The sequence below is a fragment of the Lotus japonicus genome, chromosome 6 (assembly GCF_012489685.1).
Source record: "Lotus japonicus ecotype B-129 chromosome 6, LjGifu_v1.2".
Taxonomy (NCBI): Eukaryota; Viridiplantae; Streptophyta; class Magnoliopsida; order Fabales; family Fabaceae; genus Lotus; species Lotus japonicus.
Genome location: NC_080046.1, coordinates 55426116 through 55496816, shown reverse-complemented (window position 1 = coordinate 55496816; position 70701 = coordinate 55426116). Strand labels below are relative to the sequence as shown.

The 70701-nt window shown below is 38.2% G+C and overlaps 5 protein-coding genes and 3 long non-coding RNA genes across 10 annotated transcripts in view; 5 read left to right on the top strand and 3 right to left on the bottom strand.

The window, feature by feature from the left end:
* LOC130725877 (protein RGF1 INDUCIBLE TRANSCRIPTION FACTOR 1) overlaps nucleotides 1–12982 on the top strand; it is a 19929-nt gene extending 6947 nt beyond the window's left edge. The window contains exon 4 of the mRNA XM_057577064.1: nucleotides 12368–12982. Within this exon, the coding sequence (XP_057433047.1) occupies nucleotides 12368–12661 (294 nt within the window). The 3' untranslated portion in view covers nucleotides 12662–12982. The remainder of the gene's footprint in view (nucleotides 1–12367) is intronic.
* Nucleotides 12983–16737: 3755 nt separating this feature from the next.
* LOC130725944 (uncharacterized) lies at nucleotides 16738–19235 on the top strand. The gene is made up of 4 exons (XR_009014652.1): nucleotides 16738–17561; nucleotides 17687–18167; nucleotides 18425–18560; nucleotides 18736–19235. It is a non-coding gene; the product is annotated as an uncharacterized LOC130725944 (long non-coding RNA).
* A 3461-nt stretch (nucleotides 19236–22696) lies between these two features.
* LOC130723354 (eukaryotic initiation factor 4A-3) lies at nucleotides 22697–26548 on the bottom strand. Its single transcript, XM_057574359.1, has 8 exons — nucleotides 26123–26548; nucleotides 25446–25686; nucleotides 25255–25335; nucleotides 24409–24516; nucleotides 24204–24323; nucleotides 23871–24038; nucleotides 23265–23351; nucleotides 22697–23097 (listed from the first exon to the last, which is right to left on the bottom strand). The coding sequence occupies exons 1-8, from the start codon at nucleotides 26422–26424 to the stop codon at nucleotides 22984–22986; spliced, it is 1221 nt and encodes a 406-aa protein (XP_057430342.1). The 5' UTR covers nucleotides 26425–26548; the 3' UTR covers nucleotides 22697–22983.
* A 2481-nt stretch (nucleotides 26549–29029) lies between these two features.
* LOC130722435 (ATP-dependent zinc metalloprotease FTSH 2, chloroplastic) lies at nucleotides 29030–32881 on the top strand. Its single transcript, XM_057573157.1, has 5 exons — nucleotides 29030–29189; nucleotides 30030–31208; nucleotides 31279–31592; nucleotides 31786–32026; nucleotides 32409–32881. Exons 2-5 carry the CDS (start codon nucleotides 30030–30032, stop codon nucleotides 32748–32750), a joined length of 2076 nt encoding a protein of 691 aa, XP_057429140.1. The 5' UTR covers nucleotides 29030–29189; the 3' UTR covers nucleotides 32751–32881.
* A 47-nt stretch (nucleotides 32882–32928) lies between these two features.
* Nucleotides 32929–40660, top strand: LOC130722434 (potassium transporter 11-like). 3 transcript variants are annotated; one of them, XM_057573155.1, is made up of 11 exons: nucleotides 32929–33068; nucleotides 34046–34144; nucleotides 34221–34400; nucleotides 35282–35473; nucleotides 35901–36126; nucleotides 36577–36822; nucleotides 37464–37514; nucleotides 37646–37906; nucleotides 38015–38182; nucleotides 38697–38951; nucleotides 39302–40660. In XM_057573155.1, the coding sequence occupies exons 4-11, from the start codon at nucleotides 35348–35350 to the stop codon at nucleotides 40342–40344; spliced, it is 2376 nt and encodes a 791-aa protein (XP_057429138.1). In that variant the 5' UTR covers nucleotides 32929–33068; nucleotides 34046–34144; nucleotides 34221–34400; nucleotides 35282–35347; the 3' UTR covers nucleotides 40345–40660. The 3 variants fall into 3 exon arrangements, with proteins under 3 accessions (XP_057429138.1, XP_057429137.1, XP_057429139.1); XM_057573154.1 differs by lacking the exons at nucleotides 32929–33068; nucleotides 34046–34144 and having other exon boundaries at nucleotides 34187–34400; XM_057573156.1 differs by lacking the exons at nucleotides 32929–33068; nucleotides 34046–34144 and having other exon boundaries at nucleotides 34187–34400; nucleotides 35277–35473.
* Nucleotides 40661–41727: 1067 nt separating this feature from the next.
* On the bottom strand, nucleotides 41728–46849 carry LOC130722433 (cellulose synthase-like protein D1). Its single transcript, XM_057573153.1, has 5 exons — nucleotides 46024–46849; nucleotides 45059–45872; nucleotides 44088–44463; nucleotides 43290–43692; nucleotides 41728–43123 (listed from the first exon to the last, which is right to left on the bottom strand). The coding sequence occupies exons 1-5, from the start codon at nucleotides 46611–46613 to the stop codon at nucleotides 42166–42168; spliced, it is 3141 nt and encodes a 1046-aa protein (XP_057429136.1). The 5' UTR covers nucleotides 46614–46849; the 3' UTR covers nucleotides 41728–42165.
* Nucleotides 46850–54287: 7438 nt separating this feature from the next.
* LOC130724150 (uncharacterized) lies at nucleotides 54288–55069 on the bottom strand. The gene is made up of 2 exons (XR_009014442.1): nucleotides 54675–55069; nucleotides 54288–54582 (listed from the first exon to the last, which is right to left on the bottom strand). It is a non-coding gene; the product is annotated as an uncharacterized LOC130724150 (long non-coding RNA).
* Nucleotides 55070–55321: 252 nt separating this feature from the next.
* LOC130721880 (uncharacterized) lies at nucleotides 55322–58623 on the top strand. Its single transcript, XR_009013683.1, has 3 exons — nucleotides 55322–55766; nucleotides 57791–57853; nucleotides 58249–58623. It is a non-coding gene; the product is annotated as an uncharacterized LOC130721880 (long non-coding RNA).
* The last annotated feature ends 12078 nt before the right edge of the window (nucleotides 58624–70701 follow it).

Here is a 70701-nt window from a genome sequence, read left to right as displayed (position 1 = left end):
TGGGTCAACTCAGCGCACAAGGGAAAAAAAATTAGAAAAAGCTACCAGGTGGAATCGAACACACGAACACACGACATGGAGGATATAAAAATATTACCTTCCCACTATGCCACATGCTGTTAATTGACAATAAATGCACATTATTAATTATAAATATAATTACATCACTGAAAAATATGAAAAATGGGAAGTTGTATGAGCTGTATTATTAATATTTAAATTTTTAAATATACACCGAGTTAAGCAGTCCGCCCATTGACCTACTGATCTGACCAGTGACTCATTGACTCAGTACCTCGACCGAGTCCATGACCGAGCCGAGTTTTAAAACACTGAGTTTACCACTCAAGGTGTATTTCTATCTCTCCTCATTTATTGTTTTCATAAGGGTATTATATGGTAAAATATCAATTAATGCAACCTTAGAATTCTAAATGGTATCATGAAACATATTTTTTTTACTCTAAGTGAACACTTATATTGAAATGGAGGCAATAATAATTATTTATAATAAACTCTTTTTTATTGCTCAATGATGTGCTGCCAGTTTGAGATATGGTTGCATGTAATTTCCAATAAATGCATTTCATGATTTTTTTTGTAGGTAAATGTTAGTTGTTACTCCTTCCGTTCCAAAATATAAGTTGTTTTAGGTTGTGCACATTGTTTAAGCGTTTATTAATTGATAAATATTTTGATTGAAATACACCTATTTAAAGTTGTTTATATTAAGGAAAGAGAAATGTTATTATTGGTTAAGTGGATAGTGAGAGACAGGGGTGCACATGGGTTGCGTTGGATGGGTTTTGGTCAAAATAAAGTCTGAACCGATCAAAATTGTCTGGGTTGGGTTGGGTTGGGTTGGATTTCACGAATTTATTCTTCAGACCCGATCCGAACCAACCCGATGAAGTTCGGATTGGGTTGGATAGATTGATTGGGTCACTATATTAAAATAATAATATATCTGAAATATTAAAAAAATCTTACAAATATTATTATAAATTCAGAAAAAGTTATAAAAAATACTAAATATGTTATAATACTAAATAACATGAAAATGACACAAAAAGTTATACCAAATAGCATGAAATAATACAACATAAATGACATATAGTCAAATATCATAAAAACATAAAATTTCATTACCAAATGACATGAAACAATCTAACATAAATAGTACATAAAAAGTGAAAAACAACACTAAATGTCATGCCATGACACCTAGAACTTAGATGTCTCCAACATGCTAAATAATATATATAGACATGTAACAAATAACTACGAACAAATACTCTAAGTTCAAATATGACAAATAACTATAAATACTTAAGTTTCAAAAAGTCATCACTCCGACACTAGCACTCCAAGTATGAGTAAAATTATAAAAAAAAATTGTTATTATATGTATGGATTCTGGGTTGGGTTGGATGGATTTGAACTGAATCCGAAATCCGATCCGAATTTGGTTGGATTGTAGTAAAATGCATCCGATTAACCCGATTACCCGATCCAACCCGCATTTTTTTTATTGAATCGGATTGGGTTGGACGGGTATATTGGATATACCCGACCCATGTTCACCCCTAGTGAGAGTTTTGATAGGTGAAAGTTGAAGGTGATAATTAACAGATATAATATTAAGTGAAGGTATATAAAGAAGAAAGAGAAAAAAATGCATTGGAGTTTTGCAAAACAACTTATATTTTAGAATTTATACTAACTTATATTTTAAATTATAGTAAAAATTATAATACTACTTACATTTTGAAACAGATGGAGTAATTGTTAGTAAATTAGTTCATTCGCTAGTATTTAAACCCCGGTCTTCATCCTATAAATCCCTTCATTTTCCTTAGCTCACTGGACTGGGCGAGCCCCTAGAGGGGCAACGCCCAGCGTGTATCCCGCCCTGAGGCGGGGCCCTGGCCTTCAGATGGGCCCTGATCTTTGAGGCCCAATTGGCCCAATAGGTAGTACCCAAGCTCTATAAATAGGAGGTAGTTATCAATTGTAAGGGACTTTTGGCTCATTTGAGGAAATAACACTTGAAATTCAGCATTCTCTCTCATTCTCACTCTCTCTTGGCACAATCCCTCTATCTCTAGGTACTATGCCTCTCTTCAATGTTCATTCCTAGAACATTTGGCGCCGTCTGTGGGGACTGTAAACTTTCTACTCCCATTCACGTGGATTGATTGTGCATGAAGTTACCTCTGATTGTGATTAGGCAATTCTCTGGTTTTCCGATTTTGATTCTGTGACTAGTGTTGGTTCTCCGATCGAGTTTGCATCGTTTCTGGTTTGGATGGAGACTCGACGCAGGAGGCAGCATCATTCACCAATGCGACAGCGGATTTCGCCGCCTCGGCGGCCTCATCGTGTGGACCTGGATTCTCCGGTACGAACGACAGGAGTACAGTCGCCTTCTCCTCTTCCATCACCACCACCTCCTCCATCGCCTTCACAGGTAGGATCTCTGGAGCGCTCACCAGAGAATTCACCTGCTCCGGAACAACAGCCGGTGGTGACACAGGAGCAATGGCGCCATTTGATGCGCAGTATTGGCAACATCCAGCAGCGGAATGAGCATCTACAGGCTCAGTTAGATTTCTACCGTCGCGAGCAGCGAGATGATGGAAGCAGAGAAGCAGATTCCGTGGCTGAGTTCCGTCCGTTCTCGGAAGATGTTGAGAATGTGGCGATTCCGGATAACATGAAAACGTTAGTTCTGGATTCTTACAGCGGAGATTCCGATCCGAAAGATCATCTTCTGTATTTTAATACGAAGATGGTGATAATTGCGGCATCAGATGCGGTGAAGTGCAGGATGTTTCCATCGACGTTCAAATCGACGGCGATGGCGTGGTTCACAACTTTGCCGCGTGGATCGATTTCAAATTTCAGAGACTTCTCATCCAAGTTTCTAGTGCAATTCTCGGCAAATAAGAATCAGCCGGTGACGATCAATGACCTATACAATATTCGCCAGCAGGAAGGGGAGTCACTGAAAGAGTACATGGCAAGGTATAGCGCGGCGTCGGTAAAGGTAGAGGACGAGGAGCCTCGAGCTTGTGCTTTAGCATTTAAAAACGGTTTGCTGCCGGGAGGGTTGAACAGCAAATTGACACGTAAGCCGGCGCGCTCGATGGGAGAGATGCGTGCTCGTGCCAGCACTTATATTCTGGACGAGGAGGACGACGCTTTCAAAAGAAAGCGCGCGAAGTTGGAAAAGGGCGACACGTCGCCCAAGCGCGTGAAAAAAGATAGGAGCGGCGAGGATAAGGGGGACGGCAAACAGCAGAGGCCAGGTAAGGGGAAGTCGGTATTCAAACCGACCAAGGAACAGTTGTATCCACGGCGCGATGATTATGAACAACGTCGGCCTTGACAATCTAAGTCTCATCGCCAGCGGGAGGAAACTGATATGGTGATGAACACAGATGTATCGGATATGCTCCGAGGGGCAAGCGACGCCAATCTAGTGGATGAGCCGGAGGCCCCAAAGTATCAGCCACGGGACGCCAATCCCAAGAAGTGGTGCGAGTTCCACCGGTCCGCTGGGCATGATACGGATGACTGTTGGACTTTGCAGCGGGAGATTGATAAGTTGATTCGGGCGGGATATCAAGGAAATCGTCAAGGCCAGTGGCGCAATGGTGGCGATCAAAACAAAGCGCACAAGCGGGAGGAGGAGCGAGCGGACACTAAGGGCAAGAAAAAGCAAGAATCAGCGGCTATCGCCACAAAAGGGGCTGATGACACGTTCGCTCAACACTCAGGACCTCCCGTCGGAACCATCAACACCATCGCCGGGGGATTTGGCGGCGGTGGCGACACTCACGCGGCGCGTAAGCGCCATGTTCGTGCCGTTAATTCCGTTCATGAGGTCGCTTTTGGATTCGTACACCCTGACATAACAATCTCGATGGCGGACTTTGAGGGGATAAAGCCTCATAAGGACGACCCGATTGTGGTGCAGTTAAGGATGAACAGTTTCAACGTTAGAAGGGTACTCCTGGATCAGGGTAGTTCGGCTGATATTATCTATGGTGATGCATTTGACAAGTTGGGACTAACTGACAATGATCTAACTCCATACGCGGGAACCTTGGTAGGTTTCGTGGGGGAGCAAGTAATGGTGCGGGGATACATTGATCTAGACACAATATTTGGGGAAGACGAGTGTGCTAGGGTTTTGAAGGTAAGGTATCTGGTTCTCCAGGTGGTAGCATCCTACAATGTCATCATTGGGCGAAATACATTGAATCGCCTTTGTGCTGTAATTTCGACAGCCCACTTGGCGGTCAAGTATCCGCTAAGCAGTGGAAAGGTGGGAAAGCTGAAGGTGGACCAGAAGATGGCGAGGGAGTGTTACAATAATTGCCTTAACTTGTACGGCAAGAAGAGTGCGTTGGTTGGTCATAGATGTTATGAAATCGAAGCTTCGGATGAAAATCTTGATCCCCGGGGCGAGGGGCGAGTAAATAGGCCCACGCCAATTGAGGAAACGAAGGCGCTAAAGTTTGGCGATCGCACTTTGAAGATTGGGACCAGACTGACGGAAGAGCAGGAGACGCGCCTGACAAAACTGCTTGGGGAGAACTTAGACTTGTTTGCTTGGAGTTGCAAAGACATGCCTGGAATTGATCCAAACTTCATATGCCATCGGTTAGCATTGAATCCAAGTGTCAAGCCAGTTTCACAACTTAGGAGGCGCTTGGGTGGCGACAAAGGGAAGGCGGTGCAACAGGAGGTCGACAAGTTGTTGGCGGCAGAGTTCATCAGGGAAGTGAAGTATCCGACGTGGTTGGCGAACGTCGTAATGGTAAAGAAGGCGAACGGGAAATGGCGAATGTGTGTAGATTACACAGACTTAAACAGGGCATGTCCAAAAGATTCGTATCCCCTTCCCAGCATCGATAGCCTTGTTGATGGTGCCTCGGGCAACGAACTGCTTAGCTTGATGGATGCTTATTCTGGCTATCATCAAATCCGCATGCACCCGGCAGACGAGGACAAAACGGCTTTTATGACTGCCAGAGTCAATTATTGCTATCGCACCATGCCGTTTGGACTAAAGAACGCTGGGGCTACCTACCAAAGATTGATGGATAGGGTTTTTGCTGGGCAGGTGGGAAGAAACATGGAGGTTTACGTTGATGACATGATTGTTAAATCAGTACGAGGTTTAGACCATCATCAAGATCTGGAGGAAGCATTTGGCGAAATAAGGAAGCACAGTATGCGCCTCAATCCGGAGAAATGCTCTTTTGGTGTTCAGGGGGGTAAGTTTTTGGGATTCATGATCACATCCAGAGGAATCGAGATAAACCCAGAAAAATGCAAGGCGATTCAGCAGATGAAAAGCCCTTCCAATGTGAAAGAGGTCCAACGTTTGACGGGGCGAATAGCAGCTTTATCTCGGTTTCTTCCCAAGTCTGGTGACAGATCTTTTCCTTTTTTCAAGTGTCTTCGCAAGAATGTCGCATTCGAGTGGACGGCGGAGTGTGAGGAAGCTTTCGTTCGCCTCAAGGAACTCCTATCGTCACCGCCGATCTTGTCGAAACCAATACAGGGACACCCGCTGCATTTGTATTTTGCTGTGAGCGATAGTGCTCTGAGTTCTGTGATGTTGCAGGAGATAGATGGCGAGCATCGAATTGTTTATTTTGTTAGTCACACACTCCAGGGCGCGGAGGTCAGATATCAGAAAATTGAGAAGGCGGCGCTGGCGGTCCTCATCACCGCCCGGCGGTTGAGACCTTATTTTCAGAGTTTTCCCGTGAAGGTGCGGACGGATTTGCCCTTGAGGCAAGTATTACAAAAACCGGATTTATCAGGTAGATTGGTCGCCTGGTCGGTTGAATTGTCAGAGTATGGTTTGCAATACGATAAGCGGGGCACGGTTGGTGCGCAGTCACTAGCTGACTTTGTGGTTGAGTTGACTCCAGATCGGTTTGAAAGAGTGGACACTCAGTGGACTCTCTTCGTGGATGGATCCTCCAATAGTAGTGGCAGCGGCGCGGGAGTAACGTTAGAAGGGCCGGGGGAACTAGTGTTGGAGCAATCCCTGAAATTCGAGTTCAAAGCAACGAACAACCAAGCAGAATATGAAGCTCTCATCGCCGGATTGAAGTTGGCGCGGGAAGTGAAGATCAGGAGTTTGTTGATAAGAACGGACTCACAATTGGTGGAGAATCAAGTGAAGGGAACTTTCCAGGTCAAAGATCCTAATCTGATCAAGTACCTTGAGCGGGTACGGTATTTGATGACACTCTTTCAAAAGGTCGTGGTGGAGTACGTTCCTCGGGCAGAAAATCAGCGGGCGGACGCGCTAGCCAAACTGGCGAGCACGCGGAAGCCCGACAATAACAAAAGTGTGATTCAGGAAACGCTGGCGTACCCAAGCATCGAAGGCGAGCTCATGTCCTGCGTAAACAGAGGGAGAACATGGATGGATCCCATAATATCTATCTTGGCGGGGGACCCGGCAGAAGTGGAGCAATGCACGAAGGAGCAGCAGCGGGAGGCGAGTCACTATACTCTCATTGACGGACACTTGTATCGCCGTGGTTTCTCGACGCCATTGTTGAAATGTGTATCGCCAGAGAAGTACGAAGCGATAATGTCTGAAGTACATGAAGGAGTGTGCGCGAGCCACATCGGGGGAAGGTCTTTGGCTTGCAAAGTGTTGAGGGCGGGTTTTTACTGGCCCACCCTCAGGAAAGATTGTATGGACTTCGTGAAGCAGTGCAAGGAGTGTCAAGTGTTCGCGGATTTGTCTAAGGCACCGCCAAAAGAGTTGGTAACGATGAGCGCCCCGTGGCCTTTCGCCATGTGGGGTGTGGACTTAGTTGGACCTTTCCCGACCGCCAGGGCACAAATGAAGTTTATATTGGTGGCGGTGGACTACTTCACTAAGTGGATTGAGGCTGAACCCTTGGCCAAGATTACTTCTGCAAAGATAGTCAATTTCTACTGGAAGCGTATTGTTTGCAGGTTCGGGATCCCAAGGGCGATCGTATCTGACAATGGGACCCAGTTTTCAAGCAGTCAAACAAGGGAGTTCTGCAAGGAAATGGGAATACAGATGAGGTTCGCCTCTGTTGAGCATCCGCAGACGAACGGGCAGGTGGAATCTGCAAACAGGGTAATCCTACGAGGACTAAGACGACGGCTCGCGGAGGCTAAGGGAGCTTGGTTGGATGAACTTCCGGCGGTGCTGTGGTCGTACAACACCACCGAGCAATCTACTACAAGGGAAACCCCCTTTAGAATGACCTACGGGGTAGATGCCATGTTGCCGGTGGAGATTGACAACTTTACATGGCGGACTCGACCAGGTTTTGAAGAGGAAAATCAGGCCAACATGGCGGTGGAGCTGGACCTTTTGTCGGAAACGCGCGACGAGGCGCACATTCGGGAAACAGCGATGAAGCAGCGCGTGGCGGCAAAGTTCAACAGCAGGGTTCGCGTCCGAGATATGCAGGTTGGCGACCTGGTCCTCAAGTGGCGATCGGGAGCCCCGGGGAACAAGCTTACTCCCAACTGGGAAGGGCCCTACCGCATTATTAAAGTTCTTGGTAATGGGGCCTATCACTTAGAAGAGCTTGATGGGAGGCGGTTACCTCGATCGTTCAATGGTTTGAGCTTGCGCTACTTTTATAGTTGATTGTAGGCGAGAAAGTGAACAAGTCGGAATCGCCGGAGCCAGATATCTTTAAGATTTTCCGAAGTGTTCTCAAATTGTCCAATGTACTGCAACGACAAATCAATAAAATAAGACGAAAATTCACGAAATTCGTGTCCAAAAAATTCCAGGGATTCCCTGACGATCGGAATTGCCGATCGACATAAAGAATTACGGCGATCACTAAGTGGGACAAGCTTGATCCCCAAAGGGGCTTGCTGGAACCCTGAAGGTTGTGGCGATTCCACAAATGGCCTTTGACGCCTGGGAATCACCCTCCGGAAAGTCTGACGTGATCGCCGGTCCCGTAAACGATGTGCTGGGTAAGTCTCGCCAGAATACGACGAGCGCCGTTAACTAGGCAAAAGTCTTGGGACCCCCAAATGGCCATTGGGATCCAAGCATTGTAAGCCCCGAGCGGGCAAAGCCCCGGGCGAAGTCCTCGAGAATGGAGGCCGTTTCTTCCTATTAGGGAAAAAACGTCTAAAGTCTTGGTGGTGGAATACCAAGCAACAAGTCCTAGTTAAAATTAACGCACGAAATCGTTAGGCGTAATTCAATCATATGACGCGTGAAAAATAGCGCAAGATATAAGGTCGGCGAATGAATAGGGGGGAAGGCGAGTAGTGTACGGCGAAAGCATTCCAATATGACTTACAAAATATCCAACTGCGATATAAAAAGCTATGGCGAAGGGTTGCTTAAACATAGACGAATGGCGGAAAAATGCACTACAAGGTGACAGTAAAAGATAAAAGTAATGTTAAAAATTACATTATTCATTATTTTCTTTCTCCTGTTCTTCTTCTTCCTCTTCTTCTTCAGTCGCTGTCCAGAGGTTTTGGTCAATCAGGGGAGGATCGTCGGGACCAACCAGTCCTGCGGCGGTTATCTCTTTCATTACTCCCATGGCGCTAAAGTCAAAGTTCGGGTACAAATGTTGGGCCTGATCTTTGGCGAGGTAGAAACCGCGCTCGCGGTTGTCAAGGGCGATGTCAGCGGCTTGTTCCCTCGCCTCAATGGCTTTGGCCTTCTCCGTCGCCAACTCGTCCTCTAGACTTTTGATCTTTGCTAGTTGGGAAGCAATCTCGGCATCTTTCGTGGCGAGGGCCTCGGCATGAGTTTCGGTCGCTTTCTTGATCTCCTCGGACGTAGCCTGCATCACCGCCTCCATGTCAGATTTCGCCAAGGCCAAGGACTCCGCAGACTTTTTCTCTTGCTCCGCCAACGCCTTTTTCACTAACTCCAGCTCAGCGCACAGTATGGCAAGCTCTGACTCCTTAGCAATCAGCGCCTCGCCTCGGGCGATCAAGTCCTTCTCAGCTTGCTCTTTTTCCTTCTTGCAAGCTTGAAGGCTTGCATCAAGCTCATCTGCTTCTTCCTTCATCAGCGCCAGCTGATCCTCCAGCTCGCCGATTTTAATCCCCGCCGTGCCAATCATCTTGTCGGCATAGACTTTGTCTTTTCCTGCCTGCGTCGCCAGTTTGTCGAAACGCTTTTCCCAAGCAGCGGCGGCTTCTTGATGCTTAGCACTTTCGGCCTTCAACCGCTCAGCTTCAACGTTGGCGGCATTGAACTTCTCAAACGTGTGAGCAAAGATGCACCCAGCGCGTAGGAGGCAAGCAAGAGTCTCCTCCTTGGTGACATTCAGGCCCTGACTCAAAACTTCTTTTTCTATAACGTCACGGTTGAGACCAGCAAGTAAGAATTCTGAGGGTTCAATGGCGTTGGGGAGCATATTATAATAGCTTGAAGAACCGACCTCAGGAGCAGGGGCTTGTTCAATTTGAGCTGCTTCAGAGGTAGTGGCAGCGCCAGGACAGGATTTTTCCCCTTGATGAGGCGGGGAAGGCATGGGGCCCGCATCATGTGTTGAGGGCGGGCTAGGAGGCGCATCTTGGCGAGGGGGAGACTTTGGAGTTTCATTTTCTTTTTCCTTATCTCCAATAGGAGTGTCGGAAGACGCAGCAGCTTTTGTGGCGTTAACGCCGGCGGAGGCGGCTGTGGCGCCAATAGAGGACTCAGCGGCAACAGCAGCGGTCGCACCGGCGGAAGCGGGAGAAGAAGCTGGTACGGCGGTTGGCTCGGCAGCTGCGGCGACAGAGGCTTCAGCGACATTTTTGCTTTTAGGCGCAGCAACAGCAGTGGTGGGCTGAGCGCCAGGGTTGGATGTGCCGGCGTCGGAGGAGGCTTTGGTCAATCTTCTCCTCTTGGGAGCTTTGGTGCTCTCGGCTTGGTTTTCAGCACCGCCCCGTTTTTTCGCGTCGCCCTCAGTGTTGAATTTTGGGGAAAAGCGAGCCATTCTCCTCTCGCGGGCCTTCAGGAGCTCGGCGTTCGTGAAATTCATATCTTCTGTAACAATAAAAAAAACGATCAGTGATAACATAGGAGTCGAGAAAGGAAATGTCAATAATAAAAGTGAGCTATGGGCAACCTAAGTATTTGGGAGTTCTTGAGAGGTCAGCGCCCTCAAGGACTGTTGTGCAGTCAAGGATGGGAAGTGGGGCAAGGAGATTAAGAAAGGCTTTATCGTTGGCGGACAAGGAATCCTCTGAAGGATCGGTGATCCCGTTGGGCTTCTCTGTCCAGTAAAGAGGAAAGAGGGCGGTCCCGTCTCTGAGGGTGAATGCCTCTGGGTAGGCAGGATGAACCGCCACACGGAAGTACTTTCGTGCGAAGGAGGACTTCGCGTTACTTTTGTGGGGATGCAAACACTTCCGGCCGGCTCGGGCCTTCAAGGAAATCCATCCTTTGTTTTTGATGGACTTGGGGTCGACATCGTAAAGGTAGAAGAAACTGGTGGGGGACGGGGCGATGCCGACAGCGACGCTTAGGATTTCAAAACATCGAATGAAGGCCCAGGCGTTAGGGTGGAGTTGACAGGGAGCCGCGTTGATGTCGCGGAGGACGGTTTGGACAAAGGGCGAGAAAGGAAGCCTGATTCCAAGCTCGCTAAACATGTATTCGTACGCAAAGAAAAAATGGGATCTCTTTACGTCGCCGTCTGGCTTGTGAAGCCAGGGGCGATCCCCGGGACTGCAAACCCAGATCCTGAGTTTGGCGTTAAACTCATCATCATTGGACAAGCCACCCAGGGAGTTCACGAATTGCACAATGGGATCGCTATCTTGGAAGATGGAAGGTTGATCTATAGCCTCGTGTTTGGGGGCTACTTGGACTGGTAGGGGCAGGGTGGCGTAGGTTTTTAGTCGGTGGGCTGGGATCTCCGGAACCTCTAAACGGAGGCCGCCGGCAGCGGTGGAGTCAGGGTCGCTTTCGGAGGAGGAAGAAGAGTGATTAGGGGAGGTAGGGTTTGAAGCCATTTTTAGAAAACAGTGAGGTGAAAGAAAAGAAAAGATCAGTATGTGTGTGATGTAAAGATAAAGACAGTGGGACTCACCGGAGTAGGATGTGAAGAGTGGGTAGCGGAAAGGGTGATAAGCGACGGCTCCGGAGCGGAAGTGGGCAGAAGGAGTTTGGTAAGCGATTAGGGAAGTGAAGAGGGGTCTCGGAAAGGGATGACAGTGGGGAAGAAGGGTTTTTATAGGAGAAGGGGAGAAGCTGGAAGGGTGACGCGTGTTGGACGCGTGTGGGAGGTTGGAAGTCATGATGGTTTTGGGGAGGTGGGTCGCGTGCAAAGGGGAGTTACTGCGTACGATGGGACGGTTATGAAAGGTGAAGTGACGGTTCCGGAGAAAGAGGGAAATTGACGTAACCAACACATCACGTGGGGCAGCCACGTGAGGCAGATAGAAATTTGAAAGGGTTTTAAAATAAGGGAAAGCGCGAAAGCCTCGCCACTATAAGGATCAAACGCCATCGCCTGACGATTGACACCAACAACGAAGTTCAGTCGCTCGCCGGGGTCACCGCCAGTCAATGACTAAATGATCGGCACATGACCCATGCCTGCCACCTTTCCCGCCGGCGAGCGATCATACACCTGCTCCAACTTATCACCAATACAAAGTAGTCGTCCTCGCCGCTTGCGGACTTGTGGACTTGCCAGCTTGGTTTACTCGTCAAGTCAGTGGACTGGGTAACTGAAAATGCTAGTTTCCTTTTGCTCACGCCATGTTGGCGATATAGTTAACTTCTCTTTTTTCAAGCCATGTTGGCAGTGTAGATTCCGGTGTACAATAAGACATGTGACAGCATTTAAAAGACACCCTTAGCTCTCGTACCTCGAGCTCGGTGTCTTGTGGACTAGTGGACTGGGCGAGCCCCTAGAGGGGCAACGCCCAGCGTGTATCCCGCCCTGAGGCGGGGCCCTGGCCTTCAGATGGGCCCTGATCTTGGAGGCCCAATTGGCCCAATAGGTAGTACCCAAGCTCTATAAATAGGAGGTAGTTATCAATTGTAAGGGACTTTTGGCTCATTTGAGGAAATAACACTTGAAATTCAGCATTCTCTCTCATTCTCACTCTCTCTTGGCACAATCCCTCTATCTCTAGGTACTATGCCTCTCTTCAATGTTCATTCCTAGAACACTCACCAATTCCCTTAATTCACCGACTCTTCCCCCATTTCATGATATTTTAACTTGTACTTTTATTTATGTTTGTGAGTGTCTTTAGCTTACTAACACTAATATTTTGGTCATAAACTTTTCAATTGACATAAAAAAAAAAATTCAAGTACACAGTGAATAATTTTAATGAGGGATAAATGCAGGTGGATTACATGGTGTCCGTGGGACAAAGCTTGGCCAGCATTTTACATCGATTTGATGAATCTGACTTTACAATTTCGCAGTTCGAGGGTCTTCGAGTCGATGGCTCAGAGGTAATTGATGAAGATACCCACTTTGCCCCTAGTTGCTCTTATTCCAACAACGAAGCCACAAGCAATTCGGTAATTTCACGAGAACCCCACAAGAAGGCCAAGGCCAATAGGTTCCTCCCTGGGATCGTCCTCTCTCTTGGCAGCAGAAGAAAAGGTGCACCTCATAGGGCCCCTCTCTCCTAAAATGAGAATCAACATTATCATAATCATAATTAAAATAATAAAAAATGGTAAATTTTAATTAATAATATATTATCATCAATTAGTATAAATTAAGTTGTTATGGCCAAATAAGATTGAGTTTTATTTAATCTTTATATGTTTTTAAGGATTTTAATTAAGAGCTGTTATATTATGGTATGTGCATGCACAGCTATGATCTTCCATTGGTGAAACCACCAATTTTGTATGAGATGCTATATATGGGAATTTGGCGTATGTAATTGTGTATTAGATATGTTGTTGTATGAATAGAAAGTACAATTTGTACCTTCTTTTTAATTATATGATTTTCATTTTGTTTTTTTAGTGGTAGAATATCTACTATATAAGTCTATCATCCAGCATGGATTATTTTCATTCTTAAAATTTTTGTAGGAAGTTGTTTGCTCTCCTAGATCCTATGTATGTAAGCGTACTATACTGTTTTGCTGACATACGTAGAGTATATGTGTGTGGTGTTTGCACTGCACTGCACTGCATACAAAACATATGACAAGATAGTCATAGAAAACTACTTTCAAAAAAAAAAAGTCATAGAAAACTTACGCCGGCACAACACAAGGCTTCAAATCGAGGTGCATAGAGAAGAAAAGAATAAAGATGGAGCTAGAGGAGGTTATTGAAGTGGTAAGGGAAGAGTAAGGTAGATTAGAATTATGTGAGAAGACAAAACATGGATAATGTAATGACTGATCACTCAAAAATAAAGTGACAAGGGTAGGCACTAGTAGGCTGAGAGGATCAAAACCTAGGTTCTAATGACATGTTGCCAAAATCGAGAAACATAAAAAATTGGGGTTTCTAAGTCACCTTCAAGTGTTATATATATACCTATCTAATAGTTTTTTTTTAACGTACTATTTAATAGTTAATACAATAAAAAGTACTACTACCTTAGATATATTATTTTTCTAATTTCACACTTTTTAATGTAAATAACAAACTTATGTTTTGGAAAAAAAGTAGTTCTCTGAAATTTAATTCACGGTCTTCTAAAACCGGTCCAATTAAAAAACTGATCCATAAAAACTAAAAATCAATTAAATTGAAATAATAAAAAACTAATAAACTAGACAAAAGAAATTATAATTAGATAGAATTCTAAATTTAATCTTAAAAACATATCATTCCAATTTAAAAATATATCATGTTAATTTACATATTTTCATATAATAACAATTATCATCAAAAAATTTATAATTGTTAGCTATGTTATAATATTTTAATGATGTATGATGTTATAAATTAGTTTGCATATTTATTATGTATTACATATAGGATGAGTGAAGGAGGTCTAAGGATCAATTACTAGATGGTGCAATTTATCTTTCCGATGTACAAAAAAGAATCTAAAAGAGCAAAAAAAAAAGTTAAACTAAAATCAGAAAAGTAATGCGTAAGGCCCATGGAAAACAAAACTTGGCTTTAGGGACGTGGTGTTCGAAACTGACTGTCTTCTCCTAAACAGCCCCTCCTACCTTTCATCCATTGTTCAAGACTGTTTACACTTGTCAAGGGGTTTTTCACATGTGGCTTAATTATATTCATGTAAAGAGGCATTGCAATGTTGTAGATTTCTTAGCTAGGAAGTCCTTATTTTCCGAATTTAAGGTTTGGGTAGAGGACAATCCGAGGGACTTGTTTCCACTTTTGTGTTTGCACTACTAGAAAACACTCAAATTATGACGGAATTTTGCGACGGAAAACAATTCCGTCCCAAAATAATTAGTTTGTGACGGTTTTGGCGACACTTTCTTGTCGCTAAAGTTTTTTAAAACCTTAATTTAACATTTTGGGACGGAATACAAATTTTGTCACAATTTAGAGACGAAATTAGGAAATTTGTCGCAAATTTGCGACGAATTAAAAAAATTCCGTCCCAATGGAAACATTTATTTTGGAGGGAAGCTTGGCGCCAACTTTGGGGACGCAATAATCTAATTATTCCGTCCCAAGTTGTGACGGAGTAAGCAATAATGCTCCGTCCCAAATGTTTTTTAAAATTATAATTTTTTTTTTGGGACGAAGTTTGTATTCAGTCACAATTTAGTGACACGTTTATATAAACCGTCGCAATGTGGGGACGATATTTATATTCCGTCCCAATTTTAATATTTAGTTTTGGAGGGAAATCAAGGCGCCAACATTGGGACAAAATAATTAGATTATTCCGTCCCAAGTTGTGACGGAGTAAGCAATAATGTTCTGTCTCAAACGTTTTTCAAAATTATAATTTTTTTTTTGGGACAGAGTTTGTATTCGTCACAATTTAGTGACGCATTTATATAAACCGTCGCAATGTGGGGACGATATGTATATTCCGTCCCAATTTAAATATTTAGTTTTGGGGGGAAATCAAGGCGCCAACATTGGGACGCAATAATCTAATTATTCCGTCTCAATTTGTGACGGAGTTAGCAATAACTTTCCGTCACAGGTATTTTTTAAAATTATAATATTTTTTTGGGACAGAGTTCTTATTCTGTCACAATTTAGTGACGCAATTATATAAATCGTCACAATGTGGGGACGATATTTATATTCCGTCCCAATTTAAATATTTAGTTTTGGGGGGAAATCAAGGCGCCAACATTGGGACGCAATAATTTAATTATTTTGTCCCAATTTGTGACGAAGTTAGCAGTAATTATTCGTCACAATTATTTTTTTAAAAAATAATCTTTTTTTTGGGACGAAATTTGTATTTTGTCACAATTTGGTGACGCATTTATATAATATGTCCCAATGTGGGGACGACATTTATTTTCCGTCCCAATTTGAAGATTTAATTTTGGGGGAAAATCAAGGCGTCAACTTTATAATACGTTGTCCATTTTGATACGACCTTGTGTGAGTTATTCCGCTTAACTTGTGGGCTGCAGATTTGCTGACCAATATTTTTTATATATTAAAAAATTTAATTAGAAGTACAAAGAGAACATTTTTTTGTTTAAAGTTTTACAATTTTGAATAACTAATAAATATTTATTATTATTTTTACTTTATTTATCATTTTTCCAGTCGCGTACAAGCCTTCTAAACTTTAGACTTAAGCGTTGTAGACTCTAACCAATGAAAAGTTAGGCCCACTTATATTGTGATATTATAGTTAGGTTTCATGTTTATCTTAAAGGTCTATTAAACTCAATAAGGTTTTATAATGTGTATAAGGCGCACCAGACCCAATCAGAATCAACGATTAACTTATAGGCCCATCAAGTCCAATGAGGCTTCGCATTACGCACAAGGCTCATTAAGTCCAATAGAAGTTGATTATTGATGTTATAGGTCCATCAAGTCAAATTAAGCTTCATTTCGAACTGGTCATCAAGTACAATGAAACATCTAGTTGATCTCTAATATTCACTAGGCCCGCATGGGTTTCATGTTGACCTCAAATGTCTATCTGACCTAATTATGTTCCATGTTGATCTTAGAAGCTCATATAACCTTATTGGGTTTCATGGTGCTCTATAAGGTCCGTCATAAGATAATGAGGTTCCATGTTGATTTTAAAGGCCCGTTAGACCCAATGAAGCTTCGTGTTGCGTACAAAGTCCATCGAGTCCAATAAAACCCATTATTTGATCTTATAGGTCCATCAAACTTAATTCATATTCATTTTGAACTTAGGACTCATCAAGTACGATGAGACCTCTAATTGATCTTCAATACCCATCAAACTTGACTAGACTTTATGTCGACCTCAATTTTTTATTTTCTACTTTTTTGCCAAATATATAAACATGCATGCTTATATAAGATCTTTTAAAATATATGTTATTATTTTTATTTAAAATCTAAAACAAATATTTTAAAATTCATCATGTATATTATTTCTTTTAACTATATTATACTTCATATCTTTATTTAAATTTAGAGTATTATTTTTTTATCACAAACTTGAAACACTTAAACATTAAGGGTTGAATTATTATATTGATATATTTATTTATTTCAAATTTCTATCTCTTATATCCTTTTTATTTATATTCATCTATATCTTTATTTTAAATTTAAAACTTGTTACTATTATTCTTTACCTCTCACGGTTCAATGCTTGCGCACCGTGGTTCCTTGCCGACTTGCCGTCAGTGGGGGTGCCTGATCGACGACGCTCTCTTGGAGTTCAAGGACATCTGTTTCTTCTCAGTACTCGATTTCATGCTCAGGTTCACGTTTTCTCTACCGCTCGCTCTCGCTCTCGCTCTCGCTCTCAGACTCGTGCTCCAGAAGTCTTCCTTCGAAATCTTCAACGGTAATTTTTCAATTTATCCAATATCCTGCAAATAATCTTTCTAGTGCTTGTATATTTTTCTGGAATGATGGAAAAGGAAATGGCTCTCGTGAGATTTCTTCTTGCTTTGCTTTCACACTTTTGAGTTTATTCTCATTACTGTCTTATATTAGAGCCAAATCACTAGTTAAGCATAGGTCAATGTCTAGTATCCTAGGCTTTCCTCTGTTCTGTTTTGTGGCTTGCTGAAGATGGGTGGTTGTCCCTTATAGTTTTGTAAGGGGTTGTGGACTTTATAATTGTGTTGTTTTGAAATAGTGGTTTGTTGTTTTTTGCTGTGCTGAGGGACAAAGAAATTTCTATTCTTGAAGGTTTTGTTTCTGGAAGAGAGTCTTGTGGGTTTCTAGTTGGCTAAGGCCTTTGTTTTGTGTTTTTCCTTTTCTTCCTTTTGTGCTGTGCTTTGTGAATTTTCAAGTTGCAGGCTAGCCACTAAGGGCATATTGGTGTGAGGTTGGGTGCCAAATATGCGGGGTCTGTCCAAGTTGGTTCTTATCACATTTTATCTGCGTGCTCTACTACGGCTGGATCTCGCCACAGTGCCTACTTGCATATCTTATTTGCCATGTGAGTCTTTTGCTGGAATTGGCTTTGCTACTGCTGTTGTACGACTAAAACTACAAATTAGTGGCTGGGAAAGTAGTCTTAGTTATTAGTTGAATCACTTCTTTTCCTCATTATTTATGTTTCAGCTTGTGCACTGAGGATTCCTTCCAACCTTTTCAATACATTCATGCTACAATGTCCGTGGATCCATTATGATCACTGTGCTGTCAAGTAAAGGTTTCTCTTATGTTTGATTTTGCATGATATAATTAGGCAAGCATGAGCCTGGCCTTTTCTTATTCTGAATAAGGCTAATCTTTGGTAAGAATTTGTTGTTACTTTCTACTAGTAACATGAAAGCATCCCAAGAATGTTATGTAAATCATTGAGAAAAACACTCAGTTTAGTATCTTGCCTGTTGAGTTTGGAATTTATCATTTTATTGTCTTCATTTGTACTTACTTAATGAATTCTTCAAATCTATTCTCTTTTTCTTTTCATTCTAGTGAAAGACCCTCTCTTATTGCATCTTCAGTTGTAAAACAAAATTTACTGACAAGTTTGCATCTTGCAGGAAGAGTTAAAATCCTCTGAAGGCCTTCAATCAGCTTCAAGATGCTGCAAAGAGTATGTCTTTTGTGGAATTACTTATATGATTTAGATTGTGGAACCACATAGATCCCCTAAAGTATTTTTATAGTGGAAGTTTTATTATTATTTTTATTTTGTAATTGAACTACATAGCTTTAAATAAGGCATATATGTTTCTAAAAACTAATATTAAATTTCTGTTTTCTGAAAATTTCTAGCCCGGTACATTTTGGTTAAATCCTCCCCTTTCATTATTGTCTATAGTGAATATTTTGTGCTTCTCTTCTATGTAGCAAGCATCATGTATAGGTTGTTACAAGGATATGTTAATAAAGCTGACAAAACTAGTGTAGTAGCTTGGGAAGGAACTCGACAAAGGACAAGTAGAGGGAAGGACTTTGAAGGAAGTATTGAGACCAATTGATGACGGTTAGTTCCTATGCCATCATGCATAATGTGAACATAATCTCTTAGGCTTATATCCATCTATCTATTTGGTTACCTACAACAAATATAACATTTTATTATTTTATAGTCTTCTTATCTTTTTTCCATTTAATTTAGTGCCTTGTTTTATACGTTATTGACACTATGAATCTGATAGGGTCTAATTAATCTGAAACTCCCAACAAAGAAGTTCTAGCAACTCCCAACAAAGCACCAGCGGCAACCCCACTAGCTATGAAGAATTCAGAATTGCTAACCCAGATAAATCTTGCTCTAAAAGATCTATAAAAGACAAAAGAACAATTGAGAAGCTAAAAGAAGCACAAAGAGTAACTAAGGAAGCAAATGAGAAACTTATGGAGGCATTGGTGGCTCAAAAACGGGTTGAGGAAGATTCTTAAATTGAGAAGCTCCGCAGTTTTGAATCCGAACATGCTGGAATTGAAGCTATTCAAAAGATGGAAGAGGATGGTAAAAAGAGCTTTGAAGGTGTAAGGAACCAGCATGCTTACTATGTGGCTTGAAAATAAGTAACTTTTTTAGGGAAACTCTAAGTAATTTTGGTATTTTTTGTATAGTTGTGATCTTTATGAATTACATGAAGCTTGTTGTTAATGAAGAGTTGATTCTTGATTATGTTATTTTCATATTTTGTTAGTTATTATTGCAGATTAATTTGAGATTTCTTACTAATTTAATTAAAATCAAAATGTGAAGAAAATAAAAAACGCTAAAAATTTGGTTGTGCTGCTATTTATCCTAATCTTCAACTTAGTGACGGAAATATTTTGTCACAAGATTTGGGATAGACTATGTTGTTCTCAGTTCTGTCACAACATATTACAATATCCGTCACTAACTCCGTCACTAACTCCGTCACAAAGATTATTATTTAAAAAAATTAAAACTTATTAAATTCCGTCCCAAAATGCGACGGAATGAAAGATTCTGTCGCAACTAATTTATTATTTTCTGTCACAAATTTCGTCACGAAATTATTATTTTAAAAATGTAATTTATTATATTCTGTCTCAATTTCCGTCCCAAATTTGCGACAGAATAATAAATTCTGTCCCAAAACTTTTGCGACGAGCGATATAGCGACACAATTTTTTGCGTCACAATTCCGTCCCAAAATAATTTTGGGACGGAAATTTTAACTAGTGTGCGACGGATTTTTTCGTCCCAAATTAGTGTTTTTGTAGTAGTGTTGGATGTATCATGTTTTGATTCGATTCAATGAAATTAATAGTTCACTGTAAAAAAATGGAAAAAAAATCAAATCCAAACTATTTTAGATTCAATTGATCAGATTAAATTTGAATTTAGAGACAAAAAAAAATTCATTGAATGATAAAATAATAAAATGATTAGGTTTGAGACTTCTAACACACCCCCTCACGTCCAGGACTGAACAATCTGGAACGTGGGATCAACAACAACGGGTGACCCAATTATGAGAGATCTCCACAACAAACAACAAATTAATTTAGGATAGACTTTGATATCATATTAGAAATTGGGAGGCCTATACTCAACCACAAAAGCTAGCTCAAGAGTTGAGGTTTGCACTACCCTTATAAAAGCTATCTATACTCTATCTCTAGCCAATTTTAAAGCCAAAAAATAATTAGATTGAATCATATAATTTTTCGCTTCAAAACCGATCCAATAAACATCGTATTCAAATCCTACATTACGAGTAAAAATCTAATTTAGTTCCTAATAAATGCACCACTGGTCATTTTATTATTTTTAAAATAATTTTATCAATTAATTTTCAAAATTTGGGAAAAACCAATTTTTTCACTTGATGTTTTTTTTTGGTTACATGAGGGAAATAATTTTTCACTTGATCTATTTATAACTAATGGTGTTAAATGAATTTTCAAAATCAATTGATGAAATTCAAATTTAAAAGACTGATTTTCAAAACTGTAATAAGTTTTAATCATATATTAACCATATCTAAAAACATTAATATTTTTTAAAGGCTTAATTGCAACTTTGGTCCCTGACGTTTACCAATTCCATAAATTTTAGTCCCCCACCTAATTTAATTATACGGATGGTCCCTGACTTTGCTGCCCGTCTGCAATGTTGGTCCTGCAGTTTATTTGTTAACGGAGGAGGCTTACGTCGATGTCCAATTGGAGAGAGAAAGAAGGACTGAAGAGAGAGGAAAGCATGTGAGTTGCACGTGAGACCTGCAACAGTCATATTCTACCCTCTTCCTCCTTAAAAAATAGAGCACTGTGAGGAAGATGTTTCGAAGCTTGAGATTGAGCGAAAAGGGAAGAGATAAAGAACGAACGAGTCCCTAGAGGCGAGGAAGAATGTTGAATCAGTTGCTGGTCTCTTTCTCTCTCCAATTCAACTTCCACATCAGCTAAGTGACCATCCACGTAAACCTCCTCCATTAACAAACAAACGGTAGGACCAATGTTGCAGACTGCCAGCAAAGTCAGGGACCACCCGTGTAATTAAATTAGGTGGGGGACTAAAATCATAGAATTGGTAAACGTCAGGGACCAAAGATGCAATTAAGCTTTTTTTAAAAAAGTTGTACATAAAATCTTAGGCCCAAATAGGCCCTAGTTACTGTATCAATACTCCTAGAGGCCCCCCTCATAGGTTGACCTAAGATTGAAAAAATTACGGCTTAGGACGGTCTCCCCATTTTGACCTATGTATAAAGTATTAGACTGGAAAGTATTAGTGTTTGGATCTTCGATTGGTCAGATGATATCAATGCTCCTTTGTCGTGAATTATTGATCAAAGTATCAAACATTGCTTTCATGCTACCCTAACCTGCTAAAGAAATTATTAGACATAAGAGCTTGCCCATTGGACTCAACGAGGTAGTATACACTACTTGGTACTAATATTAGACCAAGCACCCTAAAGTTTTGTAAATGTTGTTGGCTGATAGCTATCTAAGGAAAATAAGTGATATTTAATTAAAATAAAATATGGATTGCATGAGTGATATTTAATAACATGACACAATTATATTTGTGGAACAGAAAATAAAACACCAAATAGAGAGATGATTTGGATTTACATACTTAACCCGTCGATCTAACACGCTCGGCATACAATTCAGAATTAAGGTGGTGTTTGGATACCAGTGATGATGGACACTAACATTAACTTTAAGATAAAAATTGAATGGATTTTTCTTATAAGTTGATATGAAAGTCTTTTCATGTGGTACTCAATTTATATTCAAACACACAAACACACCGGTAAATTAATTTTTAGAATAACATATGTTGGTATCCGTTGAGCAAGAGGTAGGAATTGGTTTTCAATTGCAATGTGGTGGTTAAAAAAAAAGCATTTTACCATCAAAACGTCGTAAGGATTCATCTTACTGTTTTACACCATTTGAAATCACCATAATGGAGGACAGCCACGAATATTTTTGTAAGTATAGGTATTGGAGCTGAGTATAGAACTAAAGATACAAACACGTTAGATCCTTAAGGTTTTGTAGCCTGTGAATGAACCATTATTGCACATGCAATACTAGTGTACTCATGCAATGCAGTCCCCCACCCCTCAAATCATTATTGCAACTGTTAAATAACGAACAAGGTGCTGTGTTGAGAGTCAGAGGAGACATTATCAGGTTAGCTGGGAGATTTGTCGCTAGCCCAAAAATGAAAAACGGGGCCTGGGAATCTAGCTTGCACAAGGCTCCCTCCATCTCAGACAAAAATACTGGTTTGAACAAAAACAAGACACACTGCATTCAGCCAAAAACCTGACACTTGAAAAACCAATAACAGCAAACTAGAGATGCTGACTCACCCTCCACTGTAAGTGAGATTTGCTACCACCAAAATAGCCCGTGACTAGTTCTAAAATAGCTTAGTCAACAAAGCGCAACAGCTATATTGATTCGTTCTCGCCTCATCAATGATTACTTTCCATTGCAGTATCCATGCAAGTGAATCCGACAAGAAAATCCAGCAATCAGGGGCATTGGAATTAAATCCCAAGGCGCAGCTTTTCCTTCCAAGCATACAAGCTTGTGGGTAAGGTTTTCTTAAATCCCAGCTCTTGCCAGATAGAATAAGATAAATACAAAAAACTGCCCACAAATTAGCTATATCATCAAACATTAAAACATGACATATCATTTGAAGCATTAAGTTTTACAGATTCAACAACAAAAGTAAGACATTAGAGGAAGAAACTCAACACAATTTACACATTGATCTCAATCGTATCAGCAAAGGAAGACATCACATCACCTCTGGTACAGTCGAGCACTGTAATCAAAATTCTAATTAACCAAATGTCAAGGTTACAAGAAAACCAGAGAAAAAACCACATCCAAGCACAAATCCCCATAAGTTATGACAAATTCACTCCACCCAGCATATGAAATGGATTCTATATAAGATCAGCAACATTCATGGGCATTTCATCAATCTGAGTACTGTAATATTGTTCAATATCTCTCAAGATCTTGATATCATCGCTCTTGACAAAATTTATTGCAACACCCTGCAAAACAATTTGAGAACATGGGAAGAGTGGAAGATAAGGAATCAACGGATAACCTCTCAAAATCCTCCTATAGTGCAGAACAATTTCTGATATGAAAATAAGACTAGGTAACTACTCAGGACAGTAAATAATAGAAATACAACTAATTTTAACATTTCCAATACCTTTCGTCCAAAACGTCCAGAGCGACCAATCCGATGAATGTACAGCTCACGGTTATTGGGAAGGTCATAATTAATAACTAAAGAAACCTGATAACAGAAGCAAATACATGATCAGTGAAAAAGGAGATTGATTCCTCCATGTACAATTCAAAAGAAATCAGGGGAAGAATTTCTCAATAAATTAATTGACAGTCAAATAATTCCATCGGTTTGTATTTATGCAGAGCGAAACATAAATTGCTATTATATTAGCCCATCCTTCATTGTACCCAAAACAAAAAATACAACCAGCAAAGGAAGAACCAGAGAATTTTGTTAAATCCCTGAAATTTGGAATACCAGGCCCCTTGATAACCTAAATTAGTTATTAGTCCAAACAGTCATGATTTTTTTTGCTGTAAGTCTGCAACAATAATATTCTTTAGGTTCTCTTCAAGTTAGCAATTATTATCTATGTTTCCAACAAGCAGCAGAAACAATTCTTAGGGAGGCCTCTCATAATTATGCAGCATCTGTATCACACATTAAGCAGGATATTTCCAAGGTGAACTCATGATATCTCATCACAGGAAAAATAAAAACACACAGAATGGTGTAATATCTTGCCTGCTGCACATCAAGACCACGAGCCCAAACATCTGTTGTAATTAGTACACGGGTTGATCCAGCACGAAATTCTGCCATAATTGCATCTCTTTCTCTCTGAGGCATGTCGCCGTGCATTGATGAGACAGTGAAATTATTATTACGCATCTTTTCAGTTAACCAGTCCACCTATTCAAAGTGGATATATTAATACCACAGAAATGATAAACAAATCACAATGAGCAAGAATAGAAAGATAGTGCAAAATCTAATAATCTACTCTGTTAGTCTGTTAAAAGTGAGATGAAATGAACAGCCAGCCAATCAAATGAAATGATGATAATTTTCATTTACCTTTCTCTTAGTGTTGCAGAATATGACAGCTTGGGTGATAGTGAGAGTATCATAAAGATCACATAGAGTATCAAATTTCCACTCTTCCCTCTCAACTGCAACGAAAAATTGCTTGATTCCCTGTCATTGGGAGGGGGAGGAGGCAATTGCATCAATATCCAGTTAAAAATCAAAAGGCACTAAGAGAATGAAAGCAACTGCTTACCTCCAATGTCAATTCATCACGTTTTACAAGGATCCTCACAGGATCTGTCATGAACTTATTTGTTATCTCCAATATTTCATGGGGAAGTGTAGCAGAAATCAAGCAAACCTACATAGTAAAAACCCAACAGTTCAGAGAACACGACATACTTGATACTACATCAGTAATAAGGTCTAAGGATCTTGAAGTCGTAATCAGTTAAGTTATAAAGCAAAAGTGAGTTATTGGACCAGCATAAGTTTAAATCAAAATACAAATCCAATTAAAGATATCAGGACCTACAAAAAATCCGTAAAAGAACATCCTCGCCTAGCCACTTCATTTGAGAACAGGACAACAGTCAAATGATAGTGCAAGCTGCTTATTATGGAGAAAATCAGCAGCTCTTAATGTCGCTGATTTTAGATGCTTAGTTTTCAATGAATTCAAAAATTAAACTACTAAAAATAGTCATATGCAGGAAAATAGTTCACGAATCAAACTTCTCATCCTCCCCCATCCTTCCTTCAATATATGGCTTGATTCATTGCTACAGTTTCTTTCCCCATATTGTCAAACCTTCAAGTCATGCCAAGCCACTAAATCCAATTTTCAAACACCCTCCTAAGAGACTCCCCCCCCAATACTAATTTATTAGTGAAATTCTTCTGAATTGGAGTTCCGGTATATTTCAAATTCAAGATCATTTTTATTTCATGTCCTTGCCCCACCTAAGTATTGCCAAAAGAAAATATACTACCAATATGCACCTTAGTTTATGTTAAAATATAATAAGATTTCAAATAGGAGAAAATTCATTCAGAATACAATAACAACAATAAGGACATTCAGAGAAAGAGAACCCACCTGAAGGTCAGGGGGCAGATATCTATACACATCATAAATTTGATCTTTAAACCCTCTGCTCAACATCTCATCAGATTCATCCTGTTAATAGAAAGAAAAAATACATATAAGATACTCATTGACATATGGTGACAACAAAACAAATAATAAATGCAATGAAGAATTGACAATTATAGTAGCCATGAACTCACAAGAACTAGCATCTTGATAGTCCTTGTGCGCAAGGTTCTCCTCTTGATCATGTCACAAACTCTGCCAGGAGTTCCAGACACCACGTGAACTCCATGCTCAAGTTTCCTTATATCTTCCCCAACACTTTTACCTCCAACGCAAGCATGCGCTTGTATGTTAATAAAATCCCCAACAGCCAATATAACCTTCTCAGTCTGTGACGCCAGTTCCCTCGTAGGCGACAAGATTAACACCTGCACCCTGTTCAGAAAATCATTATACCATATATCTTGACAATAACACATACCGAAAAGAAAACAATATCCTCAGTTCAAAGCAAATCACACATCTCCAATATTATGCTCAACAGAGCCATTTAGGTGACTAAGTGTCTATCATTCTTTAAAAATTTCCTATAATTTATACAAATTGAAAACAAAAAATCACCCTCCAAAAACCCTCCATCTGAAAATCAGCTACCCCATGTGAAAATTTCTTGCTAGTCATAAATTTCTGAAATCAACATTATCCATCCAAACACAAACACCAATCAAAACCCCTAAAATTGAGTCTTACCCAAAAACCCTAATTGAGAAATTCAACCGCAAATTACTTTGTTTTCTCAGGGAATGCTTAGGCAAACGAAGTAAAAACACAGATACAGAGAAATTTGAGAAAGCAGAACGGGTATACTCACTCTCTGACGGAGGTATCAACAACTTGACACACGGTGAGAGCGATCATGGAGGTTTTCCCGGTGCCAGATTGAGCCTGAGCGATGACATCGCGACCCTGGATGATGGGCGTGACGGCACGCTGTTGAATCGCCGAGGGTTTCTCGAAACCGTACTGGTAGATTCCGCGGAGCAGGTCGTCCTTAATCCCCATCTCTTCGAAGCTTCCAATCGCCTTAACACCCTCCGTGGTCTCGAAGTCCATGTCATCCGTGACGGTGGGACCTCGTCGCCGGTTCGCCGGTACCACAGACGCCGTCGCCATCGTAGCCGAAACGCCGACGAGTTGAGTTGCTACAGAGAGAGAGAGAGAGATAGCCTGAGTTTCAATCTGTGAGAGGTTTTCGCGTTTCTGTGCCCTAGAAAAAGAGTTCACTATTTCTGTGTTTGGCTGATAAAATAAATATCTCTATATATAATAATTCGACCAATAAAAATTTATATAATAAGGAATGTTATTTTTTTACATTTAAAAAAAATCCATTTAGTCGGATTTAATTTTTTTTTAATCACTAAACATAACTTGAATTATTATTTTTATTTGGAAGGCCAAAGGCTCCATGACTTTAAATTTGATTTGGTCCATAATATAATGTATACTTTTAGCAGTATATGGGATGAATGGGATGAATATATATTATTTAGACATGATTATTTTTTTTGTGAGATTGGTGCTATCTTTTTTTTCCGCCAACAAAAGAATTTTATTAAGAGAAATAAGTACATGAGAATAACTCGTGAGAGAGGGAACCCCCTCACATCACATGGTGTAAGAATAAAAAAAAAATTGTTAGAGCATCTCCAATTGTAGTATCTAATGTTAAATACATACTCATATAAGTATCTATTACCATTGAAGTACATATTCAATTCCAACATGACAAAAATGAGTATGTGGGAATAGATACTCCTCACTAGACTTGAAAGTTGAGCTTGTATTTATTACAAACACTTACAATTAATTAAAATGGAGATAAATAATAAAATATATAAATGTGATGTTTATGGTGGGATCCACTCTATAAACTTTTAAGAGTTGTTGGGTTGGAGTAAAAAGTTTGTAAAATGGGGTAGATGATGTGGCTTTATGGAAAATTGAAAAAATGATGTGTAGATATTCTAGTGAGTATGATGGATGTAGATGCTCTTAAGACACGTTTGAGGAATAAGTCTCGTTAAAATTTTCTTAGAAAAAACCTAATGAAAAAAATCTTAGGAAGAAAAAATGTACCCCTTTTAAGAGAGTCTTAGATACAAAACACCAATAAGGAAAAAATACCATGACACCCACCAAAGAACAAAGTACATAGTCCCACCGTAAAGCCCATTACAAAATTTTGGGAAAAAAGAGAGCAAAGTTTTGGGTCCCATAATTTTTAATTTGTGAGGTCATTATGTCGTTAATTTGTCTAATTGATAATGTAGTTTTTATGTGTCTCTCATTAAACGAGGAGGATGCTTATGTCAGTTATGTGTGCTCCATATAAATACAATGTTCTTATAAGGTTTTGTCTCCTCTAAATTTATAGAGACACTTTAAATAAGTTATTACATCATTAATTGTAATTACATATTTTGAAAAGTCAATAAAACAATTCAGCTTGAAAAAGCTTATTTGAGCTTATCTGACAGCATAAACTTCTATGCCAGTGTTTGAGAGAGCTTATGCAAAAAGCTTATGGCCTCAGCTTATTCTCATAAGCTACTCAGGATAGCTTATGAAAAATAGTTTATGCTTATATACAACGTATTTTTAATTTATTTCAATAAATTTTTAAAAATAGCTTATGAATTAGCGCTTATGTCATAAGCGTCTATGATCATAAGCGCTTAATTAAGCTGTTTTTCCAAACGAGACCTCAATCAATAATTGTGATAACTTACCTTGCAAAGTGACTTTTTTAGTAGTTTATAGGAGTCGTACCCAATAATCAATAAAATAAAATTAATACTAAAGATTAAAAATCTTACATAAAAAAAATACATAAATCTCTAAACACTTAAATCAGTAAACTACCCCACCTTCCAGCCATCGTGAGGGTTTGCAATTTTATCCTTGAGTTGTATTGAGAGAGTTTGAAATTTTATTCTTTTGAAAAGTTGCAGTTGGATAATAAAATATTTTATTTATATTGTGGATTAGGCAAATGTGTTATCACTCATGCTAAATTTGTGAGATGTTTATTTATTTACATATCACTTATTTTTTTTGCTTTTTATGAGTGTGCTTCCGCAAGTGTGAAAATTTTCTCTCTTGATTCCCAACAAGTGGCATCATAGCTGGAGTTCTGGAAAGGGAGGAAGGGAAATTAGGTTATAGTTAAGAAAAATAAGTTGAGATTCCAATTACAGAAAAAAGACAGATGTTGTAGTGGGTTGCACAAATCATTTGGGGAGAGGTCAAAACTCATGTAGGGTTTGAGAAGCCTAAAGGAGAAAACACAAAAGTTGAAGAGCATTTGTTTCACAAACGTAGCCAGCCATGAATGTGTTTTTTTGCTTTGTGAGGATAAAGTTGATGATGAAGTGAAGTAATGTGAGACTTTGAACGACATAAGAATATATTGTATTAAAGTGGGCATTCATTCAAGTCTCATATCAAGTATGAAGAAGAAAGGTGCATAAAAAGTGATTTTGCTTATGGCGCTTAAGTTAATGGGACCACGGACTGCTTGACGGGTGCTCAATAGTCAATAGTGATTTTACTTATTTCGATGTTCCCCAGATATTATTGTTCCATTATTGTCCGGGATGTTCTAGGTTTTTAGTATGTGGGTTTATTTTTCTCATTAAAAAGAAAAGAAATTGCAACGTTATATAATTCGGTGCCAAAATCCCCCTGTAAAAATAAATAATTTCTCCTTAGTCCACGTTCACAAAATAAAAAAAAAAAAAACTGAGGCACATCCTGTTATCGCACACCATTTGGTGGTCGCTTCTTCTACTTTCTCACTTCTCTTCTTCTTCTTCAAATCCTCTCTCGCTCTCGCTCTCGCTCTCGCTCTCTCTCTCTGTTATTTGTCGTTTGAGGTATGCGGGTTCTTCTTCTTCTCTCCACTTTTCATGGGTCCTTTCCATTCTTCAGAATACTGGGCTCTTCATATCGTTACCGTTAATTTTCAGTTTTATCACCTCAAGTTTTGTAAATTTTTTAATCTTTTGATTGTGTTTGAGTTGTAAATGGTGGTGGAGTTTAATTTTTTGTATTTGAAGTCATACCTTTAGACCAATTGAACTGAGATTGCTTGCAAAATTAGTAAATTCTCAGACAAAAATTAGTGGTGCATGATCTGTGATCTGTCTATGTGATTATTTTGCTTAGTTTTTGTTTTACATATTTGTTCCCAAAGCCACAATCTAGATTTTATATATCTGTGTGTGTGTGTCAGTTTGTGTTTACAGTGAATTACTATGTTGGTTTATGTTTGTTTTTGTAACAAGAAGTTAGTTGACAATCTCAAATAGTATTTAATCAATATTTATTTTCTTTCTGATCACAGAAATGATAAGTTTCCATTCAATATCTCTTTTCCTGATTATCACAGAAATGATCTGATATGTAACCACCCATTAGTTACTTTAGTCAGTTAGGGAAATCATGTAGTTACTAGTTAGTTAGTGAGTTTGTTAGAGATTACCAAGAGTGCGGAGAGGCTATAAATAAGAGGGAGTTGAGAATAGTTAAGAAATCAAATTTGTAATTGGGAAATTAGGGAGAGTGCTGGTCTTTTGAATACCAGGGAATTGGTCTAGTTTTCATATCATACTTTCAATCAAATTTAGTATTTCTTCTCTATCACTGCTGGTATCTATCATGAATTCATGATCAGTGTTTAATAACTAAAATTTAGAATGATTTTCTTGATACAGATGGCGGCGGCATCATTGTCATGTCTTGTTGGGAGTAGTTTATCTACGCCGAGTAATAAATTAACTCTTGCCAAGGGTGTAAATGGGAGACAACTCTTCTTATTTCAGAGACTTTCATCATTGAGTATGGAGTCAAAAACAGTGCTTGTAAAGGCATCCTTGGATCAAAGGAAACATGAAGGGAGAAGAAAGTTTCTGAAACTGTTGAATGTGGGAGTTGGCTTACCTGCATTATTAGGAAATGGGAAAGCTTATGCGGATGAGCAGGGGATTTCTCCCTCCAAAATGTCTTATTCTCAGTTTCTTGAGTATTTGGATAAGGATAGAGTTAAAAAAGTGGATCTGTTTGAGAATGGAACTATAGCTATTGTAGAGGCTCTTTCTCTTGATAATAGGGCGCTGCGAATGCGAGTTCAACTTCCTGGACTTAGCCAAGAGCTCCTTCAGAAACTCAGGGAAAAGAACATTGACTTTGCAGCTCATAATGCCCAAGAAGAGTCGGATTCTCTGTTATTTAACCTGATTGGGAATCTGGCTTTCCCTCTAATCTTGATTGGAGGATTGTTCCTTTTGTCAAGACGATCATCAGGAGGGATGGGAGGTCCTGGTGGGCCTGGCTTTCCTCTTGCTTTTGGTCAGTCTAAAGCCAAATTTCAAATGGAACCAAATACTGGTGTGACATTTGATGATGTTGCCGGGGTAGATGAAGCCAAGCAGGATTTTATGGAGGTGGTGGAGTTTCTGAAGAAGCCTGAGAGGTTCACTGCTGTTGGAGCTCGCATACCAAAAGGAGTTCTTCTTATTGGTCCTCCAGGGACTGGGAAGACGCTATTAGCCAAGGCTATTGCTGGTGAAGCAGGTGTCCCATTTTTCTCAATCTCAGGTTCTGAGTTTGTTGAGATGTTTGTTGGTATTGGTGCTTCTCGAGTTCGTGATTTATTCAAGAAGGCCAAAGAGAATGCTCCCTGCATTGTTTTTGTTGATGAAATTGATGCTGTTGGAAGGCAAAGAGGTGCTGGAATTGGCGGAGGAAATGATGAAAGAGAACAGACCCTGAACCAACTTCTGACAGAAATGGACGGGTTTGAGGGTAATACTGGTATCATAGTCGTTGCAGCAACTAACAGGCCAGACATTCTGGACTCTGCTTTATTGCGACCAGGACGGTTTGATAGACAAGTAAGTTTATACTAGGAAATAAATATTGCATAGATTTTTGTGTTCATCACTGAACATAATGTGTTTGCAGGTCTCAGTTGATGTCCCAGATATACGGGGAAGGACTGAAATCCTAAAGGTTCACGCGAGCAATAAAAAGTTTGATGCTGATGTTTCTCTTGAGGTAATTGCAATGAGAACACCTGGTTTTAGTGGAGCTGATCTTGCAAACCTCTTGAATGAAGCTGCTATATTAGCTGGTCGGCGTGGAAAAACGGCAATTGCATCCAAAGAGATCGATGATTCTATTGATAGGATTGTTGCTGGAATGGAAGGGACAGTGATGACAGATGGAAAGAGCAAAAGTCTAGTTGCATATCATGAAGTTGGGCATGCCATTTGTGGGTAAGCCAGAACCTAGGCTGTAGTTTTGTCTTTCAAGCAATAGTTGTATAAGAATGCTGTGGAAGCTAGATGTATTTGCCTTCACGAGTTCATTTTAAGCCCTTGTATATGAGTCGAATCCACAAAAAAATAATGGCCCACATTTAGAAGCTGTTTTAACTAGTAGTTCTGAAATATCTTTATGTACTTGCAGAACTTTGACTCCCGGTCACGATGCTGTACAAAAGGTAACCCTAGTTCCTCGTGGGCAAGCTCGGGGTCTTACTTGGTTTATTCCTTCAGATGACCCAACTCTGATCTCCAAACAACAACTCTTTGCAAGAATTGTTGGTGGACTAGGTGGCAGAGCAGCAGAGGAAATTATTTTTGGCGAGCCTGAGGTTACAACTGGAGCAGCTGGCGATTTGCAGCAAATAACCGGCTTGGCCAAACAGGTCCTTGTTCATTTTCTGTTGTATTGTATTACAACGCCCTTATTTTTTATTTTTTTTTGGGTGGGGATAAATGCTATTAGTAATTTAGACACTACGGAATTGCTAATCTAATCTCAATTTGGTTATACTTTTTTAGGACATTGGGTGTTTTTTGTAGCTCCAATTAATAGGTGAGACATGAAATGAGATCAGATCATGCCAAAAGATTTCTTTAATGTTTGAAAGTTGAAACTAGTAGTATTTTGCTTTAACTGAAAAATGATATTTTTCATTTTGAAGGAAGGGGTTTTAGTTTCCATTATTGATAGATATTTGTTTTTCCTCCTTGACCTTCTGATTACAACTGTGTGGGCTTCAATAAATGTGAATGATACTCTTGCAGATGGTAACCACGTTTGGAATGTCTGATATTGGTCCTTGGTCACTTATGGACACATCAGCTCAGAGTGGTGATGTCATCATGAGAATGATGGCAAGAAACTCGATGTCAGAAAGGCTTGCCGAAGACATTGATGCTGCTGTCAAGAGGATCTCAGATGAAGCGTATGAAATCGCACTGAAGCATATAAGGAACAACCGTGAAGCCATGGATAAGATTGTGGAGGTCTTACTGGAGAAGGAGACAATGACTGGAGATGAATTCCGAGCTCTCCTGTCCGAGTTTGTTGAAATTCCAGCTGAAAATCGGGTCCCTCCTTCAACTCCCTCACCAGTTGCTGTTTGAATAGCCTCTATGTCACACTGTAATGTAGTATATAGCTCTCTCCATATTCAATTTTCTGAAGTTGTAAAATATTTGTAACATAACCTTCACTCCAAAGTTTTTAATGAGAAAAGATCTAGCTTGTTATTTTATTATTGGCTATGCAATGCAATTATGCTAGGAGCATGGTGGCATGATAGTTGGATTGTGAGAGTAACTAAACACATTGTTTTTTTTTCCTTCTTTTTCTTGGCCAAGGTATTTGACGGCAGCCGCCATGACTCACTCGTGAGACTAATCACTCGCCCCACATTGAGCGCATTGGTTAGTTCTAAAGAGGTAGGGGAAAGATTTTTTATTTTTTTCACAGTTAAATACAAAATCAATTAATATAAACAGAGGACAGGTGAATTTTCCACAACAATTCAGTACTCAGTATATTAATTAATAGAATGATTTGGTTGGTATATATTATTATCGAACTCAAATAATTCAAGTGTGGTACAATCCGTAAATCATTATTGATTCAATTGATGTTTCATGAGTGGACCGAGCAATATTAAGTGATGTGGAAAGTTGATGGCTGCTCACATGGACGATGCATAATTCAGACATTCAATAATCATCTAGATATATTTAATTGACTCTATTAAACATGTTAAATTATTTTTAAAAATGAGCATTAAATAGTTTCTACATTTTAATATAATGAATACATTTTTAATTTAATTAATGTTTTCTGTTCATTTTCTTAATTACTCATATCTCAAAATTACTTGTTGTTAGAATTAGAAAAAAATCTGATTGCGACTTCTCCTCATATGCCTATGGTATATGATTATTTCAAACATGATCAGATACCACATTATTATAGTTATATTATTTATTAACATCATCATTATTATTATTATTATTATTATTATAATGCCCATAGACTTTGCTGAAGCTATTGCTAACCGACTCCTCTTGTTACATGTTATATTCTGCTAATTACATCATGACATGGTAGACATATCACAACAGCATCTAGCAGCACTCACTGACTTGTAATTTTAAAGCATCAGTGCATCACCAATAATAAAATATAATGAAGACAAAATGTCGCCAAATCGAACTTATCCTATTCATGCAGGTCCTTTTCATTTCAGTGAATACAAATATTTTATAATTAAAAAATCTCACAATAATGCAGTTTAATAAGAAAATATTGATTCAATATGTACATGAAATAATTCATGTTTCAAATTCAGTGTAAGTAACTAATTTTTATTTTTTCCTGTGTATTAAATTATTCTCGCAATTTCAACCCAGTGTAGTGATAGAGAAGACCAAAATGTCTCACAGAAAGACAATTCCTAATGATAGAACTATCGACAAAGATTTAAGCAACAATTTTTAACCGCGCCAAGATGCTGGTAAGTAATCAAAATTTTTTAATAGAGAATAATGGTGCAGTGGGTCAGGTGCAATCTCTCTCTCTCTCTTGGACAGGGAGGATTTGTCTCTATATTTGAGTGTTGGAGTTACCATCTTTGTTTTCTCTTCCACAAGTACCGAACTTGAACAGGGTGGTGTTGTTCATGATTGAATACCTGATAAACACACGCTGGGTTTTTTATTCTGTGGATGACATCAAGCTACTTCTTCTGCTAAATAGGTGACAAGTACCAGGTATTAGTTTTCAGCTAAAGCAATTTTCTTTTTTAATTTGCATTTCTGGGTGTATGCTTAAAATTTGAAATTGTTATATAAGTACTTGCAAGTTGAACTTGTTCTAATGCTGGTTCATATTTTGATTTATCTGATTTTGCAATCAAAAAATTCATTCAGCTAACTAGAAGCTTTCTGTTGACCATTTTGATTCTTTTTAGCTTTCTGTTTTTTTCCCTTCTATTCATCTTATCTCTGTAGTCAATCTTGCTAAAATAAGCTCTGCTGTAGTTTGTTATTGTTAAAGGCTGAACTAATCTATGGCATAGCTGTGAATTATATCTTGATGTTCTAGAGATTGAGTTTGTCAACTTCATCCCCAAAGATGACATGGTTGTTGATGGAACCGCTTGGTGAAATCTTCAACTTTGTTTGCCTTTCCAAATTTTTTGTGTGTTTGGATTAAGGTTGTCAGAATTGTTTTTAGTAAAATAGATTAAGGTAAATGTGAAGTGATTAATTTTTGGATATATTTATGAGAAAAAGTGATTTCTATAGGGTAATTTGAAATCTAGTTTGAATATCCTGCAATTGATTATGTCCACAGTGGAAGTTAAGTTTTGTAGCTTCGTCTTGGAATCGATTTTTTAGCTAGAATCATTTTTAAGGGGAAACATCCAAACACGCATAAACTAATATCGACAGTTGAGAATTAACTTTAATGTTCACATACAGGTATCCAAACACCCTCTTTCTAGGTTACTTTGAATTGAATCTTGGTTTGAGTAGGCATGGCATGAGTTCACTCTGTATGTATGCGTGCGTGTGTGTTTTGGTAAGTGACAACTTTACGAGTTCTCATTTAGTTACCTATGTCTTCCATGTACTTTTGATGAGGCTAGAGAAATTGAGGAGAAGGGGTATTCAACAGCACCTTAGTACTTGAAAGTTGTTGAGCTGAGCTCTAAATGGCTTCAAGAGTAGAGATTGATGAAGAGAATGATAGCAAAGGTGGCATGTGGGTTTTGGATCAGAAGCTTGACCAGCCAATGGATGAAGAAGGAGGAAGGCTAAGAAATATGTATAGAGAAAAAGTATGACTCAGCTCCTTTTAACATTCTTTCTCTTTCTCATGCTTAATTTAGCTTTTCTTTTTTATTTATAAACTGCAACTTATAATGCCTAATTGGCTTTCTCTATTAGTTGACTGAATTGAATACTAAGTAATGGTGTTTTTTCAACATCTGATCTAATTTTTAAAAAATTATTTAATGTAGTTCTCCTCAGTCTCTTCTTCCAGCCTACTAATTGAATGAAGATATAGCATATATGCATTCAATGATATTCTATTTATATTTGGTTATAATCCATACTTATATTATACATGACTTTATAGTGGTTTTAAGGTAGGTAGGTATTTCTTCATTTCATAATCTCTTGTACATATCTGATTGTAAGAAATTATGTCAGCTACTTGAATTTGATGTTAATTCCTTTTTTATTTTACTTTGATTTGTTCAGAAATTTTCTTCACTGTTGCTTCTGCGGCTTGCATATCAGAGTCTTGGTGTAGTTTATGGAGACTTGGGAACTTCCCCCTTATACGTTTTCTACAACACTTTTCCTCACGGAGTTAAAGATCAGGAGGATGTGATGGGAGCTCTTTCTTTTATTATTTACTCTCTTACTCTTGTGCCGCTACTCAAATATGTTTTTGTTGTGTTAAGAGCAAATGACAATGGTCAAGGTATATCTTGTGTTGCTTGTTCTTGTCAATCAAGATATTTATGATTGGATGAAGAAAGTTGGTAATAATTTATTATAACCTTACGCTATGATAATCAGCTCCAGTTCTCAATCTTAATGATATTATATGATAGTGTCTGGAAGATCCAAATCTGAAAATGCATGGATATTTATACCAGAAATTCCCTCTTCTTGTATGCTTTCCTGGAATCAGCAGAATCATGTTCTTCATCCTTAGCATATCTCATTAGTGTATCAGCTACTTAGTTTAGTCTAGAATGAAGCATACCTGAGCTTTGATGAGCCAGCTGAGTTTTTAATTGAAGATCTAAGTGAATTTCTGTAAAAACTAAGTAAACCCCGTAGTCCATATACAGCATATTGGAAAGATGTGTCTGTTGACACTGCTGAGCTGCTACTAAATCTTACCAAACTTACATTTATGGAGCAGGTGGGACATTTGCTCTTTATTCCTTGCTCTGCCGACATGCAAATATAAAAATCATTCCCAACCAGCATCGTACCGATGTAGAGCTAACAACATATAGTCGGTCTACCTTCCATGAAATGTCATTTGCTGCAAAAACCAAAAGATGGTTAGAGGAACGAGCGTTTGTTAAAAGTACTATTCTTATGCTTGTTCTTGTTGGTACCTGCATGGTGATTGGAGATGGAATTCTGACACCAGCTATCTCTGGTATGCCTTTTATCTGAAGCTGATCTTTTCTTTTTCCTATTTATTTGCAATCTTTTGATGATTATGAATTTTTTTCTATTTACCCAAGTAAGTTATCTATCTTTCAATTTAGATGCTTTAGTACTAGTGTTTTATGTGACTTTTGTTTTAACTTCCAAACTGTGAAGGAAAAACATAAAATTATTTTATAAGATGACAAAAAGTACAGTGATGTGAAATTGTGAATATAACCTAAAATTGTTAAGATTTGAATGATCTTACTGATTCTTACCATAAATTTATAAAACATGTCTTCTTTCTTCCCTTTTTTAATATTCTTTTTTTTGGCGGGGGGGGAGTGTTGGAGGTGAGGTTCTTTGATAATATAAATAATTAAATATCCATAAAAAATACTTTAAATCCCTTTGACCTGTTTGGTTTGAGAAATCCAAGTTTTTAAAACCAAATAGGCCCTTGGTATAGATGATTTAGAGATTGATTTATTTAAGTTTTTTACTTTTCATTTAGTATCATGTATATTGCATTGCTCAAGGTTCAATACAAAATGATTTTTGTACAATTGGCTCTTTTTTATTCTTGAGTATCATCTTCAATACTCTCCAGTTAATTCGAGATATTCATAATGAGATCATCTGTTGTAGTTTTATCGGCTGCTGGTGGCATCAAGGTAAATCGCCCTGAGATGGATAATGGTATGGTTTTTCTCCTATGACATTGCAGTTTTTTTTTCTCTTCCTATAATAATGTGTATAAGTATTATAGTTTTAAGTTTAAATGATTTTAAGTTCTTAGCCCTGAATTTTTTTTTTCTGTGGCATTACAGGAGTAGTTGTGCTGGTTGCAGTTGTAATATTAATTGGATTATTCAGCATGCAACATTATGGTACAGATAGAGTTGGATGGCTTTTTGCTCCAATTGTCCTGCTTTGGCTTCTCCTAATTGGGGGTATAGGTATATTCAACATCTCGAAATATGGCAGCACCGTCCTAAAAGCTTTTTCACCTGTGTATATGTATCGGTATCTAAGAAGAGGAGGTAAAGATAGTTGGACTTCCCTTGGTGGCATCTTGCTCAGCATAACAGGTACGTTCGGTTGTCATAACCATCGATTTCCTCCTTTTGTTTCAGACGATTTAATGAATGAAATGAAGAATTAATTTGAACTGGACCACATGTGATGATTGATTTCAGGGACAGAGGCTCTTTTTGCTGACCTTGCCCATTTTCCAGTCTCATCTGTACAGATAGCATTTACACTAGTTGTGTTTCCTTGCCTTCTTTTAGCCTATTCTGGACAGGCTGCTTACCTGATGAATAACTTGGGTCATACACAAGATGCTTTTTATCGTTCTATTCCAGGTTAGTTATATCTTTCATACACTAAATTGAAACATCTTTCTGTATTGCACCAGTGGTGTTTATAATATGATCAGTATTACCACATCCTTATTACAAACTACATTATTGTGGTAGTAGTACTATACTTCACTTTTCTTTCTCTTGGATATTTTATGTTGACTAATGTGAGAGATGTCATAAAAATGTAAAACCCCCATCACTGAACTGTTCAAGCTTAAGTTGAGCCACTTTAATTTGTGGTACCATTTCCAAACTAACCAATATGTATGCAAGGAGTAAAATTAAGTAACTTTATAGTATCTTGATCCTGATGCAAAAACTTGTGCCTAGCCTGTGTGAATGCTCTCATTCAATCATTAGGAGTTGTATGCCTTACTGCTCAGTTTTACGTGTTATCTTTGGAGATAAACCTATTACAGGAATCATCTATTTATTTCTCAGAATGGTTCTCTTTTATTTCTTTATATAGTAATATCTATTATCTGTTAGATGTTCATTATCCTTAGTTTTGCAGACAAGATATACTGGCCAGTATTTGCTGTCGCAACAGCAGCAGCTGTAGTTGCAAGTCAGGCCACGATATCCGCAACCTTTTCAATCATTAAGCAAGCCCTTGCTCATGGTTGTTTTCCAAGAGTCAAAGTTGTTCATACATCAAAGAAGTTCCTCGGCCAGATATATATTCCAGATATCAATTGGATCCTTATGATTCTTTGCATTGCTGTTACTGCTGGGTTTAAAAATCAAAATCAGATTGGGAATGCATATGGTAAGTTTTCCTTTGTTGAATGTTGCATATCTTTCATGCTTTCCTTTTATTAGAAAGGAGAGAGAAAGTACAACTTGCAGTTGCAGGGGGGTGTGAAATCCTCCAAAGGAGAGCAAAATATATTAAGTGAAAAAAAAAAAAATTGCGGCAAAGGAACTGATCAGTGCTACATGAAAGGATCTTTCCCTGATTTTCTTTTCCTCACTAAAGGATCTAAGAAGTACCACTTGCAGTTTAAGAACTATATCATGCTCATTAACATGTTTACTGCTGTTCCTCTGGTTTACGATCTCGTTGCAGCTTTTCTTTTAAGTATTCATACAATTGTGTAATTGTCATTGTAATGACAGGTACTGCTGTTGTGATAGTCATGCTGGTTACAACATTGCTCATGATTTTAATCATGTTACTAGTGTGGCGCTGCCATTGGATTCTCGTCGTCGCGTTCACTGGCTTATCATTGATTATGGAATGTACATACTTCTCTGCTGTACTCTTCAAAATTGATCAAGGTGGGTGGGCTCCCCTTGCAATTGCTGGAGCATTTCTCATTATCATGTATGTCTGGCATTATGGTACAGTGAAACGTTACGAGTTTGAAATGCATAGTAAGGTCTCAATGGCATGGATTCTCGGGCTTGGTCCAAGTTTAGGACTTGTTCGTGTCCCTGGAGTTGGGCTAGTCTACACAGAGCTTGCAAGTGGAGTACCCCACATCTTTTCCCATTTCATCACCAACCTACCAGCCATCCATTCTGTCCTTGTTTTTGTATGTGTGAAGTATCTTCCTGTGTACACCGTCCCAGAAGAAGAGCGGTTCCTTGTCAAGCGGATAGGCCCCAAGAATTTCCACATGTTTCGATGTGTGGCGCGGTATGGATATAAAGACCTGCACAAGAAAGATGATGACTTTGAGAAAAAACTCTTTCAGAACCTTTTCATGTTTGTTCGGCTCGAGTCTATGATGGAGGGTTGCTCGGACTCGGACGAATATAGTTTATATGGACAGCAAACTGTGCAGTCAAGAGATGGCATATTGAACAACAATGGAAACACAGCTTCGTCGAATGTGGATTTATCAATTTCATCAGTAGATTCAATATTACCAGCTAGATCTCCATCAAATGTGCATGTTACTTTTCAGTCCTCTGGTCATGGAAGCAACAATACTGAGGTTGATGAACTTGAGTTTATAAACAGTTGCAGGGATGCTGGGGTGGTTCACATTCTAGGAAACACAGTTGTGAGGGCAAGGAGGGATTCAAGATTCTACAAGAAAATAGCTGTTGATTATATATATGCATTCCTTAGGAAGGTTTGCAGAGAACATAGCGTGATCTTCAATATTCCTCATGAGAGTCTCTTAAATGTTGGTCAGGTTTTCTATGTATAGTCCTCCTTCACTTTCCCTTCTTTATGGCCAATGATCAATCAGTTTGATCATTTGTGACTGTCAATTTGTGCAGTTAATTCCTTAAATATTGTTAAGAATTTTCATGTATAGCCTCCCTTCTCTTCTCTGTAGCTCAAGTTAAGTGAGATTTATCGTTTATGATTGTCAGTCTGTCACAGCTATTTTGTGCTTAGTTGATCAGTGTTAGTATATGAATAACACCTTATGGTATTATTGTAATTATTTTACCATTAAACGACTTTGGAAAAGGATTTGGCTTCTCTAAAGTGAGGCACTTCCTCCATTGGTTTGAGTAGTGCTCTTGCTATACTTAACTTTCCTGATGAGTGTGATTCCCATCTCCCATTTGTGTCATCCTCTTCTTCTTCTGCTGCTGCTGCTGCTACTACTACAATAGGAAGTTCTTCTGCTGAACAACAGAGGGAAGTTGCTGAGTTTTAGTATTTGGACGACAACGTGTTGGGAGATCTTCTTGAATCAACAGAAGAGAAGAAAGGGAAGCAAGACTAAGAGGTGAACTATTTGCTTTCGCACTTCTCCTATATGATTTTGCCTCCCTTACATTTATTATTTGAACTTGAATCTTTACTTATATCAGTATTTTCAGAGTTCAGATTGATCTTTGAAATTTTCATTTACCCTTTTTTCTTAGCAAGCTCATTCAATTGGACAGCTTATATCAAATAATCTTCTAAAATTGATTTGATGTATAAAATTATCATATTTTGATTAGCATATGTTATTAATATTAATTTATGCTATATATTTTTTCCTACAATTGATTTCCATAAATGATTATTGATAATTACAGAATAAGGGTTAGTTAGAAGAAATTTACATAAATCTTGAATTTCTATAAGAGTTTAATTTAATAACAAAAGTTTTGAAATTACCATGTCATTCAATTTTCCATTCGATGACTAAAATGTAATGAGAAATTCTTCCAAGTTTTCACCAACCAAACTTGGGTCCTATTGGCTCTCACAGATTTAGTTCTTAGTTAGATGCTCTATTGCGTGATTGCATGTTATAGTCTCATGGCTTTACTTCCTCCCATCACGTATGATTCTAGAAAGATCACACAGAGAACATATGAAGCATACTTTGAGAAAGATTTCTATTGAATGTGTAAAATGAATGATTACAAAAAGCTGGTTACAACATAATTAAAAACCGGAGGCATAGTCAATATGCCAGCCACTTGATCCTCTGTTTTACTTTACTCAAGTGTCAATCTACCTTTTAACATTTAGGTACATTTTTCATACTTCTAGCTAGAAGCAATATATATATATATATATATATATATATATATATATATATATAATTTGTGAGATTTTGCGGGTTGTGTGATATTTCATATATTGTGTTTTGGCGTAAAAGTCTCACCCAATAGTACTTTTAGCATGTTGAATTTGTATAAACTAAAGTATTTGATCAATGTCTCAAACACAAGAGCAAAGTTCACCGCAATTCACGAGTAAAAGCACTAATATACAAAAAATGGTTATACTAACCATGAGCAATATAAAAAAGGTTTTTCTATTGTACATTTTTCTGCCTTCATAGGCGTCATTTATGATTTCTTTTACAATTCTATCTATATAAATTGAAGGAATGTAACCATGCATTGATTATCCTTTTTTCATCTTTGAAATATTCTTGTACATGCACTCTTATTTGCTATCATGTCATATTTCAAGTAGCACTAACTGCGTAAATCAACTGACACGAAAATTTTCTAGCTTAAGTAGATGTCCTCGTCTCAGTAAATGATATTTTTGGTTTACACTAAAAATCTCATATGTCAAGAGTTCCACTCATTCCTGAGGAACTTTCAGTTGGAGGGTCGATTGAAATCCAAAGAAGTGCAATCGTAATGGAAAGGATACCTGACCATACATAAACAATAGCCGGCACCCTTCCTCTCCTACCCATCAATCCCTTAGCAAAAGGGTACATATGAGACAACACCCAGAAGCTAAAGAACACACTTCCCAGGAGTTTATTCCACTGTGGTATCACACTGTACACGGTCCTTAAGCACCCCATGACAAGGGCAATGAGATTAACAATGATAATCGTTAGTGGCATGATGAAGAGACTAGTCCATTTCACAAGGTAAAGATCAGCATATTCATCATCTTCATCATCACCTGCTGACTTAGAGGTTAGTGTGAATGAGATCTCTATGCCTGCTATGACCTTTAGCAAACCTTGTATGACAGCAACAAGGTGAGCACTAGAGCCACCAATCACCCAAAACTGCTCATTTCGCCACCATTCCTCTAGTGCAATGCCTGACCACTTCACTTCAAGGAGTGAGAGAAGAGTGAGGCATATAGTGATGAGAAGAAGATAGGTAAGGAAAGCTACATTCAAGCCTTGGACTATGAATTGTCCAGAGAATAGGGAAAGTGCAGGAAGGAAGCAATACATGACCAAAAACACTGAGGTGAAAGGGTAGATGCCAACATTGAGGTATGCAACTCGCTGCAAGAACTTGAGGCGCCTGCTTGCAAAGAAGGCATTATTTCTTGAGAAATAAATCTCCACAGAACCTGTTGCCCACCTTAGCACTTGGTGGAGGCGATCAGTGAGATTTATAGGGGCTGTGCCACGAAAAGCATCTCTCTTTGTAATGCAATAGATAGATCTCCACCCACGGTTGTGCATTCTATAACCAGTCACCACATCCTCTGTCACTGACCCATAAATCCAACCTACCCTATCCCCCCATTCTGTCTTATCCTCATACCTGCATTTATACATCAAAACCATTCCTGCTTCAACATATATAATGCCTTACCAAGAAATATTAGTAGTTAAATTGGTACCAAACTTGCGTGCCAAGGTACTTAGCTCTAAGTATCTTTGAGTGAGCAAGTCTGGTACCAAAATGAGAAGATAAACAAGCAAACTACCAGCAAGAGATGACAGCAATTGCTTCCGCGACAGTCGGAGCATCCAACGGAGGACGTGGAACGAGAAGTGCTCCGGGAGGCCTGCCATTTTTCACGGATGAGTGATCAGCAAGTGGCCTTGCTTGGAACTCAGCCACGGCTATGGAATCTGTGAACATAGTTGAGTTACCAAACTTCTGTGGGTAACCAGCTTCTACATCAGATGTGAGGGGCTCTGTGTCATCATCGATATGTGATCTTGCTTGCAGTGCATTACGATTCACCTTTGTTTTCACCCTGCCAAACACGCCTGTGTGCTCAATGAATCTTGGCGGCTCAAACCCGTACAATGCATACCTACGAAACATGCAACCTGTCCCCACATACATTGGACCTTGGAGACCATCTAGTGCTCTCATATTTCCTAATGAAGTACACATTGTTAAATACAGGTAGATATATACTTACATAAAATTGGAAATGTTACCAAAATACCATTTAGTCTAATTTTGACATCCTATGAATGACTAATGGTGAGTGAATACTCAATTTCATCATTGAAAGTGTAAGTATCGAACAAGTTAGGCTCTAAAAGAAGATAATATTGTCTGCAGTCCCTCATTCTGTCAAATTTCGGTCAAGTTAGACAAATGTTTTATCCGAGCATAAAGACTAACTTGACCGAAATTCGACACAATCAAGAACCGCATGTATTTTCTTCTTATAGGGACTAACTTGTCTGAAAGCTTTCACTTTCGAGGACAAAATTTAGCATTCACTCAACTAATGACTAGTTATGAGTGAAATCTCGAACCTTACCATCAAAGAAGACAGTGTTGTGATTTGCATATCGATCAGAGGGATCAATCCCTTCAAATCTTTGTGGAAACTGAATGTAACATACACGATCACCACCACGGTCCATCATGAAGCACATACCCTCCCTTATAGCAAGGGAGTTATAGAAGTAGTGGTCACAATCTAGATTGAGTATAAAGGGGCCATTGGACAATATAGCCGAGGCTCGAACCATGGCGTTCATGGCTCCTGCTTTCTTGTTGTGGTCAAACCCTGGTCGCTTCTCTCTTGAAACATATGCAAACATTGGAATCCTGATGTCTATGCCTGTGAAATCTAGACCATTCTCATCTGTATCACCTATTATTGGGTCATGCTCTGGAACCTTGCTCAATATCTGTAAGTTATTAATATTGAAAGTCAATATTCTCCATGACACAAAAATCACAATACTAGTGTGTATTCAATATGTATGTACTCTAACAAAATAACAGCAGTTTCCTTATATTATTCTCTCACAAAAGAAATAAGAATAATGACATACAATTTTTTAGAAGCACAATAGCTCACACATAAATTTCCAGATAATAATTCCATGTGTTATGTATGATTTCAGTGGGAGAGGTTGAAATTTTTTTGGACCAACTTCTATGTACCAAGTAACATTATGTTTGATTTCAGATTAAATCTTTCGAGAATTGCTTCTCCTTTACAAAAGTTGGTAGCTTCTTTCAAAAGCATTTCTCCTTTGAACTTTAAAACTTAATGAGTTCCAAAATATACACTTAATCCAATTACAAAGTTGATGGAGGGAATTAAAAGAGACAGTTCTATTGGACTATGTCAATAAATTATTCCCCTTTGAACCATATTTTAACAACTGACACTCACTACAATATGATCTCTATGTATTAAAATCAATTTGCAGAGAAGCTCTGATGTTTTTCTTAGTCCACAGTAGACAAAGCCTTAAAAGAGAACAAAGATAGTACCTGCAAGATTCCAGCATGGTCACCTTTAGAGTGATCAGCTGTGGGGTTGTGCCAAGTCCCTGGCCAGTGAGTGCCATCAGCCATCCATGTAGCTTCAGTGACATTGATGGGCTCATCTGGTGGTAGAACTCCACCATTTTTCTCCTTAATCATCTGCTTTTCCTTCTTCACCTCCCTAGAGTTGTACATTTTATTTCTTTTTCGTATTACTTCAGGAAGTCCATTGATTCTGACCTTAAATTCATCATACTCTCTCTTCATCCATCTACGGTCCTTCACAAAATCTGGTCGTTTCTTGTTCTTTGTAGGGTCCTTCTTTATGTTGAAGTAAGCATCAGGATTCCTTGGCTCAATATTGTGTTTTCGACAAAAAGGTACCCAAACCTCAGCAAATTTGACAGCTTCAGCCATGGCTTCAAATGTGAGAATGGCACCACCATCATCTGAAATGTAGCATGAGATCTTTTCAATAGGGTATTCTACACCAAGAATGGAAAGAATGGTGTTGGCAGTGACAAGAGGTGGCTCCTTGTCAGGGTCAGCAGTGGAAACAAAAATATCAACGCCAGGTAAATCTGATCGACCAGTTGGGTTGGAAGGAGAAGGTGTATCAAACTTGTCATGCAAAGCAGCAAGGTCTGTGCTTCTGTTTATGGGGTTGAGTTTTGGGAGAATGTCAAGAAGCCAAGAGAAAGCAAACCAAATTTCACACACAACTGATATTCCCCATAACCACATTGCATCATAGTTTGGATTCTGAATTCGCCAAGATAAGAAAAGGGCTAGTATTACTATGCGAATAAACACCAACATCCTGTTCAAAATTAAAACTTGATTAAACAAATTCTTAAGATATGTTCTATAGACCTTATATGATGCACAAACTATGCACATTCTTATCAGCATTACGTTGACGTACCACTTGTACTCGTAATTCAATACATTTTGCCTTATAAAAAAAATACCTGTAAGGGCTAAGTATAGCGCCAGAAACTTTAACTTTCCGAGTGAGTGGTTTCCATGGTTTGTCCATGAAATCTGACTTTCTCATTCCAATATTGTCTTCCCCATAAGAATTTTCATCCTCCTGCCAAAATGCATTCCCAATCCCATAAGTCGCTTTTGTCTCAAAAAGCCATTTGTTATGATCAAAATCTTGTGTTTGTGTCCTTAATAACATGGACCTGTTAGTCTGTGAGTTCAACACAGACATCCTTCTTTCCATTTTGGATCCACCACCACCGCCTCCTCCTCCTCCTCTATCACCCTTCATTCCATGTTGCTGAGATTCTAAGGCGAACCTCGTGGTCCCACTTGTACCATCTTGCTTATTAGAATCAGAGGTTTCAGGTTGGTTGTCTGGTGTTGGTGGCATCATGACAGTGTAATTAATGTAGTCATTTTGGCCTGCAAATTCACCAGACAAATCTGCGTCATCATCTCTTGACAAATTCACAATCCTGCCGCTCGAAGTGCGCCGCGAAAACTTCACAGATTGTGGTGGCCGACCACCGGAAGAGGATGATTTTGGTGGTGAATTTGATGAACCTGTCATCTTTGTCAATCTCCGTTACCTTTTTAGACACATTTGCATGTTCTTCTACTCGTTTGAAATCTTGTATGAAGAGTTTTGATGTAATAATCTTTGTCCTTTTGTTATTAACTGTTGGAGAAAATTAAAGGGAACATGAATCTCCTCCATGCAACCATTAAGGTTGTTGGATTGGTTTTTAACAAGAGAGGAAATTTTTGGTTTGAAAATGACTTCTATGAGATCTTCGCAGTTTAGAATTCTAGAACGAATATCATATCACCTCCTCAATTCATGCTCAGCCTCTCTCACATTTTTCTTTATTTTTCTTACCATTTTTATATGAAGAAAAAAAAAATTCCCCTACGAGCTACATTGTTGGGTTGTGAACAAGTCAATAGCTTTACAGAAATCTTGTATTATGGCTTTGATTTCACGTTCACAAAAAATTAAAACAATTTTTTTTTTGGGTAAATTCACTTATTAGATAAAATTATGTAATTTTTTTAGTGTAGTAATTAATATAATAAAACAACCTTTCACCAAAGTTTTTTTTAAAGGTCAAAGTACATTAATGAGAGTATATAAAGGGAATTTTAACCCATCAGGACAAAGGTACGTGGTCCCAAGGCAAGAACAGGAAATTTCAAGCCACTGCTACATACCTCCATTCGATCTTAGTTACTTAAAAATCATAAGAAATATATTGAAAAGAATTTTCATGTTGATCCCACTATTGGTTTTATGTGTGACACAAAACTATATGAGAATTGGTTTAATATCACTCTTTTATATATTTATACAATTCATTTTCGCACACTAAGACTCTGTTTGGTAGAGAAGAGAGAGACATGAAAGAGAGAATAGAGAAGTTGAGTAGAGAGAAATATGTGAGAAATATAGTGGATTTATAGATTGTTTGGTATGATAGAGATAGAAGGGCAGAGAGAAGAGAAAAAGTTACTTTTTATATTAAAAAATGATTTTATTCAACATTAAATGCTTTTTGGCGGTTCAAGCTACTTTTATGGCACCTTGAAACCGCCAGTAAAGTGCGAGAGCTGGCAAAAAATAAAATAAAAGCACGTTAGCTCCCCATCTCTTCTCAATTTGGGGAGATTGAAAAAAGGTGTGTGGCCCACCTCTGCAACTCCCCCTATCTCTCTCTCTTCCCTTCCACCAAACAAGGGTGGTTTTCTAATCTCTTCTCTATCTCTCTCTCCCCTAACTCTCTTCTACCAAACAAGGCCTAAAGGCTATGACTCAACTATTGGTGGGGGGAAACATTTAGAACCCTCGACACCGAACATGCATAAAGGTCCACAACAATAACCTAAGGTCATGCATTTCAAAAAAGTCTCATACATATAGGTAAACGCAGGTGATGATCAACTGATGTATATCAACCGAGGTGATAAAGAAGCTTGGAAACACTTCGCCTTTCAAGGCTTACACTATGTTTGGTTGTGGAGAGTTAGAGTAGAGAGAGATGAGAGGAAGAGATATAGAAGGAGGGTGAGGGAAGTTAGAGCATCTCCAATGGGAGTGTCTCACACTAAGAGACTCTCCCACAAGTGTCGCACACCATTGGAAAGAAATGGTTCTTCCACCATGTCTAATTTGGGTGTGGTAGTGTAGACATTTCTCTCTCATGTGTCTCTCATAAATATGTACATATAAAATATTATTATATTTACTTATTATTTAATTCCCCAAAGTATGTAGTTGATTGTGGGGTCTACAAGAGAAACTTTTAAGAGTTTTTGGGTTGGAGTAAAAAATTTGTAAATGGTTTAGATGATGTGGCACTATGGAAAATTGTAAAAAATGAAGTATAAACACTCTAGTGAATGTGATGGATAAATATGTTCTTACCTTGTTTGGTGAGGGAGAGAAGGGAGAGGGATATGGCAGGTGGGTCCCATCCCTTTTTTGGGTCTCTCCAATTTGGAGAGAAAAGGAATAGTAATGGGGCTGCCTCTTTCTTTTTTTTTTTCGTTTCTGTCAATTAGTGGACCACTAATCGCATCTCACACCCACCTTTCACTTTTTGCATTTAAATATGATTTTTTTTTAATTAAAACTTAATTTTCTCTCTCTCTTTCACCTCATTGTTTCTCATCTCTCTTTTTTATCTCTATCATACCAAACAACTCAATAGTTCTACTCAATCTATCACATATTTCTCCCTACTCAACTTCTCTCTTCTCTACTCTCTTCTCTATCTTTTTCTTCACAACCAAACCGAGTGTTAGTGTTATGGGGGCTTGTCGAATGGTCTTGCTTTTTTTAATATAAATTATATTAAAATGTATTAATGTGTAGCACAAGAATGCCTCAACCTTTTACAAAGTTAGAAGAATATATATAGCCAATTAAAAGTCGTCCCCCACAGTTTGATAACGAAAGATCTTTACCTTCCACAAACCGTTCGGTGTAGATGACATTTGAAGGCACATTTTCCCTTTTTTAAGGTTGTGTCTTGGGAGATTATGAACCGGCATGACGGAGTACCACATCAAGTCGACTATATTCTCATACTGGGTACTAGACCAACGCTTCTGCATTAGGTCAACCATATTTGTATATTGAGAACTTGCCAACACCTAGTTAGCCATATATATTCCCATACTAGGAAATAAGCAAACACTTCCATATAAAGTCGGTCATATGCACAAAAATGTTAACTAGGCCACCGCTTCCGGATTATGTCAGCCATATTCATATACTATATGACCACGGTCAGCCGACCAACAATGAGTGTTAAGCTGACCATTTTTCAAAAGACAGACGCAGGACAACATTGCGATTTTTTTTTGATAGGCAAAGAAATGCATTAATGGGAGCACAAGGGGTACTCAACCCATAATACATCAAAGAAGGGAGAAAAGAAGAGATCACAAAATAACAAGAATCCTCTTAGAATCTAAACTTTAAATACCACCAAGAGGACCAAATTAGCAAAGTGTTACAAAAACTTGAGCCTAAAAATAATACCCCCATACAAACTGCATCAGTAACCAGCCACCAAGAGTATCTTCCACCCTCAGAAACAAACATAGTCTTTGGAAATGAAAGCACAAAGAAATTATACGTGCTTCAATGCTGCAAAATAGTACCCAGCCCATGATGTAGACCAATATAAGTAACCAGGTTTCCATTCCCATGGCAGAGTAGAAAAAGGAGCTCATCAAGCTGCCACACAAATAATTAATCAGGCATATCCCCTCTTATGATAGCAATCAGAACCTGAATCTACAAACAACCACCCTCCACTCCCCCATACCAGCAAAATAACCAAGACACCCACAACAAATGAATATATCCGCAAACCAGAGACATTATGTGAATACTTCATCTGCCAACATGTATCTATAAGCAGTAAATAGGATTCATGGTCCACTCAAAAACAGAAAACACAAAGTTGTTATCATTCGCCTTTTTCCACAACCAAGACTTGAACTGTATCAACTCCACAATTCTCTCAATCTCCACACAACCCCCCCCCCCCCCCCCCCCCCCCGGAAAACCACATTAGTGCGGTGAAACCATATGGAAGCAATCACAGCAACCCATATCAAAGACAGTGATTGTCGAAACTTACTTGCACTCCCAATACAGCTCCCAAACTGCTCAAAGTGAGCACCCGCTACAGCGGCTGTACCAGACTTACGCCAAGCCACTCACAAACCTTCGACCATACTCTCCACACAACCGGACATCCAAAAAACAGATGAGAAACCTCCTCCTCCTCAATTGAGCACAAAGCACATGTTGTTATAGAATTAATTGGGAGAGCATGTCTAAGTGCAAGGGTTGTTCTGGTTTGCACTTTACCCAGAAACACCTTCCACGACAAGGCCTTTATGCTAGGCGGAGCCTTTAAAGACCAAAGAAGTCTGAATATTTTTCCATCAACAACCTCAAACTCACCATGAAGGAGACAGTAAGCTGATTTCACACTGTAGCCTCCATAAACCTCCTTTGTCCAAACCCATGTATCCCGATTCCCCTCTCTAGGTGAGAAGCTCCTGAGCATGTCTCTCAAATCCTCCACTTTGGCCACCTCTCGATCAAACAAGGGCCTAGTCCAAATAAAGTTCCACCTCCACTCTGAATCTGTCCGGCATCCCAACTCAGAAATAGTACCCTGTTTATGAGCAGAAAGATTAAACAAGCGTGGAAACAAAGTCATCAAAGGTCCATCCTCGAACCAATCATCCTCCCAAAAAAGAGTGTCACGACCATCACCAATTTTCCTGCAAATTGCATCTTTAAGCCAGCTGCCATACTCAGAAGATTCACAAACAGAAATTAGATCTTTCCACCACTATGAGTCCCGTGGCCTAACAACCCCTCTATATTTAACAGTAAGAATTTTACACCAAAGACTATCTTTTTCGGTTAGCATACGCCATCTCCATTTACCCAACAAAGCCTAATTAAAAGTCCTCCAATCCATCACCCCCAAACCATCCTCTTCCACTGGTCTACAAATAGTCTCCCATTTAACCCACGCAATTTTCCCTTCTCCCTCCGAACCACCCCAGAGAAATCTCCTCATGATGCTATAACACTTAGCAACAACTCCCGCCAGCATCTTAAAAAAAGACACGAAATACAGTGGTAATGAGGACAATACAGATTTAATTAGACAAATTCTCCCACCAAAAGAAAGATGACGCCCCTTCCACTTTGACAATCTGAGTTGTAAGTTATTAGTCACCGGGTTCCAGAAGGAAAGTCTTCGGGGATTCCCACCCACTGGCAGCCCTAAATAGATGAAAGGCACCACCATACGCCGACAAAGAAGAAGGGATGTCGCGCTATTCATCCAACTATCCTCCACATGTACACCTACAATTTTACTTTTGTGAAAGTTAACCTTCAAGCCTGAACTCAGTTCAAAGCACCTTAAAATGCTCTGTACAGCGAACGCATTCTGCATCGTTGCTTCTCCCAAAAAAATAGTATCGTCTGCAAACTGTAACAAAGAGACATCCAACCCTTCTTGATCATGAATTTTAAAAGGGGAAAACAGACCTTGAGCAACAACTTGTCTTAGTAGACTAGTGAGACCTTCAGCTACAATTAAAAATAGGAAGGGGCAAGGGGATCTCCTTGCTGGAGCCCCCATTTTGAGCCCCATTTAATAGTATTCTCTTGTTCTGCGCCACCACTTCGTCGTCTCCTCTACGCCGCCGCCACCACTTCTCTCTTCCCATGAGGCACAACCACCACCAAAAAAACCCATAACGTGTTCGTCGTCTTCCCTACGTCGCCACCACCTCTTCTCTCTTCTCATGAGGCACAACCACCACCGCAAATTCTCTCTTCCGCTTGTCGCAACAGATCCCACAAGCCACACTGCTACCACCACCACTTCGCCTTTCTTCTTCATATCTGAAAGCCCCACCTCTCATGGCTTCAACTCGAACCATCAACGATTTTTTATTTTGATATTTGTGTCTATCTGCAAAATTGATAAAGTTGAGGTGTGTACTATTGTTATGATTGGGGTTTGCTTGTATTTGTCACTGTTGCTAGTGTTGGAAGATGAAAAGCCCGACTTTTTTGGGTTCGCGTTCCTTTTTCTTCCTTTGTTCATCTCTTCAGTTTTTTTGAGTGTTGTTGGATGCTTGAAATTTACATTTTTCCTCTTGGATCAGGTTCAGGTTTGAGATATTATTCATTTTTTGTATTGCAATATGAATTAGTGAAAAATTGCATCTTTTTCATTCTCTTCCCCCTTCATGGGCATTTTATTTTTCTGGTGCTTTAACTCTTAGTTAGATGCTAACTGACCGGACAAAACCGTTGTCTGATAAAATTGAACCCAAACCACCCGTCGCCGGTGAATGGACGACAATGAATCTAAAGATTTGGGGATTTTCACTAATTGATATTGACGTTTTTGATCCGAAACCGACCGAATTCGTTTAGTAGACAAGTCTAATTAATCAAATCTTCGTCGTATGGTTTTAGTTGGTAGTTGGTACTCATTTTCCGGGAACATCACTTCCATATGAATCCTCAGCTGCTTTAATTTGAGTTCTATTTGTGTTGACCGTTTGAATTTGTTGAACAGAAAATTTTCTATATTTGACGTGCTTACCCCGAAAATTGGGTCGAAGCCTTTAGACTTAGAGATTATTTTCCTTTTTGTAACAAAAAATTAAGGTATATTTTTGGTAATTATAAACATGAATATTATCTATAAAAAAACATGAATATTATAATATAAAATCATTTATGTCGTATTTATCCAACAGTTTAATTTTTTTTGGATAATTAGTCATTTAACATGGTTTTGGAGCCATTGTAACCAAGTAGTTCAGAGTTAGAGTAAAATCTTTATCGCCCTCATTATTCTAATAAAAGCGTGGAATTTAATTTAAGCACATGGTAGATGCATTCTCCACACTTTGAGCCAAATGAATTCTGTAACATATTAAAATATAATATAATTATAAGAGGAGGGATATATCGACTCCAGGAGTCAATTTAAAAAACTAACTCCAAATCTTGACCCTTCATTTTATTAGAAAATAAAGGTTGAGATTAAAACTTAAAACCTCTCACATGACCTCCACTAGCAGGATTCCTCCTCCTTCTATTCGTGAAAACTGAAAACGTAAAAACCTTCTTCTAGTTTTCATCATATATGCCTAATTTACCTCAAACTGGAGCCTCACCCATTTCATGGTAGTTTTTTCAATTGCCGCATGTTTCGCATCTTTCTCTTGTACTCATGAATCAAGATTACCATCCTATTATTGGTCACAATTTTAAGCTATTATGAAACCAGTCGTATAATTGGTCAAAATCGTGACCAAAAACTTTAAGCTTTTTTGGATCCATTCCTATTACATTTGTGGCCCCAGTGGCCGAAACATTGTGAATTCAACTTTGGATCCAATTCACCCTTATCGTGCGTTTCTCAATTGTGAAATTTTGATGTTGTTGTTGTGGAGGTTGCTCCCTCTAACGTAGCCACCATTGATCCAGATTAAAGAGAATTTGTAATCTGACGAAAAGAAGGTGTTGATTTTTACGTTTTCAAAATTCAAATTGAGGATTAAGAACACGGGTGATGTTTTGTCTTTTTGTCCACGTCAGATTATTAATCCACCTCAGTCTCCTTCCGTTAGCAAATTGACAGAATGACTAACGTTGCTCACGGAGTGTTAGGTGAGAGACGATTTATGTAATTAAATTAGGTGAGAGACCAAAATCGTGACTTTTGTAAACGTTAGGAACCAATGTTGCAATTAATTAAGCCTTGAAGTTTTAATCTCAACCTTTATTTTTCTAATAAAATGAAGGGTCAAGATTTGGAGTTATTTTTTTAATTGACTCCTAGAGTTAATATATCTCTCCTACCATTCATGTGACTCTTATATAATTGCTTAAACTTTTAAGATAATTATAGTTGCATATATGAAGTATTAAAATTATTATCCACATGCATTAATTTAGTTTTAATTCAGAATAAGTCTTTCTCAAATACTAATTAGTAATTAATACTCCTTTTCTTTCATGTTCCTTATTATTCTAGTCAAAGATCCGCTGAAAATATTCCATAACGTGATAGACCGGATGTATATTTTTCACACATGAGCTGACTTATGATAAGGTCAAGTTAAAACTTGTTCATCACAATCGATCACATCATTAAAAAATAAATTAATCAAGAACTGACCATAACTAACTTTCATTACCAAAGTTTTTGTTTTGCATATGCATTCAATTGCTCAAAGTTTTTCAACGATTACAAGAAGGAACACACACACTGACACACAATTACAAGAAGAAACGACTAATAGAATTGCTTGCTACATAGATAGAGATTATATAAGAACAGTCCCCTCCATCAAATCTCTATTATTGGAATCAGATATATATAAAGATCAAACCCTAATTAAGTTCAAAAACAAGGAACAAACACATTTTGTAACGAAACATGACAATTCCATCCCAGTTGTACATAAACCTGCATGACAGATAAAAACAAAATAAATAAGCAGACACTCAAAGACATGATCATTGATCCAATATTAATATAAATTCTCAATAGCATATTACCTTGACAGAAATTGGAAATCTACTATCTATTCTTGGGGTAAAATATATCCTTGTTAGATGGTGGCTTATTACCCCCGGAGGTATTGCCCTTAGGTGGAGGAGGCCTTGTAGGAGTAAGAGCCTTTGGAATATTGGTATTATTGCTCATCCTGAAAAAAAAGATTAAGGGCTTTTGACAAAACAAAGCTATTTTTTTTCGCAAAAGGAATTGAACGAATGGTTTCAAATTTGTGGTGCTTCCAATAGCCACAATGAGAGTTGTATTTATAATGAAAAATTTGGGGAATAAATGCATCGTGTGACCACAATATTCAATAAAAAGGAAATTACCATGTAATTTGATTAACAATTAACATGGAAACTGCGTATATTTTCCATGACTACAACAACTTTGATGAAAGTAACCCCTGTTGAAGAAAATGGGACAGATCAACGGTGATAAATAGAAGAGAAGATGAGGTTTTGGTTTTAGGAATTTTTTTTTGATATTGTGTGACCTTTGTGCCCACTACACCACAAAAAGGATTAGGTAGCGGCCTAAAGGTAGCAGTTTTAAAAGAACCACTACCTTATCACGTTTTTTTTTTATATTAATTAGTGTGGAGGGGGCTAAAGTAGTGGTTAAAAAAACAACCGCAACCTTTAAGCAAACATAGGTAGTGGACTAAGTAACAAAATAGGGAAGGTGGGCTTTGGTACCGGGTAAAAATGAACTGCTACCTTAAAGTTTGCTACTTTATCATTTAAAAAAAAAAAAAAAGAGCTGCAGGGTTTCTCCACTAATAGATCGTGCGCGCCCTACTCCACACCAGTTACCATAGATTTTTGGCGGCCTACTCCACAACTTGCTGCTACCGTCTTTGCTTCCCATTCTGCACGCATCTTTTCGCCATATATCTCGTGCCCTAACAGCCACCAGAAATTGTTGCCGCCACCGTTGCTTCGAGGTTTGTGGTTGTCTTCCTCGTCTTGTTGCCGCCACGGTTGCTGCGAGGTTTGTGGGTGTTGCCGTCTCTTTGTGATTATTGGCGTCGTACTCCGTCTTGTTGTCAAACTCATCTCGTGGTTGTTGCTGTCATCTCTATTTTGCCGGTAATCTACAGTTTTTGATTTTTAAGTTTGTATTATATATGGTCAATTGCTGTGTCTGGCTTATCTGTGGGTGAGGATAAGTTTTGCCGTCAAGAAAAACAAATGGCAAGAATTGGGGGTGATGAGTTTGATAGATTGGTTGCAATGTTTTTAGGGTAGATTAGAGAAAGAAATTAGCAGCAGTTTTATGTATTGGGTGATAGGTAGTTCTTTTCCTTGTTAATCTGCAATGTAACAACTTATTGCTTTGTGTATCAATGAATGTTTTAAGTTCATTTTTGAACTCAGAGATTCTCTTTTAAACTTCTGAATTTTACAAATTACTGTATTCCATAGCTATGTCTGTGCTGTCTGAACTTTGTTTCACATTAGATTTGTGGTTTATGTAATTAACTCTTGAACCAAAAAAAAGATTGATTCGTGGGGCTCCTTGTCTGATGGCACACAAAAGAATTAATGTGGTGTTATTTTTTGTGCTTTTCGTTAAACTTTATGTTGCCTTAAGAAAATATTAGAGGGGGATAGTTGTTTTATATTATATCATCTTCTATATGTTGTAGCATTGCTTATTGCACAGCAATTTAAAGCCTTCAAAACCAGCTTTATGAGATGACAGCACCCTATTGTTTTGTCTCTGGACTTACTTTGAAAGGCTTGCTGAGCTGTAGGTGACTTCTGTTTTTTCACTCCTTTTCTTTGATCTTTGTTGTGCCTAGAGGATTGTACATACTGCAGTTGACAGATTTGAGGAAGGTACCATGTTGATTATGCTGATTGGAGTTAATTGATCTTGACTATTGGAGGCTTTTATTTGTTTTGTCCTGTCTCTGATGGCTATCTGTTTCAAGCAATCTACCACGGTTTGATGGCAATGTGGATTTGTTTTGGTGGGCTTGAGGAGATTTTATAGTCATTTGTGGCTTTTTAGTGTTCTCTTAAGATGTTTGAGATGGAGGGATGGATTAGTTTCTTGTCTTAGGTCTGTTATACTTTTTCGTGTTCTTTTCCTTTCCCTTGTTCTCTTCTTCATTGTATTGGGTTGAAGTACCTCTTGTACTTCTATTTTAATACATTCTTTTGCCTATTAAAAAGAAAAAACCGGCCCTTTATTTTCGCTGTACACACAGCAAAATAGATCAGAATTTTATCCCCTATTTCACCACTGCGCAAAAAACCTCAGAGCAACAGAACCAGCCGTATCCATATAAGATAAATGAAACCATCTTCACTTCAATGGCTACTCTCCAATAGGCCTAGGCGCTCCAACAACATCCAGCAGAAATTGCACTAAGTAAAAGTCCCCTGCAGCTTCTTCAACAGCTTCATTAGCTCAGCCCAAAAATCTCAAGCATTAGCAAACCAGTAAAGACGAAACCGATTAGATCCTCACCATTGCTGCAAACAGATAGATAAGAAAACCAGAAATCCTTGCTGTTTTTGAAGATAACAGCAACATATATCAGAACCAGAAATTCTTTATCAACTATATTATAAGCATCTGCAGTAAACTAAAACTGCAGCCTGCTTGGTTCTTTATGAATTATATAATAAGCTTATGTTGTAAACTTCATAGCTGTTATCAACATTTGAACTTGGGACCTGACGATTGTGTTCCACCACAACTACTAGTACCATCCAGCTGGCCACAAACGCTAATCTTCTGTTGTTAACTTGAATGCAGCATGTTTGAGTACTCTTAATCATTTGCATTTCATTCGCTGTCTTGTAATAACTTCTCTTTGTTGTTACACATTTGATCTGAAATCCCTGGTTGTTAGGTTTGTGGAAAAAGTTTAGATTAAAGTGAGGAGTGCACTAAACTGTGGAGTAGTAACTATTGATTAAACAATTAACAAATGAGATTGTGATGAAAGATATGTACAATGCACATGTTAAACAAACTATGCTATTAGTTTTTAAACTGTGTAATTCCATACTATTCCTTGAAAAGTACACCTTTTACTTTAAGCTCTCTAATCTCATAAAAATAGCTGAATTTCTAGTACGTATCTGGTGATTTGCAGCTTCAGAGTGGTATTGCGAGGCCATGAGCACAAAGGTGATTGTGATAGAGAGAAACAATACAGGTAATGACATTTATTTATCTTTATTTTGTGTGTTTTTCTTTGTTTGGACTTTATTGCTTGTATTTTATCAATTCTAAATTTATCGATTGCTGTTTTAAATTTAATCCATAGTTTAGTTATTATATTTAATCCATGTTCTAATAACCTTCAGACTTCAATTGAGCTTTTGCAAAAATAATGGTACAACCAAGTGTTGGGTTCATTGTTAAAATCTTACTTTTGCTAGAGTACCTAAAATAGAAGATGTGAGGACCTGAATTTAATTGTGTCGGTTGATTTTAGAGGTTCATGGCTTAGCGGTGTGAATGTCATAGCCCTCTTTGCTCGTGCTTTGATAATGTTGTAATTGTATTATCACATGTTGACTTGTTTGGATTTTTGTTTTATTGATGCAGGTTTATGGAGATAGTGAAGTCTTTTGGATCTTGATGAGCAAGCTATTGGGGAATTTAGCTGTCATCTTTTTGTATCGTACCTACTCTTTCATTATTATATGTGTAGGTTATACACTTATATGTATGTTTATTTTAGCCTATTTTGTTTGGAAACCTTAAAAGATGAACTTTGTCATGTTTTAATTGTATTTCCTTCTAGTCAATATTATTACATAATCAAGATACTTGGGAACTATGTAAATTTTGGTTTGGAAATTCTTTTAGCATGTTTCTTTAGTAAGGAAGGCCAGTTGCCTACGTTTCATACAGTACATTTAAAAAATAAATAAAACTTAACGCAGCGGTTTGGAATTGCTGCCTTTGTTGTTAATATTTAAACAAAGACAGCAGTTATAACCGCTACGTTTGAAGTTTGCTGGTGGTATCATTTCTGCAGTATTGGTAGCGGTTCCTTAAAAAACAACCGCTGTCTTTAGTGTTTAAAGGTAGCGGTTATGAACCGCTACTGCTGCACATGCTCAATGGCTACGCCTTGCCTTTCTGCGGTTATAACCACTACCATTGCTATATTTTAACCGCTACCTTATCTATTTTTTGTACTAGTGGCCTCTTGTGCTATATTCAAGCGGGTTTTATTATACCACATCTCTTTAAAAATCCAATCAGGATGAGTGACTCAGTTTTCTTTTGTGAGATACATATGTATACCATTTGCTGCTGTTTTCTTTTTTCTGTCTTCCTGTTAGTTTTTTCTTTTCTTTTTGGGCTCATTATGGAGAGTCTTGTTCCCTAGCTGTTCCTTCTTCAATATTATATCTTTCATTTTTCAAAAAAAAACCATGAAAAAATGGAAAGCAGCACATATGGGTGCATGGTTTATAGCCAGTACTAGTATCTAATCATAAATGTTTATGCAAGTGTTTGAAAGATTTTATGTAAGTATATATAGTTTCATGAAGTTCAAAAAAAAAATATAGTTTCATGATTTTACACTTTTATACCGTTTTCAACTTATTTTTATAAGCGGATCGTGTTTCTATGTATACATATAACTGATTTTAAGCTTATTTTAATAATTTTCTAAAATTAATTTAAAAAATAAATAATTATGTAAATTTCTTAATAAATGCTCAATTAATCTTTTGTTGAAATATGGTTCTTATGACAACGCAATGACGCATGGGTCTTAACGTCACGTGCCACGTTTCAATGCCGTCAACGGTTTCAACATTGAGGGAAATTAATGAACAATTCTTTGCCAAATCTTTTAATTTCGTAGACAATTCAAGACTTTTCTTAAAACCCTAAGTGCCATATTGCAGTGATTAAAATTTAAAAGTGTGAACCCTTGAAATCGAAACAAGGTTGGCCCAACACTAAATGGGGCTTAAAGCAAACTTTAAATTGATGCCTGTTTTTTAGACCTTTTTAACTTAGTATTAACGCTTAGTTTTTTGGGGTTTTTTTTTACTTAGTAAAAAATATTTTTTTGAAGCATTTTTTCCTTGGTTATTTTTTTTTGAAGCCTAAAGTCCTTGCTTTGGTGACTTTAACCCTTGGGTTGGCCTGAATCGAAAGTTCAATTTTAAAGAGACACACTCTTATCAACCAGTCACTAGAAAATTGCACAAGACATCATTTTACCTTTCAACTCTCTCTGCTAGGGCATGCCGCCAAGGTACAAGTTTCACCCCCTTTGGGGGTTCCTCTCCTCTAGTGAGATCCTTCTCTACACTAGGTAGATATGTTCTCCCACATTAGGTGGGTTTTCTTCCACATTAGGTGGATTTCTACCCAAACAAGTGAGTTTTTTGCTTTGTCTTTTCTTTTGGCCACTACCACATTCCATCCACCGTTTGGCCTCCGCCGACTGCCTGCCCCTCCTCCCACCACCGATCTGTAACAACCAGTCATGCTGCCAGCAACCAGGCTCCGATCCATGACCTCGACCTCCGATCCACAACTTCGGCCTCTTCACCAACTCCCACTGCCATCCACCACCACCGGAATCACCCCGCGGTCGTGACCCACTGCCTCCCTCCCTTGGCCCTGTTTTGCTGTGCTCTCCTTCTCACTTCCAGTGGCTTGTCTCTGCTCTCTCCTCAGTTCTGTTCTTGGTTTGGTGACTCTTCAAGAGTTCCAAGACCTTTTTTATAACAGCCTTGAATGCAGGTGCAGTTCCGGCAGAGTCGGCTTGGCTTGGATATTAGAAAAGCGACACAAAAATCAGAAGATTAAATTTTCGCTTGGAGATTAGTAAATCAAGACCTGGTTAGAGATTAGGAGTTTTTTGGTTGTGTTTTAACTTTTAGTTCTGTTCATGTTTGATATGTTGTTAGTCTCAATTAGGAAAAGCTAAGTTTTCTCGGTGAGGTTAGCTCTCGTCTCTTTAATGCGACCCTGATTATCTTGTAAGTGTAAATCGGGAAGTGTAGTCTAACATGTGTATCTGAGCCTTGGGCCTCTCTTTGGGTTTTACCCTACTACTGGATGACATTTGATCCGTTGACAAAAAAAAAAGAGACACACTCTTATTTATCATATTCGAATCGAGTGAAATTATTTCAATAGATAATACCATGGTTTTTTTTGAAAGTGATAATACCAGACAATGATTATTTTTTTCAAATAAATTGTAACACAATTTTTTACCAAATAAAATAGTTTACACATAATTTACCAACTATGGGATGGCTTTAACGTCACACTTTAGGAGAGAGAAAAAACTGGTTTTATACGACTGGGAATTAATCTGTCACAAAATAATTAATTAAAACTTAAAACTGTTCATTATATAAGTGCTTAATTAAAACTTAAAACTGTGAGCAACAGGTAACTATACTACCGCTTCAGCATATGAGCTATCGACGGAGAACATGGAGGATACGGGAACAGACCCAATGTGGCGTTTGTTGTGGCAGTGGAAGGGAGCCCCACGTGTTCGAATGTTCCTTTGGAAGGTCCTCAATAATGGCCTCATGGTAAACGAGAAACAGGTGCATAATCACTTGGCAGATAGTGATATTTGTCTTCTTTGTGGAACGTTGAGCGAGTCAGTGATCCATGCTCTTCGCGATTGCCCGCTGGTTAAACCCGTTTGGCTCGCGAATCTACCTACTGGTGGGGGGTTGCCATTCTTCTCCATGGAACTTCAAGCTTGGATTCTATGGAACATGAGAGGTGGCTTACAGGGTTGGGATAGAGATGCCTAGACAAAGCGCTTTGCAATTAACGTTTGGTGAATATGGCGTATGGGAAAATATGTGGACTTCAATCATGTTCAGTGGGATAGTGCTCAGATACAAGGCTGGGTTATGTCGAGCTTCCATGATGATGGTTTGGTTTCCCTTGATGCTGTAACAGGTCCTACAAGCGAGAAAAGCACTAGCTAGTTATTCCCTGCAATTGGCTGGATTAAGATCAACGTCGATGGCTCGGTATGGAATAATGGGGCGGCGGCGGGGTAGCTCGTGTCAGTTCTGGTCGTTGGGTGCAAGGCTTTTGCCGTCGTTTGGGTACTTCAAACCCCTTGCTTGCGGAGCTCTGGGCGATTCGCACGGCGGTGGAGCTCTTAAGCTCTAATCGTTTCAGTAGAGTGGTGATCGAATGTGATTCAACAGAGGCTATTGAAGCAGTGCACTCGACTGGTACTGGTAATTTGATTAATCCTTACTTGGAACTAGTTTGAGCCATTCATCGGGGGGTTCCACATGGGATGGAAGTCAAGTTTCACCATGTCCTGCGGGAAGCCAACTCTTTGGCGGTCTGTCTTGCTAAATCAGAGCATGTTTTTGGTTTTGGCACTCAAGTCCTATCCTCTCCCATAGCGGAATGTCGTAGCCTTTTGCTTCAGGATGCGGAAGAAGCACTAGTTTCTCTACGTGCTCCTGTGGTCTAGCGTTTGGTTTCACTTTCGGGGCCATGCCCCTCCATGTAACAAAAAAAAAAAACTTAAAACTGTTCACTATATATAGAAAAAGCGATGAAATTCTAGAGAGATGAATATTTTCGTGGCAAGTTCAATCACAATTTTTCAAAATGACAAATTCATCAAGACAATTGTGTGCAATGGTTTACCAACAAAACATTAAGAGGAAAAAATTTGTTGCTAGAAGACACGGATTTATATATGATCATTTTGTATATTTGTGACAGTTTAATTTTTTGGTTACAATCTGTGATAGAGTTTGTGATGAAATATTTCTCTTCTAAAATTCGGCAGATAATTCGAATAACGGGCTAAGGATTTTATGACGGATTAAATTCCCTTTTATCTTTCAAAAAAAAATTCCCTTTGAAATAACCAGTTTCTCTCTCCAATACAACCAAAACTACTACATGTTGGAAAATTATTTTTAAACTATTTTATTTTGGTAAATTATTTTATTTTTATATTTTTTAAAAAATTAACTACTGACAATTCATGTTTGATTAAGGAAAAAGCTGAAATTCCGAAAATGTATTCTACATTTTAGTCGAAACTTAAAAGAAATATCTAAAGAGCATTGAATATATATCATGGTCCAATCCAAATTGTATGGCAACACAATGTGAGGTATAGCATTCACACCATGCTAGCTAACAGCTTAACAGACCCCACAACCACAAACAACGATATATCAAATGATTGTTAAAGTGATATAATTGTTAAGTTTAAAATTCTTTCAAAATTCAATTTGTAACCTATATATATATATATATATATATATATATATATATATATATATAAAGTGGTATAATTACTTTATATATATATATATAAAGTAATTATTACTTTATATATATATAAAGTAATTATTATTATTTAATCAATCTTAATGATGAAAATTAGTTTTCTTATTTGGCTTATTGGAAAGATAGATAAGAAAAGGTTCAGGGTTGGGTAGGAGGAGGTCCAGGGTTCGATTCCTGATGAGTACAATTTATCTTTCTAATGTACCAAAAAAAAAATGTTGGTGGTATAGTGGTGAATAGAAACTGGTGACCAGCGACACAGATTCGACAATGATTGCACGAGTCATAGTTGAAGGGGGAGATGGTGGTGAATGTGAGGGTTAAGTTTGTGAGTGTGAGGGTGGAGATGTGCGGGGTGAGAGAAGATTTTGGTGGTAGCGGTGAGTAGAGGCCAGCTATTGAAGACACAAATTCGATCGGCGAAGCATGGGTTTAGCGGCAGTTTGAAGGTGGGCGAAGGAGAAGATGAGAGGTAGAGGTTAGGGTTTTTTTGAGAGAGAGAGAGAGAGAGAGAGAGAGAGAGAGAGAGAGAGAGAGAGAGAGAGAGAGAGAGAGAGAGAGAGAGAGAGAGAGAGAGAGAGAGAGAGTGAGTGGTGAACAGAAACTGGTGACCGACGACACATATTCGACAGTGATAGTTGAAGGGGGCCGGAGATGGTGGCGAATGTGAGGGTTTTTGAGTGTGAGGGTGGAGATGTGTGGGTGAGAAGATTTTAGTGACAGTTTGAAGGTGGGCGAAGGAGGATAGTTTAGGATTTTTTACAGTCGGGGGGGGGGGGGGCTTATAATGAAGTCAAAGTGGACAAATTAGTGACATTTTGCGTTGGCCTTCCACCCATGTAGTTAGACCTGCACACATAAAAAAACTTATATATCTTCTGAGTGGAATATATTTGTCAGGACCATTCCAATGCTGTAAGGAGATAAAATATAATTATTTGCTAAACGACAAGAAAGTGCAAGAAAAGATGTTTAACGCACATTTGGAGTGCTCTAATCTCGATTTGCAATTGCTCGTGGTACATCACGCTCATCTTGACATGTGAATACCGTGAAGCAAATATTGTATATATATGCATGCATCAATATTGCATGACATATGTAATTGTTGAACATGAGCTAGTGCGAGGAGTACGATGACAATTTTGATTACAACTAGTAGATAATGACGGATCAACAGTTGCTTCTCAGTCCTTGGCATACAATTTCTCCTTCTCGTTTTAGTCGTTTGGTGCTTGATTCAAGGTAGAACCCTGGTCGATGTTGCTTGGGGTTTATCATGCAATTTGTGCAGGTGTAATTTATTAGGTGTTGTGTTTTATATATGTCATCTGTGGGTGCGCCAAAGCAATTTAATTTTAGGCTTTTTTATGTATTATTAGAGGGGATTAATTATGCTCACTTTGTTGAATGCTGCATGTGTGTATTATTGACTATTCATTTAATATAAGTTTTTACTTTAAATAAAAAATGTCATCTCAACCACTGAATTATGAGTAATGATATATACACACCTCATTTTTTAAACACTTCATCTCCACCTCTTTTTATTTCTATCTTTCTCATCTTATCATCTATCACATCTCATACTTTCTCTCTCTTACTTTTTCTTTTCTTCCTATCTCTCTCCTCATTCCACCTCTCTCCACCTCAAAGAGAGGTGTGGATGAAACATTATTCCTGAATTATCTAATGACCATCTTTTCACTTTTACAACATTATTTGAAAGGAAAGCACATGTTCATCAAAGATACATCCATAGTCAATATCAAGAAGGCTTGATGTAATATATTTGATAGCCTCCTGAAAATGAGAATAGTGAAAATTAATCAATATACAATATTATGTATACCATTGAACATAGGGGTTGTCTAAATGGAACCTAGGGAAAAAATGGGTTAAATCACTTAAGCTTAGGTATTCCAATGGTATTATTATATGTGTCTTTAAAAAATTCCAAGTCATGTTCCGATCCAACTCATTTTTTTTATATTTTTCGTTAAATTCATTTTAATTATTAAATAATTTATTTATACTTTAATCTCATCAATTAAGATATTTATACCTGAACATATTATGCATTGTCAAGAGCTAGCGTGTGAGAAATTAAACGCGGAAATGACACATACACTCACGAGAAACCTCCACAATCGAGTCGAGCTAGGTAGGTGTGTTGATGACTGTTAATTTCATGAGAAACCTCCACAACCAGAATGGTGATAATATATAGCACGTCTGATAAAATATATGTATCTAAGATGGATAGGTTTAGTTGAATATTTCTGTAACGTCTCATGCATAATCTTAGTAATATTCTAAGAAAATGATAATGCAATACTGCATTGGCATGCACCGCCCTAGCTATTTCAAAATTTTGACCAATTTTTTTCATTCATTAATCTGGAACTCGATCCTCTTGTGGCTTACGCAACCGGCAACCCAAATTTATAGGAAAATATGTAGTAATTGAAACAGAAATTACGAATGTTTTGCGTTTCTTTTCGAGTCGACTATTATAAATACTATGATCTGGATCCAAATCCATAAATACTAGCCATTATTACACTCTCATTTCAAAAAGAGATATTGTGTTTTTCCTTTTCCTGATACATATACAGAAAACAAAACTTGACCATTGATCATGAGTTCTCAAAACATTCAGAAGATTCTTGCTCCGGTCACTCGACCACCTCCTCCTTCTCAAGGAGGAGGAGGTACCTCTCAGTCTGGGACGAGACTCCCAACCCCACAGCAGATCTTCGCCAGGAGAAGATAATTGAAATCATCATCATATGCATGCTTGTCAGCATGTGGAAGCTGCATGTTCTTTGGTGAAGGGATCTATGATTATGAAACCATTGTTTTATTTACTTATTCTCTTCATACGTATATTTATCTTCTTTTTTTCAATTTCTTTGTTCTGTACTTGGTGGTCTTGTTGAAAGTGTAACCAGATCATTTGTGACATTTTTTTTAATTTATAGTAATTAATAATACTGCTGGAGATTGTACGTACAAGACATGTTTTTTCTGGAAATCGCTCCATGCGTAATTAATTAATCTAGTAATTGATTCCCATTGATCGATAGCATTTTGTATTTCCAAGCTAATTTTGCTGGGTCTTGAGCCTGGACCTGCAAGATTTTTTTTTATCTTACTTGAGAAATAAAGTTCTTCAAGGGTGAACTTATTCTCTAATCCTACATGAAGTACTGCTTGTAAACTAGCTGTGTCAATTGCAAGTACAAACCATGAAAGATGCATCAAACAAATTTAGTGTCGGATGTATGGTATTTTTTCGCCTTAATTCATAGTATTGGTTGGTAAACAACAGCTAGCATGCATAACAAATTCACACTAGAAACCGTACAAATAATCAGTTATTATCCTCAAGACGAGAAATGAGAGTTATTAGATAAAAGGTTAAATATGTTTTTAGTCCCTCACATACGACTAAATTCATATTACTTTTTGAAAAATTTCACATATATAGCTTTTCATCCTTTAAATTATTTTTTTATTTAAAATAAGGAACCATGACATCACATTAATTTTTCATCATTTTTTAATCTCCGCGTGGATTTTTTAAAATTTTTTTAGTTACATATACAATTTTCAATAAAATAAGAATTCATTATTTTATTAATCATATTATTAAGTTTTTGAATTACTGTTGGGTTTGCAACGAGATAGACCAAGGTGTGATTGTTTTCGCATTGTGCTTAGAGTGTAAGAGCACAAGTGATTTTGAGCTCATCCACATACTTTCACTACAAAACCTTTAGGCAATGAATGAGTGAGCCGACCCTTGTTTATCGATCTAGGTTTTTCTGGGTTTGAAGAAGATGGAGTGGAAGAGGAAGACGATGAAGGTGGAAGAGGAAGAAGATGGTGGTTGAAGAAGAGGGACGAAATATAATTTAAAAAATTTACAATGACTAAAAATGATATGAAAAAGTTCATGTGACCATCATCAGCTAACTATGCTTGCCGCTGGACCATTAACTGGTCAAAATTGAGAAAAAAACTTAATTTGATTAAAAAAATAATATTAAGGATGATATTTCAAATAATCTTTTTTCAAGGATCCAATTTGATTCATTTTACAATCTCAAAGACCTCAAACATATTTAAGCCATATATAAATAGTAATATTTTTTTAAATGTATTAGAAATAAAATTTGATGAAACAACATGTTGAGCTAACACATGAACAAGTGAGTTGATATAGTGGTTTAACGTTTCATTTCTTTGAGCAAGTGGTTGATACCTTAAGCTAAAAAAACTCATCGAGCAATCCGCTACCACTTAGTGCCCTGATTGTAAGGTGAGGGTCACACAGGCTGCCCGATGTATATGATACCTTTAGTTAACACATACGAACGACAACGTTTCATTCCTTAGTCGGGCAAGGCGTGTGGAAAGACATGACAAGCGCGCGCACACATGCACTCGCAGCTTGGTGTTTTGATTGTTTCTCCATCGTAATTTTCTGAGAAACCAACACGAAACCCAACACAGCAACAGCCAGCAGATCTCCGGGACCAGTTTAACTTTTTGCTCAAGCAATGTCTTAACGGCCCACACCCCATTCTAGTTGAAAATTGCGATCTATATTGAAATATAATAATATTTTAATAACAAAAAAAAGGTGCATTTGTATGTCATGTATAGAAATTTCAAAAGCATTTATAGAAATAAAATATAGCAGGGGTATTGGTTAAGTTGAATATTTCATGCACATATAATCTTAGCGTGTGCGAATCGTGTATAGTAATGTTCTAAGAAAATGCCAGTGCGCGCAATACTACATTAGCATGCACCACCGGCCCTATTTCAAAATTTTGACCAATTTTCTCATTCAATCTGGAACTCGATCTGCTTATTGCTTAAGCAACCTAAATTCATGGGAAAATATGTAGTAAATCAAACAGAAATTACTACAACCTTGAGCTTGTTTTTAACTATAAATACTGCCATCATTAATCAAATGATTCTCATTCCAAAAAGAGATCTTGTGCTTTTTCCTTTCCCTGTCTTAGACAAAGACAACAAATTCCAACTACATCACCATGAGTTCTCAAAATATACAGAAGATTCTTGCCCCGGTCACTAGGCCACCTCCAGCTTCTCAGGGAGGAGGAGGTACCTCTCAGTCCGGGACGAGACTCCCAACTGCACAGCAGGTCTTCTCCAGGAGAAGATAATCAATTTCAACGCGACCGAAGCTGTTATTTGTATAATTATATGAGAAACATAGCAATATTGTTCAATTTACTTATAAATTTGTAACTAGCACATATGCCAATTTCATACATGTTTAATTATGTTATCATTATTTGTAGACGCAGCACTAGAGCAAGAAATTAAATTTCATTTTGTAGAACAACATTGATTTTTCTAGTGAATCATGCGTTTACTTGGCCTAAACAAAGAACTACAAATGTAGGCTGAATAAACTATATCAGACTAAAGAGAAAAATGCAGATAAATAAACAAAGGTATTGGTAGAAATGCGAGTGCAAAAATGAGGTAAGGAACCCAATTCAAACCATGATAATATGTTATAAAGAAGGCACTGCTGAAAGCTACCATCATGCTGATTATTGAGATAAAAAGTGCTACCAGTCCAGATATCAACTTCAAGGGTAGTGACCTGAGAAAATCTTCCTCTGCGTATCGTGAGATGAGGATGGACAGAAAAATTAAGATTGAGGTTGAAGATGAGATCAATGCCGTGGCATCTGATAATGCAAACAAGAGGAATGATGGCTTTTCCAAATAATTGGGAGATCCTGTGTTATCGTTGTTACCACCTGGTAAGCTGAATGCAGCAGAGAACACTCCAGTAGCTATCAGGGTTGAAACAACCATGCAAGAGTTTGCTGTTTTCTCCATCCATACCACTGCTTTTTTGAGCAACTCTTCATGCTCCTTTAGTGAATAGTTCACCAGTATTAGAGCACGTGACATTTGAGAATGCTTCACGTGCTGCTTAGTCTAAATTAAGATTAGTTAGGCAGTTAGCAAGTTTGTTAACTGACAGTTATGGATTGTTAACTGAATCTGTTAGAATTAACCCCTTACATTAGTGTTTGTATATATACTGATTTGTGAAATGAAATACACAAGAGAATCATTTCTCATATTTCTCAGATTTGTTATGGTATCAGATGAATTCACTCCGCATCTTCATCATTCGATTCTCTGTTCTTGATTTTTCTCTTCTCCTTCGTCTCTGCGTTTTGCTTCTGCAGTAGCGTTTCTTCACAACCATGGAGGATGCTGCAAATCCTTTCATGGCGAATGCAAATCCTTTCATGGCGAATCCTTTCTACCTGCATCCTTCTGACAACCCAGGGATTTCTCTTGTCTCACAAGTTCTCACTGGTGACAACTACCGATCATTCGATTCTTGTTCCAGACGAATTGGATCCTCTTTTCCATCCCTGGCAGCGTAACAACAATATCGTGTCTTCTTGGATTCTCAATTCGGTTTCTAAGGACCTCGCCGCGAGCATCATCTACTCTTCTTCTGCATCTGAGATCTGGAATGATCTCTTTGAGCGGTTCAAGCAGAATAACGGTCCTCGTGTTTTCCAGTTGAAGCGTGACCTTCTCGGCTTGCAACAAGGAGATTTATCAATTTCTCAGTATTACACCAAATTGAAGTCGTTATGGGAAGAGCTTCTTGAGCATCGACCTGCTCATACTTGCAATTGTGGTGGTGTGCAACCTTTGCTGGATTATCTTCACGGTGACTATGTTCTGGCTTTTCTCCTGGGATTGAATGAGTCCTACTCTCAAATTCGTGGTCAGATTCTACTCATGGATCCTCTACCACCCATTAATCGCGTTTTCTCCCTCCTCCAGCAAGAGGAAAGGCAGCGTCAAATTGGTAATTCTTCACTTCTTGAAGCTCCTGCTACCATGGCTTGTGCTGTTCAAGCCAATACTGCAACATCTGCATCTTCATCCCATTTTACTGGTGGAAGTAAGTCTCAATCTGGTGGAGTTGATTCCAAGTCCAAATCTCACAAGAAGGATCGTCCTACATGCACTCACTGTGGAATTCTCGGTCACACCAAGGATAAATGTTATCGACTGATTGGTTTTCCTCCACACTACAAGAAGTCTAAGTCCGTTGCTAGTGTCAATGCTGTGACTACTGGCACTGAGGACTCCCCTTCTGCAAATTCTTCTGTGCCTTTTACAGCACAACAATGCCAAGTGTTGTTGCAAATGCTTCAAACACAACTTTCTCATGCACAGCTCCCAGATTCTGCTCCAAATGGTAATTCTGATGATATGATTTTTACCACTATTTCTCCTTCCACTCTTCCTGTTTCACAGCACACTTGGATCTTAGATTCTGGTGCTTCATCTCACATTACTAGTAGTCTCATCTATTATAATTCCTATAGATTTCTTGACAACAAAACTGTGTTGCTTCCTAACCACACAAGAGTTCCTGTTTTAGCTATTGGAGAGGTTGTTCTATCTCCTCATTTGACTCTTAAAAATGTGCTTTTCATTCCTACATTTCGTGTCAATATAATCTCTGTTAGCTGTTTGTTGAAATTCTCTTCCTTGTATGTATCCATTACTGATACAGCTTTTGTCATCCAGGATCGCCTGCAATCGAAGATGATTGGCAGGGGTGATATGGAACAAGGTCTCTACATTTACAAGCCAGATTCTGCTGCTCAGAAATCTGCT

What these genes read in the sequence shown, in the direction of transcription:
- LOC130722434 (XM_057573155.1), top strand. Translation starts at nt 35,348, where the DNA reads ATGGCTTCAAGAGTAGAGATTGATGAAGAGAATGATAGCAAAGGTGGC. An exon ending in AGCAAATGACAATGGTCAAG is followed by an intron (nt 36,127 to 36,576) that starts GTATATCTTGTG and finishes TTTATGGAGCAG; the next exon opens with GTGGGACATTTGCTCTTTAT. An exon ending in CATCTTGCTCAGCATAACAG is followed by an intron (nt 37,907 to 38,014) that starts GTACGTTCGGTT and finishes GATTGATTTCAG; the next exon opens with GGACAGAGGCTCTTTTTGCT.
- LOC130722433 (XM_057573153.1), bottom strand. Translation starts at nt 46,613, where the DNA reads ATGACAGGTTCATCAAATTCACCACCAAAATCATCCTCTTCCGGTGGT. An exon ending in ACCATGCTGGAATCTTGCAG is followed by an intron (nt 44,464 to 45,058) that starts GTACTATCTTTG and finishes AATAACTTACAG; the next exon opens with ATATTGAGCAAGGTTCCAGA. An exon ending in ATTGCTGTCATCTCTTGCTG is followed by an intron (nt 43,124 to 43,289) that starts GTAGTTTGCTTG and finishes GTATAAATGCAG; the next exon opens with GTATGAGGATAAGACAGAAT.
- LOC130722435 (XM_057573157.1), top strand. Translation starts at nt 30,030, where the DNA reads ATGGCGGCGGCATCATTGTCATGTCTTGTTGGGAGTAGTTTATCTACG. An exon ending in CAGGACGGTTTGATAGACAA is followed by an intron (nt 31,209 to 31,278) that starts GTAAGTTTATAC and finishes ATGTGTTTGCAG; the next exon opens with GTCTCAGTTGATGTCCCAGA. An exon ending in GTTGGGCATGCCATTTGTGG is followed by an intron (nt 31,593 to 31,785) that starts GTAAGCCAGAAC and finishes ATGTACTTGCAG; the next exon opens with AACTTTGACTCCCGGTCACG.
- LOC130723354 (XM_057574359.1), bottom strand. Translation starts at nt 26,424, where the DNA reads ATGGCGACGGCGTCTGTGGTACCGGCGAACCGGCGACGAGGTCCCACC. An exon ending in CTATCAAGATGCTAGTTCTT is followed by an intron (nt 25,336 to 25,445) that starts GTGAGTTCATGG and finishes TTCTATTAACAG; the next exon opens with GATGAATCTGATGAGATGTT. An exon ending in ATCTGCCCCCTGACCTTCAG is followed by an intron (nt 24,517 to 25,254) that starts GTGGGTTCTCTT and finishes TTTACTATGTAG; the next exon opens with GTTTGCTTGATTTCTGCTAC.